Source organism: Echiichthys vipera (assembly GCF_963691815.1).
Source record: "Echiichthys vipera genome assembly, chromosome: 8".
NCBI classification, from domain to species: domain Eukaryota; kingdom Metazoa; phylum Chordata; class Actinopteri; order Perciformes; family Trachinidae; genus Echiichthys; species Echiichthys vipera.
Genome location: NC_139833.1, coordinates 28342411 through 28414499, shown reverse-complemented (window position 1 = coordinate 28414499; position 72089 = coordinate 28342411). Strand labels below are relative to the sequence as shown.

The following is a 72089-nucleotide window of genomic DNA, read 5'->3' as shown; positions in this document are numbered from 1 at the left end:
ATCTAAATCCTAGTGGTCGTCAGTTATTAGACTTCTGTGCTAGTCACGGATTGTCTATAACTAACACCATGTTCAAACATAAGGATGCTCATAAGTGTACGTGGTACCAGAGCACTTTAGGCCAAAGGTCAATGATCGATTTTGTGATTGTATCATGTGATCTGAGGCTGTATGTTTTGGACATTCGAGTGAAGAGAGGGGCAGAGCTGTCAACTGATCACCATCTGGTGAAGAGTTGGGTCAGAGGATGGGGGAGGATTCTGGAAAGACCAGTTAAGCCCAAACGAGTAGTGCGGGTGAACTTGGAACATCTGGAGGAGGCCCCTGTCCGAGAGATCTTCAACTCACACCTCTGGCGGAGCTTTTCTGGCATCCCTGTGGAGGTTGGGGGCATTGAACCGGAGTGGGCAATCTTCAAAGCTTCCATTGCTGAAGCTGCAGCGGTGAGCTGTGGCCTCAAGGTCTTAGGTGCGTCAAGGGGCAGTAACCCTCGAACACTGTGGTGGACACCGGTGGTCAGGGAAGCTGTGGAGGAAGGCCTTCCGGGATATGTTATCCCAGAAGACTCCGGAGGCAGTTGCAAGGTACCGACGGGCCAGAAGGGCTGCAGCCTCAGCTGTGTCAGAGGCAGAGCAGCGGGTGTGGGAGGAGTTCGAAGAAGTCATGGAGAAGGACTTTCGGGCAGCACCAAGGTGCTTCTGGAAAACCATTCGACACCTCAGGAGGGGGAACGGGGAACCGTCCAAGCTGTTTACAGTAAGGACGGGACGCTGGTGACCTCAGCTGATGAGGTGATCGGGCGGTGGAAGGGGCACTTTGAGGAGCTCCTTAATCCGACCAACACGCCCTCTTTTGTAGAGGCAGAGCTGGAGGTCGATGGGGAATCATTGTCAATATCTCTGGCGGAAGTCACTGAGGTAGTCAAACAACTCCACAGTGGCTAAGCCCCAGGGATTGATGAAATTCGTCCAGAAATGCTTAAAGCTTTGGGAATGGAGGGGCCGTCTTGGTCACATCTCTTCAACATTGCATGGAAATCTGGGACAGTGCCAAGGGAGTGGCAGACCGGGGTGGTGGTTCCCCTATTTAAACAGGGGGACCAGAGGGCGTGTGCCAATTACAGGGGTATCACACTACTCAGCCTCCCTGGTAAAGTCTTCTTCAAGGTGCTGGAAAGGAGGGTTCGTCCTATAGTCGAACCTCAGATTGAAGAGGAACAATGTGGATTCCGTCCTGGACGTGGAACAACGGACCAGCTCTTCACTCTCGCAAGGATCCTGGAGGGGGCCTGGGAGTATGCCCATCCAGACTACATGTGCTTTGTGGATCTGGAGAAGGCATATGACGGGGTCCCTCCGGAGATACTGTGGGAGGTGCTGCGGGAGTATGGGGTGAGGGGGTCACTTCTGTGGGCCATCCAATCTCTGTACACCAAAAGCGAGAGCTGTGTCCGGATCCTCGGCAATTAGTCCGATCCGTTTCCTGTGGGGGTTGGCCTCCGCCAGGGGTGCGCTTTGTCACCAATCCTGTTCGGGATTTTCATGGCCAGGATACCGAGGCGTAATCCTGGTGGGGAGGGGTTGCAGTTTGGTGGGCTGAGGATCTCATCTCTGCTTTTTGCAGATGACGTGGTCCTGATGGCATCGTCGGTCAGTGACCTTCAGCACTCACTGGATCGGTTCGCAGCCGAGTGTGGAATGGCTGGGATGAGGATCAGCAGCTCTAAATCTGAGGCCATGGGTCTCAGCAGGAAATCGGTGAATTGCTTACTCCAGGTAGGGAATGAGTCCTTACCCCAAGTGAAGGAGTTCAAGTACCTCAGGATCATGTTCACGAGTGAGGGGATGATGGAGCGTGAATTTGGCTGGAGAATTGGAGCAGCAGGGGCAGTGTTGCAGTCTACCGCACCGTTGTGACGAAAAGAGAGCTGAGACGGAAGGCAAAGCACTCGATCTACCGGTCAATCTTAGTTCCTGCCCTCACCTATGGTCATGAAAGCTGGGTCATGACCGAAAGAACGAGGTCGCAGGTACAAGCGGCCGAAATGGGTTTTCTCAGGAGGGTGGCTGGAGTCTCCCTTAGAGATAGGGTGAGAAGTTCAGCCATCCGTGAGGAACTCGGAGTAGAGCCGCTGCTCCTTTGCGTTGAAAGGAGCCAGTTGAGGTGGTTCGGGCATCTAGCAAGGATGCCCCCTGGGCGCCTCCCTAGGGTGGTGTTCCAGGCACGTCTAGCTGGGAGGAGGCCTCGGGGAAGACCCAGAACTAGGTGGAGAGATTATATCTCCACACTGGCCTGGGAACGCCTTGGGATCCCCCAGTTAGAGCTGGTTAATGTGGCCCTGTAAAGGGAAGTTTGGGGTCCCCTGCTAGAGCCGCTGCCCCCGCGACCCAACCCCGGATAAGCGGTTGAAGATGAGATGAGATGAGATGAGGTATGATTTGCCACGCAAAGAAATTGCATTCTTCAGCTGAAAGACTTTCTTGATCGATCCTTTGTTCCACGGAGAAATATCTCAACAATTACTGTGGAATTTTGTACAGACATTCATGGTCCCCAGAGGAGAAATTAAAATGACTTTTGCTATTTGATGAATTTGTTGCCATCATGATGTTGACATTCTTAGTTTTTAGTCAAATCTTTTGAAACGTGAGACTGATACAATGACCCGATTCCTGCTTTTGGCCTTTTAGGGGAATACTTTCTTCTTCAATAACACAGATCGTGATGTATCGTATATCGCAGAATTGCTTTATCTTAATAAGATAGTTATCGTGGGCAAAATATTGTGATAGTATCATACTGATTGATCCTCACCCCCAGCAGGCCAAACTTTTCACTTATTAAAATAACTCAAAAATCAACTAGATGGATTGGCACAAAAACAATTACCAACATTCATTGTTCCCAGATGATGCATCATAATGAATTTTGGTGATTCCCGGACTTTTGCATGCTAACACGCTAGCATGTTAGCATTGTTATTGATTCAGCTCAAAACACTTCTGTGCCCAAGCAATTACAGCCTCAGAGAGCCGCTAGCATGGCTGTAGACTCTTGGTTCGGTTTAACTGTAATCGTAATTCCAAAGGAATACTGTTTTCTTGTAGCTTCCCCCAGTTACCCTACAACTTTAACAACCACCCCACCTCCTACACCCATAGCCCTTCTCTCCCTGTGCAACTTGCCCATCTTGGCTTTCTAACAAGGCAATGGGGTGTATCAGTGGAGCCTTCAGGGACTCATTAGTTTGTCCATTGGTCTCAACAAGCCTCAGTGGCAACCTTGGAGCGAACCCATGCCATGCCTTCAAGCAGGCACCGGCCACAGAGTTAACCTGCTCCTGGGGAAGAATGACACAGCTACCTCAGCAAGCACAAGGCAAAAAAAAAAACACCACAACACTCAAAACAGACATCCAGAAAGCATTTTTGGAACTTGTAATGCTTGTGAAAGTGCAATGATAGACAGAATACTGCTTACTGTCGTGCGTGGCTGGTGCACTATGAGAATACAGTGTGTGAGAATGAAACTTGTCAAATGCATCAGCAATATTTCTGTTGTTTAGGTTGCAGAATACACATCAGCTTTTGATTTTCAAAGATGATGTAAAAGTTAATTCCTAACTTTGGAAAGAAATGTGATGGTAGTTTGGCAGACAGTTGAAAGCTCTGGTCTGACAGGCAGGAGACATTTTGTGCGGATAGCTGACAGAGGGGATGGGAGCCCCGTCTGAAGTGGGGTGTAAGAAGGCTGTTCTGCCAATGTTGCAGCCTGAGGAAAGATGAATCGGCTGCGGCTTCTTAGTCTGGAGATGGAGGAGCTTTTGCATCCCTGTGGAGGGGCAAAATGCTTATCAGCGGTTGTGTTCAGCATGTATTATGGAAAAATAAGCAGTTAACTGTTCTGTAGTTGCTAATCTGCATTCCTGGGGGAGATGCATAGTGTGTGGGTCTGATTTCTAGAAAAGCTTGGTTTTAAATGAATGCTGGGCATAGAACAATAAAAAAGAGGTAACCACAATAGAACACATCTGATAGATTAAATAGTTTTGTTTCAAAACTGAGATCTTTCAACTATTTAGCTAAGATTGATCATTCAGCTGTGTCTCATGGATGAGGTGACAGCTATATAGACTGCTGTACTGCTGCTGCTTCAGGAGGATCTAAATGAGGGATGGATAGAATTGGGAACAGGAAGAGACGAAGGGGGGATGTTAAAGACAGGGCAATCTGTCAGCACTCACAGCTAAGACAAATGATCCAATCTACAAAGACTTGTGTCTCCTCTGCATGCCTCATGGGTACATCTACAGCAGCTGTGGCACAGCTATTGCTGTTTTGGACCTTCCAGAGCAAAGTCTGTAAACAGGAACTGATCTTTTCTTGGTAATATTGGGCAGCAGGGAAGCAGTATATTTCCATTGTGGACTCAGAATTACATCAACTACCAATGACCTGAGTATTGTTTAAAGGCCCAGATCAGATGTATTTGGACAGTAACTGAAGCGATTTTTTTGTGCATTCTGTGTTATTCTCCTCAAACAGCAAATGGACCTGTACAGATGTTAGCTGTAAGCTAAAAGCGCACCCACCGTTTGTATTGGAGTGTGCATGTGTGTGTGTTCAGCTCATGCTCTGATCTCAGACCTCAGAAATCCCTGTTATCTCTGTATTTTTTACTACTACTCTAGATATTACTCGCTCAAGTTGAAACCTTTTCACGCAGTTGCACCTTCACTTTAGTTTTCACTGTCCTGGGCAGCGACACAAAGCAGGAGGGACTGGGAATGGTTGTAATATCTTTAACATTTCTGTAGGTATCTTGGGGCTCTTTTAAGCCACAGTGTGTTCAGAGCGTCATGCATTGAGCGAGACAGTCACTCTTTTGGGCACTCCCGCTACACATTGTATTCCTCGATAACATGTTACAGTGCTGTAAATTAATTTAGCTCTCACTATGGCACACGCAGGAATCAAGCGTGTCTCCCCTGGAGTTCAGTCGAGCTTCCACTTACCAGCCAATCAAAAAAAGAAAGGGGATACGCCAGGAGTGTCGAACTCATCCAGAAAAGGGCCGCTGTGGCTGCAGGTTTTCATCCCAGCCAAGCAAAAACACACCTAGTCCAACAAATCAACTGTGTGAAGGCAGTTCAGGTGATTGAGTAAGTAGAGTCAGGTGTGTTCTTGCTTGGTTTGAATGAAAACCTGCAGCCACAGTGGACCTTTACTGGATCAGTTTGAAATATGTGGGCTACGTAATAGCCAATCATCAATGTATCTGGGTAATTTAAAGCAGCAACCAATGTAAACTATTCACCTGATTCTGCTACAATCATCTTGGAGCTCTGAGCATTACTTTGAGCACAGAGTATGTCATTACTGTTATAATGTTACATTACATAAAATTCACAACTTGTTTGACACAAACAATGACAACTTCCATGCTGTTAGCTTAACCATCCCGTCTCCCCTACAGCTGAGACTGATGGGAATGTCATTAGTTTAACAGGTATTTGGTTAAAACCCAGAGTATTGGATATATTAAAATACATTTACACCTCAGATATTAGAGGGGGACATAGACGTATGAACAAAGTTTATTGGCACAATGAGCCTCAACCTCAGCTGTGTCAATACATGTTTTTTTTCCGCCCCAAATGTATAAGATAGTCCCCAAAATTACAGTGTCCATCTTTTCAGCATTTTTAGAGCCCAAGAAGCCAGGAAGAGAAAAGCAACTAGGGCACAAAATTGCTCAGCACATTTCTCTCCTGTCCTCCCCCTCTTTTTCACCAGGAGTTCAGCTGATTGTAGCCCACAGATAAAGTCTTCTGTTTGTGTAGCAGACCTGACCCCAAGAACCCTACAGCAACACATCCTTCTTATGATGAACCCAAGAAAGGTGGAAACCTGGATCTAAAGCAAATAATAGGCAGAGACATATTCCCACTAGCCAACCAGAAAGGGTTTCTGTGGTTTCCACATGCGTGCCAGTTTGTGTGTTACCCATTGCCTCTTGCCAAAGAGAGGCCTTTTGTCTCTTCCAATATATTTCCATGAATCTATCTTTAGAAGGGATTCATCACGATGAGACTGAGTCCAGTTTTCTGAATGGTTCCAGGACATTGTGAGTCTCTAAGGCATCAATGTTTTGAGGTGAGTCTCCCATTTTTTGGAGCTGCTCCTAAATGATGGCTCCCTCTACACGCAGGTCTCCTAGGCAGCTCGTTTTATTAGAAAGAAGCCTTTATTCAGTGGAGGCTTTGCCAATGAGACAGAACAAAGCCACTCACTATCCCACAGCGTCGACAGGTGAGGGGAGAGCGTTTTGACAAGTTGAGAGCATCATCTCATCTACTTTCTTGTCAAGGTGCCCTTCCCTTATCTACCATCTTCCTACAGCTGAGAGAGAAACAAGCTAGAAACAATTTGGGTTAAAGGGATAGTTTGGCTATTTTCAAGTGTGGTTGTATGAGATACTTATCGATAGTCAGTCTATTACCTTCAGTAGATGATGGCTTTCAACTTATGTACAAGTAACATGAAAGACAACACTCCACCTAAAAAATTCCAGTCGCTGTAAAAGTGTGTGTTAGTGACAGACAGGCTTGCATTGGTGCTGACTGGGGAGTGTTTTGTGTGTGTGTGTGTGTGTGTGTGTGTGTGTGTGTGTGTGTGTGTGTGTGTGTGTGGTGTGTGTGTGTGTGTGTGTGTGTGTGTGTGTGTGTGTGTGTGTGTGTGTGTGTGTGTGTGTGTGTGTGTGTGTGTGTGTGTGTGTGTGTGTGTGTGTGAGAGAGAGAGAGAGAGACCATGCACGGATCACTTTCTTTCTTTCCAGTAGACCCCATGGGACCCCAGTTCCTGAAAAATTTACATTTGACTCTATTGAAATGGAACAATTAGAAGTTAGAATACAATAGAATAGACATACTTTATTGATCCAAAGCTGGGAAATTGCAGTGTAACAGCAGCATTACACAAAGACACATCAAAACTAAAAATAAAATGTATAAATAAGCGGTCTAATTGTAGTGCAAAACATATAATAATATAAGGTGCAGTGGACAGATTATGAGAAAAACATAAGGTGCTAATGCTAGTGCCCAGTCATCATCTGTCCTGGATCACACATATGATGTTTGAATGAAATAATAAGAGTTTGACAGTTTATTGTAAGATTGTTCAGTGAAAGGCTCTGGAAAAAGCCTAATGAGAACGACTAGACAACATTTCATGTCGCCTGTGTGACGTCACGCCATCAGGCTTTCCCTCCACTTCTCATCTCTGAGTGCTGCTTCCTAGTCTTACAGTCAGACGGGAATCAAAAGAAAGAAGAACACCCGTAATGGCTTGAATGTGGACATTCTGGGACAAACACACTGGCATCTTGATCTCAATCTTGGCAGAAGACGCAGCAGAAACACTCAGAGTTGAGAAGTGAGAAGTTCTTCCAGGACAGATAATTACTGGGACCAGAAAAAAATCGTTTAATTTCAATAGACACAAATTTAAATTTTTCAGGAGCTGAGGTCCCATGGGTTCTACTGGAAGCTGTAATACAAGGACGGGACTAACCAGCCCTTGAAAAGTGTCTACTCTCTGCTTCGCCCTGGCTGTGGCGTCAAGTAAGCTACTGCCACGTCACATCCCACTTAGAGTTATAGCCAATCAGCAACCAGGCTACTTTCAGGGGAGAAAAAAGGCCCTGCTCTTTGACAGGGCCAACAAACGGCCGCTAGGGAAGGTTCACATCCAAATCAAAAAGTGTATATGTATTGGCGGATTATTTCTAGTGCAAAGTACAAAAGGGTTAATAGAAGGTCCAACTGAAAAAATCAATATCAGTTGTCAAGTGTTTAGAATATTTCACCGCTTTACCTGACTGTCAGATAGCCCTTTCCTTTAGCACTACTCAACGTATTCTGTATAAATCAGCTGTTTGAGCCAGACTTTCTACAGTGAAATGAAATAAAATAAATGGATTCAAAAGTGTGAGTGATTATAAAATAAAATGAGATTTATAACAGCGACAATGAAATGCTGTTCAGACAACAGAAGCGGAGTATACAGAAGAAGAACTTCTGCAAACAGCTAAGAGAGAGAGAGGAAACTTCTTTGGAAACTGGAGGAGAGCTGTCTGACAGCAAAGGTAAAGCAGCAAAATATTCTAAGCATAGCATACATTTAAACTGAGTGGGTTTTTTTAGGTGAGCATTTTCTAGGTCTCTAAAATATGTCTGGAGTGCTGCCCCAGGCTACAGCAGTACATTCCTGAGCTTCTGTGTCATTACTCCAGTCATCTACTGTTGGTAATAAGTACCTCATACAACCACACTTCAAAATAGCCAAACTATCCCTTTAAGGGTTTTATTAATGGTTGAATACAGTCATTTTCAGCCATCACAGAAGAAAATGTTTTGCACATTTTGTATACAGGATACATCTTTGCATTATTTCTGTGGTATTTTACCAAACGTCTGAAACCAAAGCTGTGAAGGTTGTTGAAACCTAAATGTTGGGCCTGCTCATCTCCACTGCCTCTCCTTTATGACAGAGTCAATCCTCACCATGCCTCCGGCTGCGGATCTGGTAATGCATTGTGTCGGCTTTAATAGCTTCTGTAACAAAGTTAAGAAATTATTCACTTCAATTTGCTGAAAGCTACATGTGTTTTCTTCTGTGCTGCACTGTGCTGTACTGTGTGTGGAGAATGAATCATAGTCACGATATGAAGCATTAATGTAATTTTTGCAGAGGAAAGAGGGAGGAGGGAACGCGCTTTTTTCTCTCTTTGCTTTAATTGCAGTGTGTGTGTGTGTCTACAGGAGTTAGCTGGGACATTCTTACCAGTCATGTCTTTGTAATTACCACACACTAGTTTTAACTATCACTCTTGGCAGTGCAGCTTTGAAGGGGCACTCCAGTGATTTTACACAATTACATGTACTATGATGTTCTATGTGACTTTATAACCAAGATGACGTCATCGGGAATGTTATGGTGCTGTTGAAATGTTCTAAAATGTTTAATGTCCCTTTTCACTTGCACTGCTGCCTGTTAGAGGTAGTGTGTATCGGTTATCGGCGCAATAAGCCTAAGCATATAAGGGGGGTGATGAGAATAAACATGTGTATGGAGGTACATGTTTACTCCGTAGACTGGGCTTGACAGCTCCTCAAAAATGAAGCCAGAACATCTGGATCTTTGTTTATCTGTTTCTCGTTCATCCACCCTGGGGTCATCCCTATGCTCCCCGGGTCCTATGTTCCCCGGTCGCATAAGCCTCTGCCTTCGCTGATCCAATTCAGCCTTTTGTTAGGGAGCCTGACGGTCAGGGTCAGGGTTAGGGGCGTAGTGTTAGTGTCTATATAAACCTATTTGCCGTGGAATTTGGCACTGATGTTGGAAAAAACATCGGACCCTTTTCTTAAAAAAGGGTCTGATGTTCCCCTGTCACATACAAAGCGGGGAACATAGGACCCAGGGAACAAAGTTACTCTTACGTCATGTAAGCTTATTCTAGATCAGGACTGCCCAGTCCTGCTCCTGGAGGGCCTCTGTCCTGCATGTTTTAGGTTTCTCCCTGCTCTAACACACCTGAGTCTAACGATTTTCAAACCTGTGACAAGCTTCAGCTGCTTGATAACGAGCACATCATTAGAATCAGGTGTGTTAGAGCAGAGAGAAACCTAAAACATGCAGGACAGTGGCCCTCCAGGAGCAGGGTTGGGCAGCCCTGTTCTAGATACATTTAGTTGTGTCAGTTAGCCGACTTTATTCTGCTTCTTTTACAGTACATTTTCCCAGTTTGACAGTGGCTGCTGCTCAGCAAACCTCACAAAGGCTCCTTTTAAATGATCCGCACACATATCAAGAAAAGAAAAGTACACGTTACGTGATTTGTTTCTTTAACATGTAATCAGCTGCAGTATTTCAAAGTTTAATACCACCGAAAATTTCAGAAGAGCGTGCTGAAATCAAGCGTAATGCGTGGCTTTTGTGTGTGAGCCGTTCATCCCGCTGTTGTTTTCATACGACTAAATGATGCCTCTTAGGACTGTCAGCGTCTCAGGCAGAGGATGTTATTACAGCAGCCTTTTCCCTCTGATCTTCCTCTGTCTCTTCTGTTATCCAGTAGCTCCTTTATCACTTGAGCAGCTCCATCATGACAGTATACAGCGTCGCTGTTGAAGGGTGCAGCAGGCCATGAAGACTGTGTTTATGTCACTATTGCTATTGTGTGTCATGAGGTTGTGGTGCTTATTCGTAGGACGCAGTATTTGCACCTCATCAACGCTGGTGGTGAAAATGCATGCCCCACTGGGAGAGGGTGACTAACTGGCCAATATGGACGACGATGTGATTACAGTGTGTGTGCATGCACAGCCGATCTGTTGTCATTAACATTTTACACTCCTCTTTGTAACATCAGTGTAGCACAGTATTATTGCCTGTGGCCTTGGCCTGCCTGCAACCCTGCCAGCCTTGTTCAGGATCACTGCTGATGAGCAGAGCATGTTTGAAAACTCTGTTAATGGGCTCGACGAGGAGGAAGCGTTTCATTTTTCCACAGCAGCTGTCTGCTTGACACACACACACACACACACACACACACACACACACACACACACACACACACACACACACACACACACACACACACACACACACACACACACACACACACACCTTTATGGTATTTCCCTCATTAATTAAAGTTGGCATTAACCAGATGTCCTTGAAGGTAGATTAGCTCGCAAAGTGCAGTTCTTGATTTTCAAAAAGTTTATTTATAAAGCATATTTCAAAACAACCAGTGATTGCACTGGCATTGAAACATCAATAATATACAGTAGAATCCTGTTCTAAGTTGTGATGCTGTGTATCCAGATTTAAACCCCATAGAGAATTTCTGGAAAATCCTGTGCCACAAAGTAATGTCTAATAAACCCACTCCAGTTAGTGAACTGTGGAAAAGACTGAGTCAGAATGGACCAAGATCAAACCAGAGCAGTGTGAGAAACTAGTGATGTCCTGTGGGTGCAGATGAGCTGAAGTCATTCAAAGCTGTGGCCTCTACACTTCCTGTTCATTTTTGAATCCTAGAGAAGAAAACATTGTCAAAATCTTCTCTTCTGACACAATGGTTACTGTTCTCTCATTTTGATCACTGTTTTTTTCACAAAATAAAAGTTTTTGTTGAATTGCCTTGGTTATTTAAAGAAAAAAAAACATGCTAGTAGAGCAGTGGTTTAGCCACAGCTGATATTCTATCAAATGATGAACTAGAGAAAATAACAATATTTCAGAATAAATCAAGTATTAATACTTTGTTCTCTAATTTTTATCTCCAGTGTGGGTCCACTAAAACGCTTACCGCTGACAGGCTTAGATTGTTGAAAGATGGTGAAATCTTACGGTTGAGTTGAACTTCAGAGAGGGAGAGTGTTATCAAGCGTAGGTTTGTGTTCTCTAAATTGTTTTAAATGCAAATAATACTTTTTGGAATATTTCCAATCTGTTCCAACAATATGTAGAGCTCCACTTCACGCAGATTTCATAGACAAATGTTGCCTTTGGATGCAGACAGGCAGAAGTTGTGGCTAGTTGTGCTAAGATTGGATCCTAATTACTCCAGATACACTACACCCTGCAGATCAGCGGGTCTGAAGTTTGACCAGGACACTACTGCCATCCAAGGAGGAGAAGACATCCTACCAAAGCACATCCTAAAGAAAAAAGCTGTTCCAAGAGTGCAGACACTTGCTATAGACAGAGGTGAGGTAGGCTGATGCTATTAGCTAAAGTTATTATGTTCTCTTCTCTGTCTTTCCATCATCCAGTCAGACACTTCTGATAACTATCTGAGCCAGTCCGAGGCAAAAACTAACACTTTTAGTAGAAATATTGTCAGTGCACAGGTGCCCCGTTCAATTACATTGCAGCCTGGTTCACGACAGCCATGCTGCAGCGCCCGGCTCAATTAAGAAAAAAAGTTTTTGCCACTTACATAGAAGTACATGGGGAAATAGGGTCCAGATTGAAAAATATGGAAATTTCCATTTAACACAAAGCTCAGCTCATTTCTTTAATATTAGTAACTAATATTATAATATAAATGGTGTCATTGAGGAAAGACAAAAGAACAGAGAATTTGATAAAAAGATATAAGGGGGAAAGTTTTAGGAGAAATGGCACATTTTTGGTTCAAAATGCAGGGACGTCACCACATACCTTCGTGGTTACTGAATTGACACCCATTTTGGCATTGACTCCGGAAATCACAGGGCCACTTGTCAGATCAAGCTTTCTGCTCGTGTTTATCCCCACATTGTTTAAGGGATTTGTGAGAGCGTGATAGATTAATCCCTCTTGAGCTGCACTTTTTGTATACTCCAGTGAATTGCAAGAATTTGGTTTTATCAGGAAAAGGTGGATCTCAAAATGCCAAGTAGTATTAGCTATAGTTTTTACTCTTATATATCTACTTGTGTTATATGTTATTTAATTACTTAGTTGGTTACTGTGACTGCGTCTGACATGGGTTGTTAGGAGGGATAGCAGGATTCATGTTGGGTTTTTTTCTTTTTCTTTTTCACTTTAAGGCAGATGCACTGATGCACTATACGACTGTTGTACTTTTTCTTTTCTGCCTGTCTGCAAAGTTCAATTAAAAAATTGGAAAAAAGTGACAATGTAGTGACAATGAAACAAGAAAGGTCTAAACCTGGTGTTAGATCTTACAAAGTATAAATGACAAAATATGTAATGCAAAGTGGTCAGCATGATACAAAAGCTAATTGAGTTTTTATCCCTCTCATCTTGGATTGGCTCATGTACAGATGGGTAACCGGAGAGATGCTAATTGCCCAAAGCGTTGGCTTGTGGACGGTAATAGAGGTATCGTCAAGTACTATCTGATATCTACATATGAAGCTCATGTTACACAGCACTTTAAGAATATTGCATCTCATCTGTCCGAAGGCTGTCTGAGCCTGTACTGTATCTGAAGCCTATTTCATTATTCTCCAGAGCTGCTGCCAGACTGCTTTGCTGGCACGGAGACTCGTCTCATTTCATACAGAGAATAGAAAATGACAAGATGGAGCGCAAAGGGGCGGAACGACGTACTTGACCAATGGGGGCCGAGATTGTAACCGGAGAAATGTGAATGTAAGTATTTTCACATTCACTGAAGCTCCCAGGAGAGAGGGCTCTATTTGAGGTATTGGACATTATATACAGATATGGAAGGCTGACAAGGTATAGAGGCCTGGAAGTGACAAAATGTTGGCTAAGGTTATCAGATAATAATGAATACATCAACGAATAATACTGTTGGATAAGTAATTAAAGTGGAGTGTAAAAATAAAGCTTTATACTTTTTCTTTGAATATATTATTATTTATTATGAAATATATTGATTTTACTTTATCTATTTACCATTATGGGGAGAAGGCCTTGAAGAAAACCCATGACTAGGTGGAGAGATTTTCTCTCCGCACTGACCTTGGGACGCCTCGGGATCCCCCCAGTCAGAGCTGGCTAATGTGGCCCGGGAAAGGGGATTTTCGGGTCTCTTGGTGTAGCGACCTGAAACGCGGATAAGCAGGTGAAGATGAGTGAGACAGTGAGTGAGTATTTATAATATATTATTTTTAATTTTCTAGTTTTTGGGGGGTCTTGGTACACATTTAATTATTTAAATACATAGGGAACATTTCCCATTTTCCTCACCACATTTCTCTGTTTTTACGTATTTGTATGAATATCCAAGCATGTCCAGGGTAATAATTTGTTGTCCTTTAAATCAGCCTTTTCAGTTAACTACCTCTTTTCATAAAACTACTACATTTAATGTTCATGCAGCCGATTCGACTGTTGTCAATGGGTGTTGTCAGCTAGCCTACTGGTAAGCTGGATCACCCATCTGCGTTGCTATCGACTGCTTGACTGTGGCGCTGTCAGATGACGTAAAATGGAGAGCACCAATGGTAGGGATTATGGTAGTATTAACAGCGTCTCGAATATTTAAGGTGGAGTGTTTTCTTTCATGTTGCTTGTACATAAGTTGACATCGTAAATCATACGGGCCGTCTTAAATCAAACTATGCTGTATTTCTCACTTTAGAGCGGAGTTCCGCTGTATCACTGATCAGCTGATCACCGGTGATCTAAACCCATTCAGAGTGATACGTCACCTCCGGAGTCTGGTAAATCCTCCTCGGGCCTTTTTTGTAATGGAAACATGGTGAGTGAGTGGCCATTCTATAGGGCTAATGGACACACGCCTAATGATGTCGGTTTTTAATGCAGTGCTGCCTGAGGGATCAAAGGTCACGGCCGTTCAATGTTGGTTTTCAGCCGTGCCGCTTACGTGCAGAGATTTCTCCAGATTCCTTAAATCTTTTGATAATATTATGGACTGTAGATGATGAAATCCCTAAATTCATTGCAATTGAACATTTAGAAACCTTGTTCTTAAACTGTTGGACTATTTGCTCATGCAGTTGTTCCCAAAGTGGTGAACCCCGCCCCACCCTTGCTTGTGAACGACTGAGTCTTTCGAGGATGCTCCTTTTATACCAAATCAAAACACTCACCTGTTTCAAATGAACCTGTTCACCTGTGGAATGTTCAAAACAGTTGATTTTGAGCATTCCTTAACTTTCCCAGTCTTTTGTTGCTCCTGTCCCAGCTTTTTTGGAACGTGTTGCAGGCATCAAATTCAAAATGAGTGAATAGTTGCAAAAAAAACACCCAAAAAACATTAAATGTTTCTTGTCTTTCTCGTGTGTATTCAATTGAATATTGGTAGAAAAGGATTTGCAAATCCTTGTATTCATTTTATACAACGTCCCAAGTTGAAATTGGGGTTTGTAAAACAAAACAAGCAAGCTTTATTTCTCTTCGGAATTCATTTAAAATATTCAACTAACAGTATCATTTATTGATGAGTTTAGATAACTGAATAGATAATACTCTGTATAAGCTAAATAGGACTACATTTAGTCAGCATGTTATTTGAATAGTGCTCCTTCTGGTCTTTCCCCTTGGATGGAATAATTCAGAAATATCATGTGAGACCAGCTGTGAGCAGAGATGCAGGTTTTCCGACCTGCTGCCTTGTGTAAAGAGCTGTGAAAAATCTGATAATTTTACACAACATTACATTTTCCTATTTCCTCTTTAAGTGTTGGGGGCGCAATAGTAGAACCAGTGTCCACTTCACTTCTTGAACCAACAGATTAATGGCAGAAACTCAGCTTTCATAATCGCTGGAGACCATGTTACACCGTTTCTTCATACCCTGCTGACTGTTCTTATTTCAAGGGGAAAAAACGAAATGTTTTTAAAAAGTAGTTTTGCACAACATGACCTTGTAAAAGTATTGCAGGATGGCGTGACTGAGCTCTTTCTGGTTGTCTCTACTCCTGGTGCTCTGCTGCTGTGTTGCTGAGGTCATTACTCACTGTGACACCCTCCACTGATCTACATCATATAATCAAGTGTTAAATGCTGTTCCCTGATGACCGTGTGGCCTCGCAAAACAACCACGTAGAGGACTACCAGGCTTTACTCAATGCATCATCACCATTGTTAACCTGCTTCCCTCAGCAAATCCCTCAAACTGCTGTACCTTTTACATTTTGCTTTGCAACATTGTTTGAAACTCTGGTTGATTGGTTATTGATCATGAATCTGAAGTACTTTGCACACACTATACAAACAAAATCTTGTTATATTTTACCCCCTGAGCTGTGAAACGCTCAGAACTATGTGTGACAAACAACACTGGGTTACAGTATAGTCTCCAAAATTGAACACAAGCGCACACAAAGAACAGAAAGCAACCAGGATTTTCCATCCAGACCTGAGGCTGTATTTTCCTACAGTTATCTCCTCTCGAAATCTCTTTCATTTCTCTCTCTGTACACCTCAAGTTAGCCTACAAAACGATTCCAGCTTTACCAAATCTGTCACTAAGCTGTCACGGTTTATTGGACATGCGGGGGAATTAACACTTTAACACTTGGTGGTGTCTCCTTCTTAAATGCTTGGGAAGCACAGACGAAATGTACACACAAACACACGCACATGCACATGCACACACACACACGCACACACACACACACACACACACACACACACACACACACATACAAACACACACATACACACACACACGTTTCAATAAAGTATACAAAAGATCAAAAAAAAATTCAATAATTGTCAAGACACACAGTGACCGTGAACGTGACAAGATGGAGGCTCTGGAAGAACAGACTCGCCTGCAGTTACATCTTACTGCCAAACGGGCGTTAGATACGTTTCTCAAATCTTATGTAGTACCTGGACCCCCCCTCTGGCTCCCCTTAAGGTCCCTACACATGATACACGGTAAAAATACTTTGCACCAGCCGTTCCATTCATTTCCTATAGAAGAGGCGGTAGCGCCCAATGTAGCGGCGCGCACCGCTCAGGTTTGCCTCTCCGCCGCTGCGCTCAAAGTTCAAATCAGTTGAACTTTGACTTTGTTGCCGCTGACCTTTCAAAAGCACAACCAATGAGATAGAAGCTTTGAGTGTGACATTTACGTTTCCTAGGCAACCAGAGAGCGACATCGAGCTGGCTAGAAAGGTCGAGGAAAAACGTACAGTGTGTCCGAGTTTCCCAAACTATTTAACGTTACATTCAAGTCGTTTCACGATCTCTGAAGAAAACGTAATGATGGAGGTTTATAAGCACCACACCAGATCTGTGAATAGGTAGTTTATGAGCTACGGTTGTTTTAATGCTAACGATTTAGCTGTTTACTGAGTCTCTGCGCCCAACCTCGCGGGGAGCCCAGCGCAAAAAGCTTATCATGTGAAGGCCCCTTAACTGTGGCAAATATTTTCAATCTTGGCCTGACTGTCTTTAAGAGGCCATAGCAGACTATGTTTACAGCTAGAGTGAAGGTATTGGTATATGAATCCAGATGATCTAAGGACTTCATTGGTACCAGCATGCAGCTGGGAGATGGCTAAATAATGCTCCAAAGTTAGGCTAATTTTGGCAAGGGAAAAACTGGCATTGCCATTTACAAAAGGGACCCTTGACCTCTGATCTCAAGATATCTGAATGAAAATGGGTTCAATGGGTACCCACGAGATTCCTCTTTACAGACATGCCCACTTTATGACAATCCCATGCAGTTTTTCTCATGCAGTAAATGTGTTAGTTTGGCATATTCTAAAATGGTGTATTTAAATATATTTCTGCAGTCTGCGCTCCATAAACAGTGTGTGAATTGCATGAATTTGAGTCTGACTGGAAAGCTGTTCCTCAAGGTGTTGGTGTCTTAAAGGTTGAATATGTAGAACGAGCAGAACACCACCATCTAGTGTCTCAAGATCGTAGTCACAACAATAAAAAATAATTCCAGCAGTCAGGTTGCCAGGTTTGTTGCCAAGTGTGTCAAGCGATCAGTCTGCTCCATGTCAGTAATGAATCAAACAGGGGAAACATTCATAATCAATTAATTTGACAACAGTATTTAACGTTAGCCAGTCTTCAACTGGAAGTCTTTCTGTGAGTGCTGTGGAATCCATTAGCTAGCTCTCAACTCAACTTGATTCCTTGTTTCCGTAGCAACAACAGACAACCCTGGCAACCAGCATTGCCCAGCGCTATTAGCTGTTACAATGTAAACAAAACGTGACAGAAAGTCATTGTCAAACCAGTAAAAAACTTTTTTAAATATTAATTCAGACTAAATGTATTTATGTTACTGAAAAGCCATACTTTCATTCTGTACCCATCAAAACGCCCTATGGGTGTTTTTTTTAAAACAAATATAGCTTTTAATAAAGATATGATTCTTCAATTTTCTCCAAATCTGCGTAAAAAATAGTATCAACCCAAAAATGTCTGAAACAAGTTATGAGATACAATAGAGCATGGCCATGATAATGTTCTAAGCTCTTCTACAGTCTAAACTTGACTTCATTTCTAAACTTTAAACATTTGAATAGGCACCTAACAAAACACAATGTCAAGAGAAGAGAGAAGAACTTGATACCAGTTGAGTTGCATCTCAAATTTTAGAGACAAATAAAGTAGTAAGTGATAGTTTGGCAAAAATGCCTCAAAAGTTGAATAATCCAACATCAAAGAGAGACAGTTCAATGCCACGTGTATTTTATTCTCCACACTAGAGACGTTTATCACTTCAATCAAACTTGACAGAAACTCTGTTTTACATTTCTTAGTGAAGACATTAGAGAAAAGAAATAGCTGCCAGTATATTATATTCAATTACATTTGTAAATACACTATGTCAAACATACAAAAACAAGCTCATGCAGACTTTCATAGTTGTACATTCCTTTATATAAATATTATATTAATAATACACACATTTTTGCCGAGATAGTGAGTATGCAGCAGATTGAAGGGCTGTAGGTATCATAGCTTCACACATCAAGTATAAACGTGATAAAAGGTAAGTAACCTGTGTTCAGAGAGTATAAACAGTTGTGCACTCTGGGCTGTGTGAATTGGATCAGTATAGAGACACAATGATAGTGTAACAGCTCAGGGTTGAAGGTGTTATCTGTTCCAAATTACAGATAGTAGTTTATTATCTTATTATTTCAAATTCTATTGTTTTCAGTCTATAGGGATGAGAAAAACAGACATCCTGAGAGTCTCCTGGTGCTTTATTTTATTGTTACTGAATATTTTGATATAAACCAAGGATGAAAGGCTAATACAAAGCTGGAAGCACTTTTGAGTGTTGCTATTTGTAACCAAAGATGACTGGCAGTAAAAGCTAAAGGCCAGCTATCTTCTCACTACATCTGTCAGGACACCAGCTCATTTATGAAACAAGTGTAAAAAAACCTTCTCACTTTCTGTTTAAGAGCATCACAAGAGAGCACTTGGCGGACACTTGAATCAGTCTCCTCAAGTTACAGATATTACAGGAAGCAGGCTGGATTTCAAGTTTTATTTCAAAGAAAATGCATCGAAGGAAAACACCGGCTCCTTTTGAGACTGGCCCGGTGCTCGGCTTTGTTATTGAGTGGTGAGAAATCAACACAAAAATCACCCGTGTGTGCCTGATGGATTCACAGCTGCAGTGCTAACACTTCAACATTAACCATGTTGAGTGAAGACCGGCTTTTAAGACATGAAAGGTGGTGGGGGATTCAGCGTACAGTCTGATTTCTCCATTCGTAAACCTGAAAAATATTATACCATTAACTGTGTGTGCGCTTTTTGTGTGAGGTGACTTTTAGCTGTAAACGGGTGAGATTGTGTGTTCTTTCATGTGCAACTTTTTACATATCTCTTTTGTGATTTAGCTTTTTAGCTGCGATATGTTGTCATTGTCTTATGACAAAGATGTTTGTTGCCTACTCCCAACACAGTGCATGGGACCGGCCAGTAACACAGGAAGATTTTGGTGTCTAAGATGATCATCAGGATATATTTTTTCTTTCAAGCGGGATCTTGGAACATTAAAAAAAAAAAGAAAATCACCTATTTTTGAAATGATTAAATCTATTCTCTCAAGTCTAAAGAGTAAAGGTCACCCAGGAAAGGTCAGTATATTATTAACATTTTACATCCTCAACTATCATGCAGTTACTCAACACTCTGTAAAAACAAACTAGCTGGCGATTCTACACATAAAGGTCACTCTCTGTGTGTATTTTGACATTTTACGTGACATGTTGAGTTCTTTCTTTGCACAAGTTCAGCAGGACAAAAGCCACCAGATATCTTAACCTGATCCAAAAGGCTGCGTCCACCTCCCGATCACTCCCATCCCAGCGTTTCCCCGCATCTGTCTCTCAAGCACACGCGGCAGATGCACAGCCGTGTTCACTCAGAGAGGCCCCAGCGCTGTCAGCTCAGATCCGTCTTCGTTTATGAGGCCGCTTGTTCATTAAGTCCAACATGGCTCAACAGGAGTAAGGCTTCCACAACACGCTCATGTACGGCATCATAAATCCACATTAGAGAAGCAGAGGCATCTCATGTGGAGGCAGGCTGCAGAGGTAAGCATAAGCACTATATCCAAAGGGTCAGGAGCAACGGTGGCATATCAGAGAGACTGAGGGAATTACTCCTGCTTGTGTTAAAAAAAATGTTCATCATAATTTCAGTTGATAAAGCGTGCCCAATTTCTTTTCTGAGGGAAAAAGGTCAGCGGTTGGGGCAACTTGCCAGATGTTAGTAGAGCAGCAGACCAGTGCGTTGTGGTGAATGTAATTACGGCACTCTGGCAATCTGATAACCTGCCAGTCTGTCTCTCAACACTAGGAAAGTGCACTGGCATATTAAATGTGGCTCAACAAACATGGTTGTGAGCAGGGAACAGTGTCTGTGTGAGCTTATTATTGAGGTCGGGGTAGTGGGTGGGACAGGGTCCAATTGATAATGAGGTTTTGAAGGCCAGTATGTTTTTCTGCAGAAGGTGTACTCCTTGAAGTTGACAAATTTCTTCTGAAAGAGTTTCACTGAGAAAGGTTAGAGCACTAAATCTCCCATCAAAGGAGAGGTTCAGATTTGTTCAGGTCTATCTAAATGTAAATCTCACCTGCCAACAACTACATTGTACAATAATTAATCACTGTGATCATTCCTCCTGTTTATACTCACTGTTATAGAATCCCTGCAGTCAGACACCAAAGTGCCATTGACAAACTTTGGTTGGACTTTTCTTTGGTGTGTTTGCTTATATATGTATGTTTGTTAGTGTTTTACCTATACTTATCTATTTCTTTATCCTGTTTATCCTGAAGACGGTACCGTGGGAGTTTTGCTGCAGATTACATGAAAGGTTGCAACATTATTGTCTGTTCAATATTCCTTTTCAATGCAATGCTTAGGGGGTAAATATTTTAAAAGGGGGTACATTATTGAAAAAAAAAAAAAAGATAACCACTGTACTAAAGGACACACAGATCTAAATCAGACTGCTGAAGACATCGCATTACAGAGCTGAAAGACAAATTTATACATATGATCATATCAGGGCGTCCAATTGACCATCAGTACAAAATGAATCCGCAGTAAATAAAGTAATGAGTCTCGGTATTCCATCTTCCTACAGGTGAATGACACTAATGCAACATCTGCTTGAATAAAAGATAAAAATGTTTCTGTCTGTAATCACCTTATAAACGGGCCTCAAAGTAGAGGAGACAGAACATGGTTGATAGCGGTGTCTGCGACAAAGCCTGTATTTGGGGACAAGGACAAACAGCAGTCCTGCTCCTGCCCCAACAGACGGCTGAGAGAGCCCAGACACACTCTTGCCTCTCTGGATCTCAGTTGACACATTATAAGTCAATGAGCGGCTGTTTAGATGTTGAAGTTCTTTGGAGATGAGTGCTAACAAGCCCAGAAAGGGCCACTGAGTGAGCCAGGGAAGGTGTCGTCGCGCTTATAGAACTGAGAGCACTCTCCACACTCATTGGTTTCAATCTTCTTCCCCTGCAACAATCCTCTCTCTCTCTCTCACTCTAAGATTATTCAGTGAAAGGCTCTGGAAAAAGCCTAATGAGAATGACTTGAAGGACTACTTTTCATGTTGCCTATGTTACATCACCGTTTCCTTCCACTTTTCACCTCTGAGTGCTTCTGCTGTGTCTTCTGCCAAGATTGAGATCAAGATGCCAGTGTGTTTGTCCCAGAATGTCCACATGCAAGCCATTACGGGTGTTCTTCTTTCTTTTGATTCCCGTCTGACTGTAAGACTAGGAAGCAGCACTCAGAGATGAGAAGTGGAGGGAAAGCCTGATGACGTGAAATGTTGTCTAGTCGTTCTCATTAGGCTTTTCCCAGAGCCTTTCACTGAACAATCTTACAATAAACTGTCAAACTCTTGAAAAATGATTTCATTCCATTTTATTACGCAAACATCATACGTGTGATCCAGGACAGATGATGACTGGGACCAGAACATAATTGTTCCATTTCAATAGACACAAATGTAAGTTTTTCAGGAACTGGGGTCCCATGGGGTCTACTGGAAGCCTAGGGGGTCACAGGGGCGGGGCTTACCAGCCCTATACAGTAGTGTAGAAGACAGCGCAGAAAGTGATCCGTGCACACACATCAACGCTGTCCCATTAAATGAGTGCTGCAGCGGCCCGGTTGAATTCTGACCTGCGGGCGTGCGGTCTCTCTCTCTCTCTCTCTCTCTCTCTCTTAATTACACCTGCTCTGCCAAGCGTAGCTCGAGGCGTGGCTGAGCAAAATCACTTGTTAATATGAGTGTGTGAGGAGGACTACTCACTGACAGTCTCTGTGGAAACATTAGGTTGTAAGCAGCCTGCACCTGCACGTCCCTCCTGGGACAAAGGTATAGATGCCCCACTTTGTGTGTGTGTGTGTGTGTCCATTTACAAAATGAACATTCAACAATTACAAATCTGTAGTGAGGAAACAAGTGCTAGTAGCTATAAGCTTTTGAGCTGAGACCAACCTGTAAAATCACAATCATACAAGGACTCAAGGGATCCAGAAATGAAGGTGTGATCTGAAGTCTGAGAAACACCAATGAGGATAATCATCCTATTAAAAAAAAAACTTGCAGCATATTACAACTGACAACTACACAATCCTTCTTATCTCCAAGACTGGCAATGCTGTTTTTGCACAAATCTCTCAAAGAGATTTTCCATATGGGAAAGTGTGAAGCTGAAGGTGTGACAACACATTTTCAGCCCACAGAGATGGTTGAGCAGCTGCTCTGTTTGTCAAGAAACATACACACTGGAGATCAAAATTGGAGAAAAGATTATAAATACTTGATTTATTCTGAAATACTGTTATTTTTAACTGTTGGCTATACCACTGCTGTACTAGCGTGTTTTTAAAAAAATAAATAACCCAAAGCACTTAGACACTTGATCTTTGTCCATTCTGACTCAGTCTCATCCTCAGTTCACTAACTGGAGTGGGTTTCTTAGACAGTACTTTGTTGCTAAGGATTTTCCAGAGATTCTCTATGGGGTTTAGATCCATTTCATTGTTTCAATATCCTTAGCTTCAAGGAACTGCTTCACCTGTTTTGCAGGGTGACAGGGGGCAATGTCTTGCATGAAACGCTACGTACCCACTGCAGGTCTTAATGCAAAATTTCTGATTTATTGCTCAAATCCGATTTTTAGTTTTGTTGTTCACATTACGTCTTTAAATGTGGCCTGTCTACGGATTGCTGTGTGAATGGCTCACGCTCCTGAAGTGACCCGCATGTGCAGTTGATCATTGACGACATAACGCCACAACGGTGTTTACAGAAGCGAACATGGCAATGGCAACCAGCTTTTCAGGACTTAGGTGTGTGGCGGCAGCCGGCAAATTTGTGAGCGGGTGATATCACGAAGGAGAAAGAGGAGAAAGAAAAGAAAATTCATATTTTAATTATGGCTCTACCATAATGGCAATTTATTTGTTTGGGTCTGATGGGAAACTATGTTCAGAGTCAGACTGGGGAAAGGCTGAACCCAAAATGTCTAAAGAAGTCAGTAAAATCTGGAGGAGGAAGTGTCAGAGTCCAGATCTAAACCCCATAAAGAATCTCTGGAAAATGCTTGGCAACAAAGTAATGTCTAAGAAACCCACTCCAGTTACTGAACTGAGGAAGAGAATGAAGAAGAATAAACCAAGATCAAAGCAGAGCAGTGTGAGAAACTAGTGATGTCCTGTGGGCGCAGATGTGCTGAAGTCATTCAAAGCTGTGGCCTCTACACTTCCTGTTCATTTTTGAATCCTACAGAAGAAAACATTGTTGAAATCTTCTCGGTTACTGTTTTCTAATTTTGATCAATGTTTTTTCCCCCGAAAAAAAAAGGTTTTTGTTGACGTGCCTTGGTTATTTAAAAAACATGCTAGTACAGCAGTGGTATAGCCACAGCTGATATTCTATCGATTTCTAAACAATAAATAATAACAGTTTTTCAGAATAAATCAAGTATTTATAATTTGTTCTCTAATTTTGATCCCCAGCGTAGAGCATTGACACCAGCCAGAGCCCCAGACCAGACAGACAGTGTACACTTCCTCATGTTGAATAAGCTCAATGACAATTCCTGCAGCCGCTGATGACAAAAACGTTTTTTTTCATACTGAAACACGCAGATATGCCATGCCAACATGCCGTGTCGCCGGTGAAAGACTGTGAGGAAAATCTGTGCCCGAGCCGTGCTATTATACCACAAATGACATGGTGCTGCAGGCTATGTAAGGCCGGTTGTTAGAGATGTTGTGTGTTTGTGTGCAAAAGAGTAAGAGCTGGAGGGAGAGGGAAATCATTATCTATCCAGGTGCTCTTCAAAGGGCCGAGGTAGGTCATTCCTGTGTGCAAACACAAAAAACATCTTCATTAATTTAGACTGCTAGACAGCAACACGTGTGGTATGCCCATCAAAGAAATACCAGGCATTAATTATTCATCCATACACTATACTGAAAAAAAGGCAAATGCGAATGGAAAACTCTTTTTCCAAGGATGCTACTTCCCCTAAAACAGAGTTACATGAAAAGCCGCTTGAGCTCATTTCCATAATACCTCTGTGTGCCCCACGAGAATCTCGGGTTCAGTTTGCCTTCATTTGCATGTGCCACAAAACAACATATACCAGTTTTCTCCTTTCTTTTTTTTTTTGCAGCTGGAGTATAATGAAGTGCTTTCAGTGTATGCTGGAGTCTTCTGTTTGATGCTGTCGCATGTGAAACCGGCCCACTGGCTGCAGCTCAGACATTATTTGGGGGGAATTGGCTACAGAGCCAAGGATTTTTATCAGCTTCACAGCAGGAAACAAATTGGATGGGAGATAAAAGTTCGCTACTCTCATCCCCTATAGACCTACAGACAAAGGCTCATTTAAATTCAGAGTGTGTGTTCTCTATTCAACGTCTCAGTTCGACTTGATTTCGGGTAGCAGCGACTCACTTGTTAATGGAAACGGCGCTTAAACTGTTATAATAATAATGACCTTTCACACATTGTTGAACTGCTGGACAACTGGAAGAAGATTTAGTGCCTGTGTTTCATGCTAGCCGGGGGCACCTCCTCGGGAATTAGTGTCAAAGCCTTTGGATCACACACGTCAGTCTTCAGATTAAAAGTCCTTAATCGAGACAGATACCATCAATCTAGAGGCATTTTATTTAGCTGAATATCTTCACAGAAAAGAGAGCAATTACATCCACCTACTTAATCTAAAAAACTATGCAATGTGCACTGTAGTCATTCAAAAAGAGGCATATTCACATATTAAAAAGAACAAACTCATAAACAAGCAATAGAGCATTTCTCTGCAGCAGAGGCATAATGAGCAGGATGCATTTAATGTCGTTTTGTTCACTTTCACTTAAAAGTCAATGTACTCCACATGTTTATCCTTTATGAAAAGTAAAAATAGAACATATCGCTCTGTGCGACTCTCCAGAAAAAACCTTCAGCTTGATTCATTGTCCATGCAAAGTTACACGGAAGAAACGCAGTTGACATCACAGCTGCCAGGTACTTGTATTGGACATGCGGCAGTGGTCGAATGGCGGTTGTGAGGAATTAGGAGCCATGACAGGGGGGGAGAGAGATAGAGGGGAAGGGGGAGGAAGACTTTCATGCAAGTTTTAACAAGTCATTTCATATCTCACTGTGGGGTTCTAGACAGTGTCCCGTCCTCACTCACACGTCCGAGTTGATGCTCAGGTTGGCCAAACGTGGGTCAGAGTTGATCTCATACCTGTAATGGTAGCCCTCCATGTGGTCCCTACAGGCGTCCCGGATGTTGTAAATCCACCGCTTGATGCCTTTTCTGTTCAGGTACAGCACCAGCAGGAATATGACGCCAATAAGGGCCAGCACCAGCCCCAGGAAAACATAAGAGGTCTCCAGCACCCCCTCCATGTCGCCTGAACACTTGAGCTGTGACTGCTCAATCTGCAGGAGCGGCTGGCGTCTCAGGGCCTCGGGGTCTCCGCAGGTCAGGTTCTGCTGGTCAGTGACTTGAGAGGAGTTTTTCAGCCACGTCAGCATGTCCTCGATGAAGCAGTCGCAGCGCCAAGGGTTCCCCGCCAGCCGGATTTGGAGTGCAGGCTTGAGGCTGAACTCTGCCAGGGTGGTGATAGGCAGGTCCCTCAGGCTGTTGTCCCGCAGGTCAAGGTCGCGCAGCGGTGGCACCCTCAGCGTCCCGTTCTGAATGGAGATGATGGAGCTGTTCTGCAGGCTGAGGTTGACGAGGTTGGGAAGGCTGGTGAATATGTGGTCTGGAAGAATCACAAGGTCATTGTTGGACAGGTCCAGGACTGTCAGCTGGAGGAGGTTTCCACTCTGTAGAACACTTAGGACCACGTCCATGGAGGAGTGATTGTGAAAAGACCTGCTGAGGTTTAGCTGCTGCACTTTATTATCATCAGGGAAAGCTCTTTCGCTGAAAGTCTGGATGTTGTTGTTGCTCAGGTCCAACCGCACAAGGTTTGGCAAGCTGTCAAATACCAATGCATCCACATACTCCATCTCATTCCCACTGAGATAGAGATCTGTCAAAAGTTCCAGGCGGGTTGAGAAGGAGTCCACACTAATACGGGAAATGTTGTTTCCTGTGACGAAGAGGAATTTGGTATTGGCCGGTAAAGAATGCGGAATCTCGTCCAAGTCCTGGTTTTGGCATTTCACCGTTTGTGAGAAGCACAAGCATTCGTCCGGACAGGCGTGACAGGACAGCACGGCCGCGAGGAGGAACAGAAAACGCATCATCCCGGACATGTGTGTTCTCCCTCGAATGTCTCCGCGGTCACATCCGCACGACGTGCTCAACAGGCGCATCTTGGCTTGTACAAATCTGTCTGCGCAGACCGTGCGTAAAGATGACTTTACAACAATCCAACCCACTCACCGCCTTGTTCGAGGACAAAGTTTTCTCACAGTGTTTTCCGCCTTTATCCTTTCGAAAAGAGCTCCCAGTTCCAACTCAGACTCCATACAACTACCCCCAAACCATGCTTGTGCAGGATAAGTCTACGTTTCCATGAGGATAAAGGTGATGTGGACGAGGCTCGCAAACTTCGAGGCTTTCCCTTTCCTTTGTCTTCCAAATCTTACGATATTACGAGATTTGTTTCGAATCACGGGATGTCAAATGGGCAAGAGTTACTCTGACTGCTGGTTCTGAAACAGACAATACTACCTGTCTCCCAAAGGTGCCGTGTATTTCTACACGTACTTCCAACTCGCTGCTTTCCTAAACGTTGGGAGTCTGGAGGGAAAGACCAAGCACAACAGCACAGTGCAGACCATTGGAAGGAGGGAGCGTACCATTTTACAGCGAAAGGGGGGTAGAGTAGAAACTCTTACAAGTTTCGTTCAGATCTTGATTTCATTTGTCCACTTATAATGATGCCACGTCGTGTTTGTAGACCTGTGTCAATCTTAATTTGATAGCTAAACATCTAAATGTTCAAATCGCAAGTACTTGCCTAAAATGAGTTGTAGTTGCCCATACTGGTGCTGCTACAGCGACTGAGCCCGGTGGAGTGGGGTCCAGGGACCTCTAGGGGTCCCCGAGGGAGCTCCAGTGACGTCCCGGGCAATGTGAAGAACCACTCAGCTTCACTTTGTCTTCCTAGGATGAGGCTAGGTGGATGGATGGATGGATATATATCTTTAAATATATAGATATAGATAGATAGATAGATATTTTTATTCTGTATTTTAGAGCAAAATGTTATTCAGGCATTTCAGGGGAACAGCAAAAATACACATCAACACTTGACGAAATAAACATATATCATTAGGAAATGAACACAAATAAAATAAATAAAGATAGCTCAGTACAGATTACAAGAAAGAAAACCAAGCATTCTCTATAAATATAAGATACTTATCTATAGAATGCACAATATAAACATAGGATAGCATACTGTGCATTAGTAGTGAGGTAGAGTGAGAGTATGCTGAAATGTGCAAATTGAACATGCAGGTTGTTGAAGGAGCAAAATAGAGTGCAGACAGAACCACCTTGTTAGAGAAAAAGCTCAGCTTTCTGTCCAATAGAAGATGGAGAGGGTGAACAGGGTCATCCATACTGATCTATAGTGATCCACATTGGGTAACAGTTTGTTCATAACTCCACCACAACTCCAAAAGTGTCTCGTTTGCAGCCACTTACACAGCCAATCAGTTTATCAAGCCAGTTGGTGTTGTTAGCTCCAACGCTGCTCTACAGTGCACTGGCCACAACAGACTGATGAAGATTTATAACATCTCGCTGCACATGTTGAAGGTTCTTTGCTTCCTCAGGACATAGTCTACTCACCTCCTTTTTATATGCAGTCTTTATAATAAGAATATAAGCTACTATATCGTCTGATCAGGCATTTACACAAAAGTGAGGATTTTTGCAAGTGCATATTAAATCATGAACCACAACCCCAACATATAATCAGATGGCATTTAATGGAATAAGGTCATCCTATAATGGTTGATAAGCAGGACTCCACATGTAGGTGGATTAAGTTTGTAATTCTTGAGTGAAAGGCAGTTTGATCTCCAGTTCAACACAAGGCTTGTGTGTTTTCCACTGAACTGGTCAAATACTATCACATCTTTTGTATCCATCCTACATGCATATAGCCTAAAGGGATTGAGAAGTCCAAAGAAACCATTTGATCCCCTGATAATGTCACATTACTGAATTTAGCATTTAGAAAAGCCACAATCCCTTGTAGGATGAGTATTATACGAGGCAAGATGTTTTTTGTAGCCTATGTAGACATAGACAACAAATGTTTGAATGAAGGTGGCTCATATTAAAAAAAAGACAAAGGGGCTAAATGGGATCTTGGTTTAATGAAAATGTGTTACAAGTGCAAAGAAGAGTTTAGAAACTTGTGTCACACTGATGTGAATTCTAGTTTTTCATAATACAGGCACCCTTGTGGTCGTCACTGATTGTAACTAATGTCTCAACTACTGATATACTGTTAAGAAGCCAGAAGTGTGGATGTGTTCGCACATGAAAGGTGTGAGGGAAGGCATGCTCATCAATATGTCATATTCTGGAAGCCCCGGTGTAGAACCCAGTGTAACCCTAGCTTTACTCCCCTTCGACCCCCTCCTATTCTCAGCCTGGGTCAATGTGACAATCATCCGAGTATTCCATGAAACCTGGATCGAGGCTGAAAGTGATACGCCACCCGAAGTCTGTTGAGTATAAAACTATTGTAACTGACATGATGGTCTTGTGGAAGATCGTCAAGCTTTTGACATCCACCTTTCATGCCCACACTGTGAGTGCCACATGTTCAAAAGACTTTTGGGTGGAATATTAAATTACATTTCTTGCATATTAAAAGAACAAACAATTATTTTGTCATACGTGTGGAGAAAATATTCTTCAACAACTCTTTATTTTCTTTGCTTCTGTTGCTCCTGATTGTAAATAAGTGGAACTATAGGCCATTTTTTATGAGAATGTAAATGTCTGTCCACGAAAGAGTAAATAGAATCAATGCTCTGAAAATCAATTGTAAATTAATCCTAAATTATACAAGAAATGTCAACTGTCTTCTTCAGTCACTACAAGCTGTATAGCATTTTTATAAAGACTTGTAAGTTATTTTAACATACTTTTTTTTAAAAACATATTTTAATTTTATATTTATGTTTGTAATGTCAACCATAAATAATAACATTAAAAAATAAATAAATCGTATGACATAATTTATACAGTAACAGTACACGCCTGAAAACCCACCAATAGAATGTCGGGATGTACACGCCCTGTCCAATCAGAAGTCTCGACATTAGCGAAGGTTTTTTACGTAACCTGCGTGTTTCAGGCGTCCAGTCCTGTCAAATTTTGCACCAGTGAAAGAAAACCGCTAGCGTCTCTTATTAGTAGTAATGACACAGTGGATGTACATCGTTGATGCAGCTTCCTCCATGTCCTCTTCTTTCTTTATCTAGCGGAAGGTAAGAAATGACACGACGCTCAGTTTCGCTTAACAACAGTGTTCCAACGTTAGCTTTAGCTTTGGGTGAGCTCACTAAAGCTAAAGCTAGCCTTAACCCTTTAGAAGCCTAGTTTGGACGAATTTAACATTATATCTTCACAGTCACCTTTGCCCGCGGCAGGTTTCTAGCTAATTGTCAGAGCTGAGAAAGAAATACATAGCAAACTATGATGTGGCTCGGCGTGTAATAATCATATCCAGTTTGGTCACTATAAGCTAATGCTGGTATCCCAACTACTAGCATAAGTGCTTAACGTTAGCAGTAAGCTGTCAGTTCTTCTGCAAGATAGTCACCTATGTGGGAAAATATGATATATTATACTAATAAAGAAATGTGTCCACAATGGCTTCAACACACCCGTTCTACGCTGAAACCATCATGGGGTTAATGCTACGGGTAACTTATTCAGCTAACTTGCTGTTCTGTTACTCTTACATAATCCTGCCAGAAGCCCCCCTCAATAATGCTACTGAACGTTCTTAACAAAAACATTACCCATATGCAAACGAAATGCAACGTTTGAATTTTACCTCTATCTTATTTTCACAGCGTTGTCAGATAGCTCTCTAGCACATCTGTCAACTCAGCAGATCTGTGCGTTGCAGTTAGGTCAGACTGGCTCTGACCTTTGCACTTTTGCAGTTTTGGGTCTCGTCTAACTTCTGAGTTCTGCACACTACGCTGTACTTGCTTTTTTAACAGATTGTAATTTCACCAAGTGTAAAAGTAGGGTATTGTTTTTCACTGTTAACACTCACATTTCCTTCCTCAGGTGCACTCTACAATTATGGAGATTTGAAAAGGACCGTGAGCATTTTGGGGGGAAAGGGGGCCTTTCCCCTCAAGTTTGATGGTTGGACTGTTGGATGGGAAGGTCAGAGGGTTGTTGAAATCTTTGCCTTTTGTAAATTAATTAAAGACTTTAGAGGAAAAACTATTTTTGCAAACAGTGAACTGTACAATTTTTGTATCAAACGCACAAGAGGTTTTCTATTTTTTTGAATTCTTGATGCCATCGCATGCTGCAAGCACCTTAGTTTGTGTTCAATTCTTGGTTGAAATGGTGGACTGAAACAAGTCGCGGAAAGCCTTTGGGGTTGCTAGGGTGCAGTGGAACCTCAACACAAGCACAATTCTAGCACTCCGAACCATCTTAACCTTTTGTTGACACATTTTTCTTTATGTACTTCTCTTCTTGAAGGGCAGCTCTGTTATAGTATGCACTTTTAGTGACAGTGTTTCTATTTTGTTACATCGCATCTCATTGTATTGTTTTTTTAGTTTTTGTTTTTTTTGCAATTGTGGGTGGTGGGCTGTCAGAGGGTCAATACTCAAGTACAAAGTACAAAGGGAGGAGGGTGTACCGGGACAATTTGGTGGGGGTCAGGATGAGTGTGGCACTGCCGGAATGCACCCCCAAATGCCGCTCACAGAAACATGCAGACGAGGTGGTAGCGGCACTAACAGGCGGCTCTGAGAGGCAGCTGCGGGCGTTCTTGGCCTCACACTGTCACAATGCGGCTACCTTGCGGGATGCCTTTGGTCGGACAGCCCTGCACCTGGCATCCTCACTTGGAAAGAAGGCCCTCCTGGAATGGCTGCTGGAGAATAAGAGTGCTGACCTAATGGTGAAGGATAAGGAGTCCGGCTGGACCGCTCTGCATCGCAGTGCTTTCTACGGACATATCCACTGTCTCATATCGCTTGTCAAGGTGTGTATTTAACATGGATCACAAACAATGTTCTGACTGTTCTGTTTTGTTGAGTGGTTCGGTGGTGTGGGAATCTCCACGCCTCATTATTCCATTAAGATTCAGAGGGCTGCGATGTGATTATAAAATGAATATCGATGCTTTTTTCGATACAGAATTTCTTTTTTCTCACTGACTAGTTTTTTTTTTTAAGCAAAGTGATCCACAATGAATTTACTTCCAAAATTAATTTACTTACAATATCTTTTTATTAATAAACACAAATAGAAGTGATGTGAAAATTCAACTGGAAGGTTACATTTGCTAGCATATATCCCTGCATTGCAAAGAACTCACAGAAAAAGTTTAGTCTGCCTGTAGCAGCATACTTGTAGTAAATGAATACAGACTTCACCATACTCTGAACAACATAACAAGTTGCCCTTATTGACAAATAAATAATAGAGAATCCAAAACAGTTCAGTCATATTTGCACCCGTGTGTCTCTCATTCACTGCTCTCGTTTGGAGCACAAGCAACGCTAGCTGCGACTCATCGCACTAGCTTTTAATGCAGAGGATGCAATTGGGATTTCTCTCTCAGCTATCATATGTCATGTGTCCCTGTTGAGTGCAACGGCAAAGACTGTCCGATGACTACACTTCCATATTTCCAAGTTCCGTATTTAGATAATTAATAAATAGTAATTTATCAATTAACATTTAGATAATTGATTTTTGATTTTTAATTTGTGAATGTCCGCATTTTTTACCCACCCCTATTGTTTAAGGTATTCATTTAAATTGTTTAATTTACGTATAGTCAAAAAATGTAGCATCATAGAAAGTAACCTGTATTGCTATTAAAGGCAAAATAATCATTTTCTAGATTACGAGTAACCTTTGATAATTTTTCTGTTTCTTGACATTGTTTCAGCATGGAGGACTTATCTCCACACAGGACAAGGAGGGTCTCTCCGTCCTGGACCTAACAATGAAGGACCGGCCAACATATGTTTCATTCAAAAACACCGGTAAGAAAAGCCGATAACTTCTGCGTCTAAGTTGAGTTTAGATACTTGTGGCCTTCATCATTGGTCTTGATACACCACAATCCAAAAAACACTTTTCGTTGACATTGTCGTACATCAATATGACAACAATGGTGGTGAAGCTTTTGACTCTTGCTTGTGAATTTTGTCTAGAGTCACCAGGCTTATTAGCATCATGGTGACTCATCACACTTGTACATGCATGGGATTTAAGTCTCCCCGTGTTACATCACGTGTCTTTTGCATTATATAGAAAATGATATAGTACCCACTGCGGATGAACAGGACACCTTCAATTTGATCTGGTTCATTCTATTTTAGCTTCTTTTATTTCTATTTTATTTGAGGCTTTTAATTCATTATATATGTATTTTTATATTGCCATGTGTTTTTTATTCTTAATGCATTTTATGTCTTATGTAAAGCACTTTGAATTACCTTGTTGTTGATGATGTGCTATACTTGTGGTTAAATTAAGCTTCAGGTGGAGACAATGTTGTGGCTGTGCTTGTAATTTAGTTTTTTTCCTCATTACAGACCCAACTGAAGTATACACATGGGGAAACAATACTAATTTCAGTCTCGGGCATGGTAATCAGGAGAGCCGACAGCACCCTGAACTTGTGGATGTGTTTGCCAGGACTGGGGTTTACATCAAGCAGGTAGGCTAACAACACGCTGTTGTTGTCCCAGCTCTCCAGGGAGTAACAAAGTGTTTTCCTACAGCAAAGGGCTTCCCTCCCCTGAAAACCCTTCTTGCTTGTATCACACCTGAAATGGTCCCATGCTTCTACTCTCTGCCAACATGTGTTGCAAAAAATCCAATGCACATGCTCTTCAGGGTAAATCAGCATTTATTGAATGTTTTTTTCCTCCAAGCATGACTTGTACTGGCCCATACTTTCTCAGGGGTAAACCACAGATATTATTATAATATTTATAAACCACAGATATTTATATAATATTTGTTGGTTTTAAATTGTATGTTTCATATATGAATGAAATTAGTGGTGAGGCTTTACAGCCATGGTACATTATCAGGAGTATCAGGGAAAAAAACATTAGGACTGTACAGAATGTAATTTTTTATTTTTACCTAAAGCAATTTAAACAAACTACGTAGCCAACCTATCAGCTGTGGAATCAAGATCGCGTAACTACTTTAAAGATGGACTGGTAATTAGTGTCTTCCTACGTTTGCACTTTTTAAACAGAAAACACACATTTTTATATTGTGATATTTACTGGAAATGACATATAATAAAGTCAACAGGAAGTAGGTTGTTATTAGCAATCTCCCTCCAGCCAGCTGTACCTTATTATGTTTTTGTATAGAAATGAGAAAGTATCATATAGATAACTTGTCATTTTAACTTTGAGGATCAGCTGTTCCTCATTCCATTGCGACGCTTTCAGTTTGGGCGACAACAATAACTGTGGCTATACCACTGCTGTGGTAGCATGTTTTTTTTTTATAAACCCAAGGCACTTCAACAAAAACCCTTTATCTTGTGAAAAGAACAGTGATGAAAATTACAGAACAGTAACCATTGTGTCAGAAGAGAGGATTTCAACAATATTTTCTTCTCTAGGATTCAAAAATGAACAGGAAGTGTAGAGGCCACAGCTTTGAATGACTTCAGCAAGTCTGTGCCCACATCACATCACTAGTTTCTCACACTGCGCTGGTTTGATCTGTGTCCATTCTGACCAAGTCTCTTCCACAGTTCACTAACTTGAGTGGTTTTTTTAGACATTACTTTGTCACTGAGGATTTTCCAGAGATTCTCTATGGGGTTTAGATCTGGACTCTGGCCATTTCATTGTTTCAATATCCTTAGCTTCAAGGAACTGCTTCACCTGTTTTACAGTATGACAGGGGGCAATGTCTTGCATGAAAATTGCAGCTGATTGGAGACCGTTGCAGTGAAGGTATTGAATGTTGCTGAAGGAGGTTCACATAAACATTTGCATTCACCCTGCCATGTAGCTGTACAAGAGGCCCAACTCCTACTGCAGAAAACATCCCCATACCATGACACTTCCTCCTCCAAATTTAACTGACTTCTTAACACACTTTGGGTTCAGTCTTTCCCCAGTTCTACGGCAAACAATGTTTCCCAGTTCTCCTCTGTCCACACAACATGCTCCTCAGCAAAGGCAAGTCGCCTTTTTATTCTTTCTGCAGATGAGAGGTTTGGTCACTGCAGAGTGGGCTTTCAGTCCAAAAAGTCTTAAACGATGAGACACTGTGTAGAGACCGATCCTTGCCCTGTTCAGCACTGAACTGGAGACCAACTCCAGCTGCAGTGTTGAATGGATTCCCCATTGAGAGTCTTCTCATAATCCTGTCCTCTCGTGCACTTGTTTTATGTGAACGACCGGGACATAAATTAATCTGTTTCCTTGTAAAGTTTCAATCTTCTTGAAATCACAGACTGTGAATGCCCAACCTCTCTCTGCTGGCTGAGAGGGTCGTCCCTCTAGCCTTCATCTGGACACCCTGCTCTCTCAGGGTTTCAGTATCCTTAGAGCAGCGGACATCTTACAAAGTAACCAGGAGAGCTGCCAGATAAAGAGGATGTGTCCAACAATTAAGTAAATTGCCACCAGGTGCCAGATTAAAAACAATAACAAGGAGGGATCTGCTATTTTGCTCACTTGTTTTTCACAAAAAAAGGATTTTGTTGAAGTGCCTTGGTTATTTAAAAAAGACCAATCATGCTAGTTCATCAGTGGTATAGCCACAGCTGATATTCTATCAAATTCTAAACAACAAAAACTAACATTATTTCAGAATAAATCAAGAATGAATATTTTGTTATCCTGTGTGTGTGGGTGTGGGTCTCTGTATGTTCTGTTGAAGCATCACAATGCAAAAAACTAGAATAATTATTTAGAATAATTAAAAATCTGAATGTCAACGTTATGAATAAAGCTTTGAAGTTTCAAACTATTTGGTACTGCCCTAGAAACTATCTGTACTGTTGTTTGACTGAGTCAAATAGAGGGCATAGCCGGTGTGTCAGGTTGGACTGATTAGCTTTATCTTCTCATGCATAGTCTTCATTTATGACGTTGGTCTGTGCATGGTTATACCATGCTGCCAGCCTGTGCCAGTCTAGCTAAAGTTTCATGTTTTTGTCATGTGGATGCTCTTAGTGTGATTAATATAGCCACTGGTGCCAATGCAACTACTCCCATAAGTGTGAGTACACACCAGATGCTAGTCATAGTAGATTAAGTAATGACTGTGATAAATAGGTTGTCATGACAAGCTATTCATAAGACATGGTATTTGTACGTGGTTTGGGTATTTGTTAAGAACTTATTAATACAGGTTTGATGTCCCTTTAATATTGGTGTTTACAAAAGAAACCCGATGTTTGAGGACATGCAGGACTTGTTGTGCAAGTAATTTCATAAAGCCTTTAGGGGGACTGTTGGATCTGATTTCATGACCACACAGTGACCCAGTGGCACTGCGCAAAGTCTTTGTCTTCCTGTCTCAACCAGGCAGGTGCCAGAGGTTAAATATTAATTCCACAATGACATGTTTTTAATTAAATGAACTACACTGGTGTGTATGCATGTGTGTGAATGTCCACATCAATGTGATACTTTGGGAAACATCCCTGCGCTCTATTGAAAGCTTGAGGGTAGCAATGTATTAGTAATGATGTTTGCTTTTCCACTTGTGCCCTGGCCTTTATTGGCATAGCGTTTTACTATCACTACAAGAGGGCTTGGCCCAGGAACATGGAAAGAGATGTCATATAGACGTCGTATGGCAGTCTCTACTATGAGGTCTAAATTATAATGACCATTAATCCGCATGCAGTTCAGACTCTGTTCTTTTTCTTTTATATATTATAATGTTTATGTTTAATATCCTCTTGTCTCTTGTAGGTGGTCCTGTGTAAGTTCCACTCTGTGTTCCTGTCTCAGAAAGGCCAGGTGTTCACATGTGGGCATGGGTTGGGAGGACGACTTGGCCATGGAGATGAACAGACTTATCTGGTGAGACTCGTTGCAGGGCATTATTTTGGTGTGACAAAATGTTCCATGTATTTTATATTCTGTAAATTAGTTCTTAGAATTACAGTATAATGCACATCTAACCCCCTCTATGTTAAACTGTTTATTTCATGCCATGGATATTATTCTGAATATTTTTACAATGTTAGGTTTCCACTTTTCTTGAGTATACCGTACTAAGCACTGTTTTATTTTGTATAATATATAAAGTAATTGATCAAAATCCATTTTTAATCGTGATTAATTAATTACAAAGCCTCTAATTAATTAGATACATTTTTTAATTGTGTCCCACCACTAATTTTAACTAACTAGGATCTCAGTTATTAACATGAAGTTGACTTAACACTTTGAACAACAAATGGCCATTATAAGCTTCAAAAAGCATGTGACACAACTGCTATACTGGATTGCATTAGATTGTACTGTATAATTGCTCAAGATCGTTTTATTGATCCCACGCTGTGAAAATTCACATGTTTAAGCAGCTCATGTTGAGCGAAAGCAAAGGAAAAAGTGACTGTGTGACGAGTAGTGACGTGAAATAAATTACAATAAAGCTATATGAATATAGTAGAATGAGAGTTATACACCCTTCACCTTTATTGTACAGATATATACACTGTGTGGATGTTGCGGTCTATTGCTGAAGGTGCTGCTTAAGGCCTCCGTGGTCTGCTGCAGGAAGTGAGACCTGTTGTCCATGAGCGATGTCAGCTTGGCTAATATCCTCCTCTCACACACCTCCTCTATGGAGGGAATAGGGCAGTCCAGGACAGAGCTAGCCATCTTTACCAGTTTATTTAGCCTTTTTCTGTCCCTCTGAGTCTCCTCAGCAGGTGAAGACAATTTTGGTCCTTCTTGTAGAGGACATCTGTTTGGTTAGACTCGTCCCTTAGTTGTAGAGGGTGAGGCAGGCACTGTCATCCCCTCTGCAGTGGACGGTTGATGATTTGTTAAACGTGCAATAAACAAAACGAACTACTAGGCCCATGTTGATGAAGGAATGTTACATTTCAACAATTAATTGTTGGTTTTGATGAAAAAAAACATGTACTATTAATGATCCTCCCATATGATTCATAAAGAAATAACTGGAGAGCCTCAGTTGATCTTACTTGAATATATAGTTTAATAACAACAAATCTGATCAGAGAAGCTCCGGCACGTCCGTACATAATCGCAGGCACCAGCAAGCTTAAAGTGTAGACTCACAAATCACCTAATATACAGCAACCATTTCAAGGACCTATGTCCTGTCATCAGTCATGGCGCTGGATTTGTTGAAAATAAAAAAACAGACTTGCTCTTTCGCATTAGTTCTCGCAGCACAACAGGGCTCCTGCTGGGACAGTGCCATTTGAGTGACAGAATGACGAATGGCAAATATGGTGGCATGGTGGTTAGCACTGCCGCCTCACAACCAGGAACCCTCTTGCCTCTCACAGCAAGAGGGTTTCTGGTTCAAATCCGGGCTGGGGCCCTTCTGTGTGGAGTTTGCATGTTCCCCCCCCCCCCCCACCCCCCCACCCCCCCGTGTCTGCGTGGCTTCCTCCCATTGTCCAGAAACATGCAGGTGTTAGGTTTATAGATGACTCTAAATTGTGTGTAGGTGTGAGTGTGAATGGTTGTCTGTCTCTGTTTTACGCTATGTGCCCTTTGATAGACTGGCGTCCTGTCCAGGGTGTACCCCGCCTCACGCCCAATGCAGGCATGGGATACTGTCATGAGTAAATGTAGAGGAAACTCTGCAATCTTCAATACCTTTTGATTTTTTTAAACCATACATACCCTTATGTGCTGAGAACTGAGCTTGGGCTGTTGAAATGTCTCAGCTTGTTTTTCCAATCTTTTCCATCTCCTCTAGGGCTGTGCAATATGAAGATATGTATTGTATGACAACAGAAAAAACATCTATTGTTTCATCTTTTGCTCTATCGTTTATCTCGTGGTGTCATAAATCATGCATTTTACAGGCTGAGGGGTTTGTGACGACAAAGTGAGCCTAAGCCTGAATCTGAAAGGACTCACACCATATTGTTTCTCTCTTCATTAAATCGCCAGAAAACAACTGTAACACACATAGAACAGTCTACACACACCAGACCCACGACACACACACGCACACACTCGTGCAAAACGTGACTCCCTGTCTCTGACATGCACAGGCTGCAGTGTTTCAGTGGAGTGAATAAATTACTGGCTGTTTATGGCTGTGACAAATATCACTTTTGTGCTTTGGATATACGGTAATAACCAACAGCAAATACCTGCTCATAACATGATGTAATCAACAGAACTACTCCCGCTCATCCTGCTGAAAATTGCATCCTCGCGGGTAAAGGGAACTAACTGAGTCTAATAAACATTCATGTCTCTAAACATTCAAAAACGATGCATCATTTAACATTATTATTTGTTAAGACATTTTGTCCTATCATGGACTAATTACACTATTACACATATTATAAATGCTCATTATAGACGCTCATTCCATCAGTCTGACACAGCGTAGTGAAACTGAAACTATAATTCTAAATATTCCATCAGCTTTTGTCAAAAAAAGATACAAACAAAACACATTTGTGTTATAACAACAATACTTTTAATAAGATGCCTGTAGCAGAAATTACATCACCCTGAAACCGCTGCTGTGACCGTGGGCAGCACTGGGTTTACGAGAACCCAGACTCGCTAGGGATGGCATTCAATTCTGGGGATCACAATTTGATTCAGAATCGATTTTCGATTCAAAACGATTCTCAGTTTACAACGATTCATAATAGATTTTTGAATTGGTACATGCTTCAGGATCTACTCAAGTCCTCTGTGAGCTAATAAAGGCAGTGGCAAATAAAAGCACAAAATTATATGTTTTTTGAAAAAAGTATCAATAAATGGCAATAATGTAAACACATAAAGGCAAGTCTATGACCAAATGTAATTTATGCATGCTTAACTTCCACAATATTTATCTTAATGACTTCAAAATGTTAGTATTACTCACTTTCTCAGTGACTGCAACAATAATAATTAACAACAGTTATTGGTTTAGGAAAGCAGCCTCCAGAATACTTTTGCAGAGTCATAATAGTAATAAATATTATACAATATTCAGGTCCAGCCTACATGAGAATCTTTTTCAAGTATATAAATCACAGTGTAATAGGAAATAATTCTATATGGTGATTTTACATATATCTTGATGTATATCGTTACCTGAAATGACCTATATCGTAATGTGAGATTTTTGTCATATCGCCCAGCCCTAATCTCCTCTCTCTCACTACTCTCCACAGGTTCCTCGGATGGTGGAGGGTCTGATGTCCCATCACTGCTCCCAGGTGGCGGCAGCTAAAGACCACACAGTGGTTCTAACAGAAGAAGGCTATGTTTACACGTTTGGCCTAAACACCTTCCACCAGCTAGGTCTGGCTCCCCCCCCTGCCTCAGCTCATGTCCCTAAACAGGTAAGAGGAAATGGGGACGGTAATGAAAAGGGGCAGATGACATTTTGCTGTGCGTGTAACAAGAATTGTGTGTGTATGAGATTTGTTTGTTTTGGTGAATGAAAGGACAATGTGCAAGGACTTCTTCAAACTGCTCTGTCTTATATTACGATTTATTTCTCTGTACGGTCCTTCCATAATGTTATCAGACACTTAAAATAACATTCTGAGTATGTTGGTGTCAAAAACAAGCTCTTCTGTCGGTGTATAATTGCCCAAACAGGAATATATTGCAGCATGTTTCGCCGCTGCCAGCTGCAGTGCTCTCACTCAAACCCAGACCAATTTTAAATAATTGTTGTCCTCATTAGTCACTTAGTGGACCTTTACAGGCTGGACCCGAATATTCCACAGTTCAGATATTTGTTTTTTGGGTGTTCGGTTTTCAAATTTGTGATTTGGATACTAGTTTTGTTTATTATTTTTAAACTGTAGAATATGATAATCCTTAAAAAAAGGCTTTTAATTAAACTGAAAGACATGTGTTGCAGCACAGTGTTTCCATTTAAGCTCAGTGTGAGTCTTTCCTGTGTTCCTTTTATTTCCTCTTCTCACACTGGTGTACAGCATGAAGCTGCAGGAGCGACTAAGCAGTCCGCTAACTTGTTGCTCACACAACCAATATTAGCTGCTCTGTTTCAACAATGATAGGCTTAAAAAAACGTCCAAATGCAATTCAAGTCCATTTACATTTACCAATTTATTAAGATAACACCATATAGTACCAGAGTATTCAGGACAGCCACAGGAAATAGGGTCCAGGTCGAAAAATACAGAATTTTCTTTTTAAGTCTCTGTTCACTATAGTTTTTATTCCCCTGAGATATGCTTTGTGTGTAGGTGTTCTCTAAGACGCTGAAAAGCAGGACAGTGATTGGAGTTGCAGCAGGAAGGTTCCACACAGTGCTTTGGACCAGGGAGGCTGTCTACACAATGGGACTCAATGGAGGCCAGCTGGGTAGGTCTCAGTATTGACATGTCAGCAAAGCCAGTGTTATGAGAGAAAATGGCACTGCTTTTCAGATACTGAATGTGACTCACAGTCGTAGAAGTTAATTTGCGCATATAAAGATGAGAGCCACACCCTGTGACACACTAACGTGTAACCGTGCCAGAGTAAAAAAATGGAGATAATATATTTACTTATGATCTTGTTAGTGCAATGATACAAATTGCTTCTCGAGGTTTGGTGAGGAGAAAAGACCCTACATGTCAAAAGACGATGACAGAAAGGCTGTTATTTTTTAATTTTTTTAAAGTAAAAGCCCAGATTAAGTTGATTAGGTGTTCACATACACAAACGACATGGCAACACCAAGTGAGCTTTACATGCAGATCAGAACCAGTTCACTCTTACAAAGATAAAAACACACACACATACACACACACACACACACAGAGTATATGGGAAAATTCATCCTTTAATGAACAGTATATTTTGTATTCTAATGTGTGTTCATTTCTAGGTTATTTACTGGATCCTAATGGAGAGAAGTGTGTGACAGCCCCCCGGCAGGTATCAGCCCTGCACCACAAAGATGTCACCATAGCTATGGCAGCCGCGAGTGACGGAGCAACAGTAGTTGTGACTGAGAAGGGGGACGTCTACCTGTTGGCTGACTGCCAGTGCAAGAAAATGGCTTCAAGGTGAATGGGACAGTATAACTTAAACCACCCCTAATCACGTCGGCCTTGAATCTTCTTTTCTTTAAACACTAAAGATTTATTCAAATTTCAATTCAAAGTTTAAACCGTTTTATTAATTCCAGTAGGGGCAATTAGTTATATGGAGAGTTGTGCTCTCCATATTCTTCCATGCTCACAGATTTGATTGAAATGTGCAGACTTTTCAAGCCACAGAGAGACTCTGTTCTGCATCACCTCCCATATTCTAAGCAGACCTAATTTGAATGGCAGTAAATGAACCACTAAACTAGAAAGTGTTATGTTATCTTTTTCTTTCATTTGCATAGTTGAGTGATGCAAATATCTGTTTATTGGAAAGTAGGGCTAAGTGCATGCCTGTCTCTTAAGGAGCAATAACACTGGGGTTTCTTGAATGCAGCTGTTTAAGGAATCAGAGAAGAAATGTAGATCTTGATCCATAGTACAAGTATAAATGTATTGATGCAGTAGTTTGGTCTTTCAGGCAGCTGAACATCAAGAAGGTTCTAGTCAGCGGTGGTAGTCTGGACCACCGTGTGGTTCCACAGATCCTGAACGAGGGAGGAGGGGAAAAGGTGTCCATTTTGGCATTAGATGAAGCTGGGAGGGTAAGTGCATTTAGAAAGTATAAGAAAACATGCTTTCACTTTCTGTTGTTTAGGCACATGATGGAGTCAAAATCAATTATGAGACAATAAAACTGTAGGTAAATTTAATTTCTTTCACCAGGCTGACATTTGGAAACTGACGCAGAATGTATAACATTGTTATTTTTACTTCCCCATTTGTTATCTAACCTATGGTGCATCATAGACAGTTATACAATCCCAAAGCAGGCTAGCCTATATGGGGTCCTATAGATAACAATCGTGACTAAGACTTGTCTCTTCAACGTTCCTTAAATTTTCTCCCTCCTCCATTTCCCTCCCTGTCAGGTGTTTTGCTGGCGGTCCTCCGGCAGCTCAGTGAGACAGTGCCGGTGGGCGTACGGGCGTCAGGTTTTCATGTCGGACATAGCTCTCAGCAAGAACGGCATGATGTTTGTGACTCAGGAGGGAGAGGGCTTCAGTGGTGTGTGGGCCGGAGAATATAAAAAGTATGGGGAGAAGAAAGGTGAGGAATTTAGGAACATGGTATATTTAATCATAAAGTTGACTAATGATTGAAATTATCTTTTGAATAGTTTTGGACTTGTATTGGCTGAACCTTACATTTGTATAGCCAAATTAGAAATGTACCAACTGCTTTAATAAATAAGAAGTGACTTAAACATACTTATTTGCTGTTTATAAGGGATAAAACAGCAGCGCATCCAAGGAAAGGAATAGAGAGGGATTGGTTAAAACACATCATCAAAGCTGAAAATAGGTGTTAAGAGTTGAATAAAGAGTATGTTTATCTCATTTGTATGCTTCTTGTTCTCTTAGAGGGCAATGTGGAGGTGTGTGGCCATTCAGATGCTGGGACACTGTATGAGAAAATCCGCCTGGAGAAACTCCCGTGTGTTCACAGAGCTGTCAGCATCACCATGGACTCGAAAGGCCGAAACTTTGGAGTTCTTCAGTCAGACCCCAAGACAAGGTGGGATACCTTCTTTGAAGCACAAAACATGCTTTGCTCAGTAGTATACTTATGTTCTTATGTCTGTAGAAAATAGAGTTGAAGCCTAAAATGTAGGGCTGGGAACTGATAAGATTTAATTGATACCAGTGCCTGTATCATTTCTGCTTATCTGTGCTTTATCAATTCCATTATTGATTCCTGATCAAGTCGCCAGCAATGTAGCTGTTTTGTTATCTCTGGTTCTGAAAACAGTGTAGATGAAATGAGAGAATATTTTTACAGCTTTCTTTTCTGTGTAGGGTTTCAGGTTTTTCAAAGGAAAAATTTGCTACGCCTATTTGCATGGTGCTTATGTTATTATAACGCCATGCTTTGGATCATTCCTTAATCTCCAAAATGACGCCTTCTAAATCATCCTGCAATGCACAACATGTTGGCATTGGTAAAAGGAATTGATAAGCACAAAGGCGTACAAGCCCCGTTCCAATTCCAATATCTTACTGGTTCTCAATTGGGACTGATTCTTGATTCCCATTCGTACTAAATCACATTTTATGACGGGTTACACATGTGAAGTGTGTGAGGTGCAAGCTGCTTTTCAGTTAGTGTAGACAGATGAAGCAAATCAAATGTAAGCATACCTGTTCCGTCAAGCAGACCAATGACTCTAAAAACAAGCTGTAAAACATCCTGTGTAATGAGTGTGTTCAAAGACTGATAATTAAACTGGAGGAAATAAATCAATGAAATCATCATAAAGTGATTTTTAAGGAAGAGATGGAAGGTAATAACCAGACTTCACCAGTGAGGTCATCCCGATCAGTGGATAGAGTAAGATGAAAAGTGTAATGGTTGTTTCTTCTTAATCATCCTCCTCATTCAAATCCATCTTCCTTAAATCATTATAAACACATTACCCATGTGGTTATTGTGCGCAATATCATAATACATTTGAAGCATGTATTTTATTTTTTAAGGTGAAAACCTTTTTAGGTTTTATTAGTGCATTGATTAGGTTTGCTATCCTTGTGGCTAATAAAACTATATGTTGGTAAAACATTAAGAATGTTAATAGTTCAAACAGTTAAAAAGTAAATGATTAAAGAGCATTTAGAGAAACTACAAAGAATATCTGTTAAATTTAAAACATACGTCTATCTTACAGTTCATCAGTATTGAGCAGGTAATGGAAAGCAAAAAAAGATTGGGGACTCCGGGACTTAATAATGACTTGCAACTGTTATGTTGGCACATTTAATTGGGTATAATGCAAAACCATGTACTATTAATCTTGTCTTTATTTTAAATCTCTTCCTTGCTGATAATACTCACTGTTTTACAGGAGTCAGTGTTATAACATGGAAGCTTCTTTCCCCTTTATTATGCCATTATGTTTGTTGGGTTGTCCGTCCATCCGTCCCTTGTTGTGAACGCAATGTCTCAGGAACCCCTGGAGGGATTTTTTTTCTTCATATTTGGCACAAATGTCCCCTTGGACTCAATGAGGAACTGATTAGATTTTAAAAGGTCACTGTCACTGTGACCTCACAAACAGATTTTTGTCCATGACTTAATAATTCCTTCAATTCAAATATTTTACACAAATGTCAAACAGGATGAAATGATGAAGTTATGACTGATGATGAAAGGTCTATGCTTTATTTACATTTATTGTTTCTATTTAAATAGGCATCTGGCCTTTTTTAAAAGGTGTAATGCCTCCAGTCCAATTACTCAGATAACAGATTATACTCTTTGTGTTTGTGTTCTTGATGTATGTGTTTTAAAAAAAAAAAAAAAGTATTATTATTTGTTGGACAGGACAGCTGAATGTTGATAGGAAATTGGGGAGAGAGATAGGGGGGTGACATGCATTAATGGGCCACAGGCTAGAAGTGAACCCAGGCCTCTGCAGCGAGGACTTAGCCTCTGTATTTGGGGCGCCTGCTCTACCAGACAAGGCTGCGGTGTATGTGTTCTCAATGGTCCTTTTTTTTTATGGTCATTTGAGTGATTATTGTACAATGATGTCTTCAATACAGCTTGTATGAGATTCCCAGCATTTCTCCATCCTCCTTCTCCCAACACTTCCGAAGCCTTTTGGATGAGGCAGAAGAAATGGACAGCATCCACGATGTGACCCTGCAGGCTGGTGATCGCACCTTCCCTGCTCATAAATACATCCTGTCCATGAGGTCTGAGTTCTTCCGGAAGCAGTTCATGTCTGAGCATTGCAGGGTTGATGATGAGCTTGACGGAGAAGTTCGGATGAGCGAAGATGCTGTGGGCTGTGATTTAATAATTTTGGATAAGATCCCACCGGACATGCTGGAATACACCCTGCATTTCATTTACACAGACTCCTGTGAGCTGCTGATCCACGGGGCTCGGCCTAGAGTCTCAGGGGCCACGACAAAACAAAGCCAGGTGAGGAGGAAAAGAAAAATAATCCCTAAAGTGTTCACTTAAACTCTAAGCAAAGGATTCGGGATATACTAGACTTTAATATGTTTAATTACTTGAGTTTTTTTTTTTTTTTATAAAATATTTGTATTAACATTGAAGAACTATGCCTCTGATTCAGCTGTGGTTATTTCATGAAGGCTGTGTTCCACTGTCTCTGTTGCCATGGCCAGGACTTTGAGCAGGAGAGGCTTATCAGCAGCCTGCAGGACTTGGGCCTGAGAGGTAGTTCAGCCCTTGAAGTTTACCGCTCCCTTCCCCCTTCAACCAAAGGAAATGGTGACAAGGCCAAGAGCAAGTGTGCCAAGCCTGGCAAGAAGGGGAAAGGAGGCAGAGGTGACAAGACCGGGGCCAACGAGGGAGGGGCCAACCCTGTGAAAACCTTACAGGGTGTTGCAAGAAAGCTGGGCCTGGGAAGCCTGTCTGCACGGTGAGAGACAGAGCACACTCCAAACCCAGGGGCAGAATTACATGTGGTGTCATTTCTTGTTAATCATGCTCTCTTTGTTCCTTGACAGACTGGATGGAGTCAAATATGAAAATGGAAAGATCAATGTTATAAACAAGAAAACTGGCAACAAACCCAAATTCTACCAAAAAAAATGGTGCGTATATATAAAAATGTGTAACGGCAAATGTGTATAAATCTTTGTTCTCAGTTCATTTTGGATTTCCAAAAGGTGTTATCAGCGGTGCAGAGCAAAATGCATTCTGACGCGATTGGAAAGACCTACTGTACAGTCAATCACAGCAATGAAATATGACCTACAACCAATCGCAGCATTGTAGCAGCTTGCTCCATGAATAACAACTTTTTCAAAACTAGCTAAACCATACACCATAATGCGTTATGTGAGAAGAAGGCAATACAGTAACATAATGAGTCATCTTTGACCAGCGCTGCCTATTTTGACTGTTTGATCTGAGTTTCATGAGCCTTAAACCCGTCTTAAACCCGCCCCATGTGAGATAAAGGGGTTGTGATTGGTCAGCTCAGGATCTGGTTGGCTGGAAATCTGTCTAAATGGGAGAGGGGTCAGACCTATCTACGAGAACAAGTGAAACCTGAGTTTGGCAGCTTTGTCTGGTTCCCAGGCTAGAAAATGTGACAATTTAAAGTGAAAATGAACATTTTCTGATCTATCGGTCTTTTTGTATCTGTACAGCTCCTATCTTTGTGATGTTACCCTGAAATCTGAAGACGGTAAAGAGTTTCCATGTCACAAAAGTGTCCTTTGTGCAAGACTAGGTGAGGTCATCCCATCAACAATGTACCCAAATACACAGTTGATTGCATTCATTCATACTGATGAATGCATTTTTAAAATGTCAATGTCAATACATCAGCATATGTGACAAGATGGAGAGTCCAAAATTATGATTGGGCTTTTTTTTTAAATAATAGCCTCCTGTGTGTTGAAGTAACTTTAAATGTGATGCTGCTACATGTGTCAGAAAGTGAGTCACACATTTTTTTTACCTTTGTGTCCACCAGAATACTTCAATAGTATGCTGGGAAACCCCTGGATTGAGGTATTCCATGTTTTCATTATTTCGTACTGCCTCTATTAATTAACCAGTTTTTTAACAGTCTAAATGCTTGCAAGCAATTTTCATGGACATAACCATACTGCTACTGACAATAGTATTGTCTCAGGCCACATCCTGCACTGCACTGGAAATGCCTACCAGCTCAGAGATTCTCCAGGTCATTCTTGAATATATTTACACGGATGAGTCTCCCACTATTAAAGGTAGCTACTCAAGTTTGATTTTGTTCTGAAGTTGAATAAACGGTAAAAAGGCACATACTAACAGGACTTATTGTTCTTTCTTTGCTCAACAGAGTCTTTGAATGTAGATTTTGTCTGCAACGTGCTAGTTGTGGCCGACCAGCTGCTAATCACACGACTTAAGGAGATGTGCGAGGTCGTCATCACCGAGAACTGTACGATGCTGTGTTTGTCCTTTCCTCTATCCTTCTAGCCAGCGTCATTTCCTTTGCCCCTAGCTTTTTCCTGCATCTCTTATCTTGAAATGCTGATTTATGTCATGAAAATTCCCATTTGATGGGTTTAAAGGTTGGAAGCTAAAAATAGTCATCATGCATTCTTGGGTGTTATCAGACTGCTGTGTTCTCTTTTAATTTCAGCATCTATAGTTTTATGTTGGATTTTTTAAGGGTTGTAACTACAATTGTGTTATTGTTAGACACAACTGCTTCTTTGAAATGACTTCCAGTGAACAAAGCTGCTTGCTTTGCTCTCCCCAGTGACTCTGAAGAATGGCACAGAGCTGCTGGAGTTTGCCACCATGTACAACGCAGAGCAGCTGAAACTCTCCTGTCTCCAGTTCATTGTGCTCAACATGGCTGCCCTGCTGGAGTCAAAGTGAGAATCATAAGAAATGACCACATTTGAATTAGTTCAATTTTAACTCCGTGTTCTACAATGAAACTCATTAAAAGTATTTATTTGAACTTCAAACAGTAGACATTGATCCGTTCAAGATTATCTCAAGTACAGTTCTATACAAAATTATAGCAGTGTGATTTATAAAAATGAGTAAAGCTCAAAATCCTTGTAAAAGCATGTGTTCTGATACACACAAATGATTTGTCAACACTGCATATTGTATTCCAAATCAAAACATGAAGAAAAATGTATTAAATGTGTTATTACTTTACAGAAAGTGAAGCTGCTGCTCACTTACTGCTGTGGTTGGGTTTGTTGTCTTGTTGAAACACCCATTTCAAGGGCATTTCCTCTTTGGCATAAAGCAACATGACCTCTGATTTTGATATATCCAAACTGATCCATGATCCCTGGTACAGTGTACTGTGGCTTGAATACTGTGTTTGTAGTGTGTGCGTGTAGACCCGAAAAGAACTATCTTGCATTCATCAGTTCACAAAATGTTGCGCCATTTCTCTTTAGGCTTTTCTCTTTAGTTTCTCATGTTGTCGGGCATATTTATCAAATAGCAGGGATCATGGATCAGTTTGGATTCATCAAAATACTTGAAGAAGTCATGTTGCTTTATGCCAAAGAGGAATTGCCCTTAAAATGGGTGTTTCAACAAGACAACAACCCCAAACACACCAGTAAGAGAGCAGCCCCTTGGTTCAAGATGAACAAGTTTATTGTTATGGAGGGGCCAGCCCAATCCCTGGACCTCAATCCAAAAGAGAACTTGTGGGGTGACATCAAAAATGCTGTTTCTGAGGCATAACCAAGAAATGCAGAGGAATTGTGGATTGTAGTCCAATGGTCCTGGGTTAGAATACCTGTTCACGGGCGCCAGAAGTTGATCAACTCCATGCAACACAGGTGTTCAGCAGTTAGCAGAAATAGAGGTTATACAACTAAATATTAGTTCAGTGATTCACAGGAAAGCTAAATATTCAAGCGTTTTTCAGTTAATGCAGTACATGTTTGAGTTTGTAAAGAAAATGCATGCTATTTTTTAACAGCATAATATTCCATTTTCTTCACTTTCTGTAAAGTTATAACAAATTTGATAAATCTTTTTTCATGTTTTGATTTGGAATACAATGTGCAGTGTTCCCAGTGCATTTGTGTGTATGGAAATAAAAGCTAACACTTGCCCCATCAGAGAGCTCTAAAAATATATTTTTTCACATGTGTGTCTGCCCGCCCCTTGTTTTTTTGTGTTGCCTTCAGAGCGCTGGAGATTCTGAGTGATGAAGTGCTTTTGGAGCTTTCTGCAGTCTACAGAAGGATGGTGAGTCACCTCCCCTCCACTTCTGGAAGTATTCCAATCGGCATAATCCTTTCAATTACGTCAATGTTTGCTTATTGTTTTTTAAGATGAAATAGCAACTAAATGCAATGGTGTGAAACGGCTTCTTTGAAGTCAGAGAACGAAATCTAATGCTGCAGTAGTAACCATCAGATTGTAAGAGAGCTTTCTAGACTTTCTAGACTGTATTTATAGTGTCAAATCATAACAGAAGTTATCATAGGGCATTTTTCCTGTTTTTTTGGTGATATACAAACATCTTAATCGTAAGGTAATAATAAATTATAAGGTCCACCTGAGTAAAACTTTTATCGTGATCCGTGATTAAAAATGAGTATTGTCCCATCTTTATAGCTGAATGCAGCAATACTTTAATCCTTGTTGAATTGTTTTGACCATGTAATAATACACTGGTCAGATCAAAGTTAGGACAAATTTTAAGTACTTGATTTATTCTGAAATAATGTTATTTTTTTATTGTTTAGAATTTGATAGAATATCAGCTGTGGCTATACCACTGCTGAACTAGCATGTTTTTTTTTTTTTTTTAATAACCAAGGCACTTCAACAAAATCCTTTTTTTGTGAAAAAAGCAGTGAGCAAAACTAGAGAACAGTTTCAGATCCCTCCCAGTTATTGGTGTTAATCTGCACCTGGGGACAGTTTATTTAATTGTTGGACACACCCTATTTATCTGCAGCTCTCCTGGTTACTTTGCAAGATGGGAAGCTGCTCTAAGGAGACTGAAACCCTGAGACAGCAGGTTGTCCAGATGAAGGCCAAAGGGATGACCCTCTCAGCCATCAGAGAGAGGTTTGGGCGTTCAGTCTGTGAATATTGAAAATTTAAAAGGACACAGATTTTATTTAAGTCCCTCCAAAAAGTCTGGTCGTCCACGTAAAACAAGTGCACGAGAGAACAGGATTATGTGAAGACTCTCAATGGGGAATCAGTTCAACACTGCAGCTGGAGTTGGTCTCCAGTTCAGTTCTGAACAGAACAAGAATCTGTCTCTGCACAAAGTGTCTCATCGTTTAAGACTTTTGGGACTGAAAGCCCACTCTGCAGTGACCAAACCTCATCAGCAGAAATAATAAAAAGGCTAGACTTGCCTTTGCGGAGGAGCATGTTGTGTGAACAGAGGAGAACTGTTCCAGAGTGACTTCAGTGATGAGATGACGTTCAGGTTATTTATGTCTGATCGGAAACATTTTGTTGGACGTAGGACTGGGGAAAGACTGAACCCAAAGTGTGTAAAGAAGTCAGTTAAATTAAAGTGTCATGGTTTGGGGGATGTTTTCTGCGGCAGGAGTTGGGCCTCTTGTACAGCTACATGGCAGGGTGAATGCAAATGTTTATGTGAACCTCCCTCAGCAACAAGCAATACCTTCACTGCAACTGTCTCCAATCAGCTGCAATTTTCATGCAGGACAATGTCCCCTGTCACACTGCACCAGAGTTTCAGAAACCAGAGTCCAGATCTTAACCCCATAGAGAATCTCTGGAAATCCTTTCTGTGTGAAGCAGTGTCTAAGAAACCCACTCCAGTTAGTGAACTGGGGAAGAGACTGAGTCAGAATGGACCAAGATCAAACCAGAGCAGTGTGAGAAACTAGTGATGTCCTGTGGGTGCAGATGTGCTGAAGTCATTCAAAGCTGTGGCCTCTACACTTCCTGTTCATTTTTGAATCCTAGAGAAGAAAACATTGTTGAAATCTTCTCTTCTGACACAATGGTCACTGTTCTCTCATTTTGATCACTGTTTTTTTCAGTACCTCGGTTATTTAAAAAAAAACATGCTAGTACAGCAGTGGTTTAGACACAGCTGATATTCTATCAAATTCTGATCAGTAAAATAACAATATTTCAGAATAAATCAATTATATATAATTTATCCTAACTTTGATCTTGAGTGTATGTGCTGCATTATAAAATATTTTCAAATGTATTATGGCTGATAATTTCAGTGTGTGAACTTTTTTTTCTGTTTGCACAGTTGATTAGACTTGAGTTTTTTACTCTGCTATATCTTTTCTTAGCAATTTATATTGGTGGTAAAGCAATGCTCTGGGTGTCTAGTACAGTCCCTTTTGATGTACATTTGTATAGAGTCAGATTGTGTTATTTCCATTTCAGATCCCAGCCATGCAGAAGAGGGTTATCACTCCATATCCTGACGCCCCAGATCTCAGTGTGTATGGGGATGAGGATTTGGACTCAGCATTCAGCTCCAAACCAGCAGCAGAACTGGATCACTCCTGCAGGTAAACAAACACAAATATTCACTATCTCCATGTTAAAAAATTTAAAAAACAAGAGTGTTTATTTCCAAATCACAAAAAAAAACCCATGTCCTTTTTTTTTTTTTTTTAACGTGGGTATAGACCAAAAAATAATTCAGTCCTTAGAATCCTCTTTAAACATCTTAAATGTTGAGCCCCAAATAGATGTCTGCTAATGATACTACCACATTATCCCCCCTCAGGGAAATCCTGCTAAAGAAGGCCAAGATAAAGGCTAAAAAGAAACCAAGGCGGCGCTCCGACAGCTCAGGAGGCTACACTCTCTCTGATATCATCCACAGCCCCCCTGCTGCAGGTATACAGTACACAATGGAACACACATGGAGGATATATTGTTTCGAAATATGTTTTTTCATCCAATACCATCATTACACGCTTCAATTTTTTTTTCATCACATCAGCTCCTCCTTAGATGATATGTAATAACTTCACTGATACACTGTCTTTCCCCTCAGTGGTTTCTCCGTGCCTGGTAAAGTCAGGTAGGGCCTACTCAGCAGAGTCCCTGCAGGAGCTGCTCACGTCCGACTCAGAGGGCAGCTACGTGGGGGTGGGCAGTCCCCGAGACATGCAGTCACCCGTCTCTCACGACAGAGCCGAGGTTAATGTCTGACCACCACAACAATCACATGCAGTCTTTTTGTTGCATACTTAAGATAACAGATGATGTGGGTTTTTTGGTTGTCTCTGTCCAAGTTGAAGGTTGCTGCCTACTGTGCGTGCATTATAAAAGTATTACACAAATACTTCAAATGATCAGATTAGCATTGTATGATCAAGTTGGATAATTAAATGAATGTAGCTACCATACATGGAGTTGTAGAATACAATGCTCAATACAATAAAAAGATCCGACAGATAAAATAGTAATTTATCATCTGCAGGATGAGAAGGCTTTCAGCCAGAGGCTAAAGACCCCACCCAACATCCCGACATCCATGGGGGACTGCCCCCCGAACCCTCCCAACTCTGCTCCACAAACCATCCCTAAGGTCCATCCCTGGTAAGATCCTTTACTTTAAAACATCTTTTTTTTTAATCCTAACACTCTTCTCAGTTTTTATCTCATCCTAAAATACTGTGGATAGAACGTTCACAAGGAGGGCAATGTTAGTTTTACTTTTTTTCTTTATTTTTGAAAATAAGGTTAGAGATTTGAAGATAGAAGGTACCCTACTTAAACATCAGACCTTATATCCTCCCACTTCCTATTGAGGAGGAGGTTTTCAGAAAGAAAGTATGACATCTGAGCTGTGTGTTTGAGGTAGTATATGTGACTGTGTTGTTACAATCTGCAGTCCTGCTCGTCCACCTCCAGTCTTGGATCTGAGAACCATCATGGACATGGAGGCCAACTCTTTGCACACCCTCGGAGCAACTCCTAAAAGCCCTGGAAGGTATGAAACGTCTAATGACATTATCTAAAAACATAAAGTTAAGTACAGTTGAACTATTGCTTTATTTATAAAATGTGATGCTTCATTTTGTCCTGCTGCCCAGTCTGAAGGAAAGCGATACTGCCACTCGAGTGAACATTATTTCTTGACTATTATTCACTTCAGCTAACAGTACATATTTTTCCTCCTGCCTGCAGTGTCAGCACCAGCATAAAGCACTCCCCTCTCCCCTCTAAACTGTCCCAGAAGCAGAGGAAGATGCTAGCTATGGCCAATAAGGAGGCTAGTGTGGAGTCCACTGCATCCAAACCAACCCCCACAGTAACCCCATCCAAAAGCAGTGGGAAGGCCTGGTGAGTAAGGCCAAATATGAGGACCACTTTCAATACTCACAACTGTCAAGAAATAACTTTCTGGTTCCTGTTGATTACTTTATAGCCGTCACTGGTGGGACAGTTTCAAAGCAGATACAGTCAGTATTTTTATGTTAACAACGGATGAAATGACACGTGTTTGTAAAATGAGTAGCTTGGAATGACCAAGCCACTGCTGCAGTTCCCCTCATGTGTCCTAAAAGCACGCAAACGCATCAGATTGACTCTCTCTGTCCACACTTCTACATAAAATGTGTGGAACAAGCTGTAAAATACGCACCTGAAAAACTGCTGGCCAGTGCACCAGCCGGCTCCTAATATCTTTAACAAGGATTCAATGCCGTAACTTCACATAGGCTGCTGTCTTAACAAAGCTACACACACACACACACACACACACACACACACACACACACACACACACGCAGTGACACTCATTTCCTCTGAGCCTCTTCTGGCTGTACTTAATCTGGCCGTTTATCTACACCAACACCGGTTTTGTAGTAAAATGAGGAGTTGTCATTGAGAAAATGCATCATTTTAACTTCATGAATGGGCTGTTCTTCACCATTGTGGCGCTTCCAATGCCCGCGACTGGAATAAATAAAAACGGGCATCTGACAAAAGCACAGCTCAAAACGACATGCCGTATCGCACTTTGCAACACAGCGTTGCTGGCAGCCAGTTGAGACATTCCAGTAGAAAACAATGTTTTGAAAGTGGTTGTATTGCACATGCTGTTAGGACATGGTGTCAGGTCTACGCAGGGTCTTAGCGTCTTTCAGCTGATTGTTTCCGTCACCCACTGTACACTACCTGTCAAGCATCAAATGTCAGACTGACAAAGTTAGCTACTAGCTGGTGAATTTAGTGGATTAGCATTTAGTTGCTAAAGAGACAGATACTTCACTGAAGAGCTTGTGGAGACCAGGACTGATCTAAAAGAAGAGTCATTATTGGACATTTGTTCATCATATGGCTGGAAACCCGACTCCAAATTAATGCTAATGTTGCTCTGTCAGCTGAATGTGTAAACAGGCAACTGTTTGCTAACATGTTCACCAAACAAAACTTAAGGAATCATGACGAGAGAACACACTAATGGTACAGTCACACATGAATCAAGTACCTACAAGTTGAAAGCAGATAGATGCTAAACTGAGAATAGTCATGTCATTGTTTTTATTTTGAGGTTATTGTAGCCTTAATGTGAAGTCAAATCAGTCCATACATAATGTTTATATTGATGCCAAAGTTTATCATGCACCAAGTCGTCATTGTGTGGTCCGATTCTTTCATTGTGGATAGAAAAATCTGCAAATCTACTCTACAGAGTCATAAAACAAGATCCCCTCTGCAGGAAACACAAACTAAGTTCTGGCTACAAAATTATGGTTTCAACTGACAGTAAAACCTCACCTTAACATTGTAAATTTGGACAGTTTTTCCAGGTGGAGATGCTTATGGAAGATTTTTCACATTTAAAATAACCTAAGGTGTTTCAGCGATTCAGTGCTGAAAAATTAGGAAGAAAAACAGAATAAATTACTAACACATCAGCATCAAAAGTGTAGCCATCTTTGACTTTTAATGTGCTCATTTGTTTGTTTTTTTATCTACAGGGCAACAGCAGTCCAGTCCCCACCCTCCTCATGCTCATTTCGAGCGCTGCTGGAGGAGGAGGAGGAGAACCGCTTGATCAGAGTGGGACAAACAGCAGCCAACAGGGGCCAGAGTGACCAGGTGTCTCCTGTCACCGCTGCTCCTGCAACCAGGAGGGTCACGTTCAAATGTGTCGAAAGCAGCGAACCGGAGCGACCCACCGGGTGAGCATCTACAGATAACACAGTATAGAGGTTGCTGCCAAAACAAGGTTGACTTTCTAGTGTTCTGTACTGCTGTTTTCCACTTGATGGCACTGTTGAAGTGTCTTCATAAAAGTTCTTGTTCGGGTTTCTTTAAATCAGCACACACACACACACACACACACACACACACACACACACACACACACACACACACACACACACACACACACACACACACACACACACACACACACACACACACACACACACACACACACACACACACACACACACTCACACTCACACACTATAGAGGATACCACATTAATTTCAGATAATTCCCTAGTACTTAAATACTAACTAACCTCATTACAATATCTAATCCAAACCTTAATTTAAAAACTTAAATTAAATTCGTCCTAATTCTTTTCTCTTCTCTCATCAGATTGAGAAAACTTTTTTATTTTTTATTTTGTTGGGCCACTTAGGCATTCAAAATAGATCTTACACAGACACCCACTTGCTTTGAGATTAAGTAATGAATGGGGAAGTAACAATAAGTGTTTTTCTGAAATGGATTCTCCAGGAAAGGCAAAAAGGATTATGTTGTGAGTCTTAACTGGACGACTTGTTGAATGTATGTGCTGACTGACAGGATCTCCTCTAGTTAAAGAACTTGAGAGATGCATGACACTCTCGTTAGACTGAGGTGAACATTTCCAAATGACCCAGTACAGCTGGGGTGACCTGCCAACAGACACTGAGTGACCCTGACCTTTACAACATCTCTGGACAGCTGGACAAACACAGCACACACAGCAGTGTGAGCTCCAGTCTGTAAATATGCATTTCTACTTGAATTACATACAACGATTGTCCATGAAGGCAGATGATCTATTTCCATCCATCCATTCATCATCAACCGCTTGTCACTGACGGGATCGCAGGGGGCTGGAGCTGATCCCAGCTGACAGCCATTCACACACATTCACACTTACGTAAACTTTTCAGTCATTTCAGGTCTTAAAATTGAACCTTGTCTCGCAAGCTTTTTGTAAGTGTCTCTTTCTATGTGATATACTTGCTTTGCTGTATCTCTGCAGCTTGAAGCGTGGGTAATCTTTAGAGCAGACTTCTAGATATTAAACAGCTGTGTGAGTCACTCTAGTGAAGCCAGTGATGGTAATCAGTGTTGATAAGGGCAGCCCTCATGTCACAACAGATCATACATAACAGGGAGCAGGTTTCAGGTTCGTCTTGATATTTGGATGAGCAGAGAGACGGACGAGTTCAAGGCTCAGGAAGCAGCAGCCTCGCATTGTCTCTGGGACCCTTTTTTTTAATATCCCAAGTCAGAATTAATAGAGATCCCTTTTATAATCTTTTTTTCTCTCCTTATGTCTTCTATGAATATTTACATTTTAACACTTTCCATATAGCTTTAACATACATCATAGTGAGTGATTAGGAATACTTTTGGCCACATTTATAACAAGCTGTTAACGCAGTGTGTCTCCTACACTCACATAGCAACTATGAAATCAGAAACCAGTTTAAGCGCACACAAATCAGATTGCAGGAAGCTCATGTCATTCTTTTTCTTCCCTACGTGACATGCCATTTGACATGTCATGTAGAGACGAAGAATATACGTAGATATTCAGACAGGAAATAAAAGGTAAAAAGTAAAGGCAGATTTATAAAACACAAGCGCATGTAAAAGGTAGCTTCAAAGAGCAACATCTGAACTTTTAAAGGACATTGAACTTTGAGAGGTTGAATACAATTGTACTTTTACTACTGTAAAGATAAAAAAGCGATAAACACAACATTAGAAGGCAGCAGAAAAGTGTGACTCAGTAAAGGAAAGAAGCTTCTCCAATCTGTTGAAACTCTGCAACAGGAGGAGAATCTAGAGGTCTTTCTGTTTCGTATTGCACATGCAGTTCAGCAGTATATTTTGAGGCTAAGCCATTTAGTGACTGATGTATAAGCAGTAACAAGAAGTTGGGGGTTAAACCCAACTATTGCAGTAGCTTAACTTTTCCACATCAGCATACATTGGGTCCCTCATTTTGTAGCTTTTTTTAATTTCTAATACCAATGGATCCAATGACTATGTGAAATATGAAAGGGGTCTTTGTAGAGAAGAATCCACACAATAATTATCACCTAACTCTGCAGTTTCCCTTGAATCTGTGCTAATTCTTTCAGATGATTGTTTTGATTTTCCAGTTGCAACTTTTGTTGAACAGTTTGTTAGCAACTAACCGTACTTACTATCTCAGGTGACCAGAACCCAACACAAGATGAATGCTTATCTGCTGGATGTGTAAATAGGCGGCTGTTTGCTAACATATTCACCACATACATTTTAAAGTTGATTATATGTTCACAGCTTATTTCATTTCATTCATTTCATTTAGCTGACGCTTTTATCAAAAGCGACTTCCATTCACACCTGTGCACAGCACAGGGAGCAATATGGGGGTCAGGGTCTTGCCCAAGGGCACTTCGGCTTGTGGGGGACCAGAGGAGCCAGGCATCGAACAACTGATCTTTGGTATTGGGAACACCCACTCTAGCCCCTGAGCCACAGCTGCCCCAACATGTTCTGACACACCAAGTTATTAATCTGGTCAAATAACTAAATCCCTTTTTTTTCCAACAGGATGGAAGTTGATGGGTGTAAATCATAGTATTATCTGCATAATTATGTTAGGAAATACTGTTTTTTGTAAATAATATGGCCTATATGACTAGCAGCTTACAGACATCAAATGGAACAGGACCTATATTTTATCCCTGTGGAACCCCAAAAGAGATCTTGTATTCTTTAGACCTGAACTAAGGTTAGGCGACCGGCCACCGTCAGCCTCACACCCTCACACCCTTCATGCTAGGAGATGTGGTCGGGGTGTTGTTTGTGATAAATAAATGTATAAACTCTCAAGGAAGAATATATTCTGATTTGGTCAAAATACATCCTTAATTCCTGCCGACTAAGATCTCCATAACGCAGCAGTAGCTCCTTCTGAGGCAGACCATTAAATAGACAAAATAAAACGGTACAGCCCAAAGAAATCTCCAAAAAAACAACTAGCTTGTACTCAGTATATTCGTCCAGTCTCCTAACCCTAACCAGAACTGCCCAATAGAGACCAAAGTATTTCTGTTCTCCACCTATGATTTTAAACCAGTTTAGATTACCCAGTCTACCCAGTAATATACTGTAGTGTGACCCACTGTATCAAATGCATCACTGAGGTCCAGAAGAAGAATAAGAGTCTTGCATGCATCTGTGCTTATGCAAAGATCATTCAAAACTTTAATAAGAGCTGTCTCAGTACCAGGGGCAGCTTTCAAGGAGGGGAAGCTCATTTTTCCGGCCTACATCATAAATGTATTTCTTTATTTATATGTAAATTCTACCCTTCGTTCCTTTTCAAGAAAATGATCTGTGACCTTGTCGTACCAACTAGGCCTCTTTTCCAGGGACTTGGCCAGTGTCCTCTCAATGGCAGCATAGCTAGGCTGCTTAAACGGCTTGGCCAGCTGGAGCTGCTGCGCCAGGCTACTTCAAGATCTCTGATTCGCTTATTTAGCTGTCAATCAAAAAAGGGTTCCGCCTCAGACAGCTTATCCAATCATCATGCAGAAGCGGAGCGTCCGGGCCAGCCTACCCATAGACCAGAGCGTCGTCATGGGCGGGACAAAGCCAGCATTTATCCAATAAGTGTCTAGTTTGGCTGCAGTTGAACAACCCGCTCTACGCTTCCCCATTGAAGTCAGTAGAAGCTGAGCGTCCGACTGTGTAAAGCCATGTGGTGCTGTGGATGAATAAGAAGGAAGTTGCTCCGGTTACCTGTGATAAGTAGCTGATTCTGAACAAAAGATGAAGGCTTTCTAGTGCCTATTTAGTCTATTTATATTTCACCACTTTTTTTTGGTGACATTTTAGGGGAAGCTGAGCTTCTCTTGCAGTCTTAGAGCAATCGCCACTCCTGACTTTATGATGCACATGTGTTTTACCTTCAGTCCTGTAACAGTCAAGAAGAACTGTGTGAAAGCCAGGTGGCCGTTCACACACAGGAGCTTGTCAGTAGTAGTTGACTCAACCTTTGTCCACTCTTGGTGCTTTCACCATCACAGCAACAGGCTCTGATACCCATCCTCTCTCTCTCTCTCTCTCCTCTCTCTCTCTCTCTCTCTCTCTCTCTCTCTCTCTCCCTCTCTCTCTCTCTCTCTCTCTCTCTCTCTCTCTCTCTCTCTCTCTCTCTCTCTCTCTCTCTCTCTCTCTCTCTCTCTCTCTCTCTCTCTCTCTCTCTCCTCTCTCTCTCTCTCTCTCTCTCTCTCTCTCTCTCTCTCTCTCTCTCTCTCTCTCTCTCTCTCTCTCTCTCTCTCTCTCTCTCTCTCTCTCTCTCTCTTCCCCCTTAGGCCATGGGTGCTAGGAGCAGTGGGCAGCCCTCCATCTCCTCCCTGGTGACCTTTGCCTCCATCGTGAGGAGGAGAAGGAGCAGGAAGCTGCACTGATCCGCAGCCGGGAGAAGCCGCTGGCGCTCATCCAGGTACCACGTCTTGTCTGTGCGCGTTAGTGCTCGCACTCTCATCCCACACATGCAGTACTGACTCCTGGCATGACTGAATGTGTAGCTCGTGTGTGCAGCATCCAAGTGGAAAACATAATGGGGGTGATTCAGGGTTGTTTTGCCACAGCATGCATGTCCTTTCTATCCCTATCTGGCAGGCATGTATCTAATGAACACCACGCTCTGTTCAGTGCTGGTTAGAAGTGAGGTGCCTCTCTGTACTACTCAAGCTGCTGCCAGGCTTCTGTCAGCACCTTCCACCAAACCCTTTTTCCCCCTCTTGGCTTTTCTGGTGGCCATTACGTAAAATAGTCTTATTATCATTAAGCTCCCAGTGTCAGCATTTTCTCTTTAACCCTCAAGTGAAGTGTGGTTTTGCTGCCCACAATATCCCCAGCTCTAAATCCTTTTCTTGTCTTTTTCTGCCCCTGTAGATTGAAGAGCGGGCAATCCAAGACCTCTTGTTCCATTATAAAGCGCGTGACAACCCCGAGGAGCTGATAGCGGTGGAGAGGTCTTCGAGAGGTCCAATGGCAGTCCCAACCTGGAACAAACACTGATGTTTAACAGCCCAGCCGCTACAGAGCATCAAAGTGAGAACATCCCCTGCAGTTGTCACTCTGTATTGTTGGAAGCGTCCCTACTGCAGCTTCCCGAAACATCCACCAGTCCAAGTTGAGATGTGCCTCAGACACCAGCCCAGTGTGGGGTGGGTTTGATGCAGATTTATGCCTATCGCTGCAGTATTACTTTATTTTATTGCTGCTTAACATTTTGTTTGTATGAGTGAGAGAGAATGAGTGTTTTTTTCATAACTGAATGTGGTTCTGAAGAGACATTTGGGGCCTGGGATTAATCAAGCTTGTTTTCGTTCTTTTAGTGGAATTGTCTTTACTTGGCACACCAATGACACATAGTCAACAACTTTCCCAAATAAATATGTGAAGTTACAGTTGCCAAAGAAATGAAAAGAAATGGAGATGTTCAAGCCACAAAAAAGGGTCCAAAGTGCATCACCCCGAGGGCTTGTGGGTGTTAAATCAGTGGAAGCTCTCAGTGGGATTAAGAAAGTGAGAGTGCCAGTGTGGCAGAGCATGATTTATGCTTTAGAGATAAAGGGAGCTGTTTACCAAGGCAATAAGTTTAGCTTCTTTCTTTGTCCCTTTTGTCTTCTTGTTTTTCAGCTGAGTTGCAGTGAAACTGCTTGCTGGACTCTGTAAACACATGCATTTTAAATAAGAATGAAATAGGTTTTTCATATTTGCAATACATTATGTGATGCAGGTATAGTAAATGGTGACTGTTTGAAACTGTCTTTCTCGCCTTTGAAGTTGTCACTAGTGTGTTTTAGAGAAGGTTGTGTGCCTTTATCAAATAATCAATACAGATCCAGAAGCTAAAAAAAAAACATGGTTCTCTCTCACTATTAAGTTATTTTACCCTAAGGCTTTTCTTCTGGAGCCAGTGTAAGCTCTGTAGGTACCTCACATCAGGACCATGTAATCTCATTTTCCCATGCTATTTGCTTGTGTGAGACATGAGGATGTGAAAAGAAAATGGCATGTAATAAAATAACTCACATCACAATGATCCTGTCTCTGTTTCAGTTTAGATTGCAGTGCACGGAATGAAAGGAGAGAGATTACGTTTTATCATTTATTTCCTTGTCTTTTCCTGTCTTAATATAGAATCTCGGTCCTTGACTGAAAAATGTGGCTCTCATTGCATCTAATAAAGAGTTAATCTGCCCCTCTCCTGACACTTTAGCTGCCCTGCATGAGCAAAGGACTATTATCAAGTGTCAGCCTGTGATTAACTGCGATGACCCTGATCTGAACAGCCAGTGTGGAGATTTAAGGCTTTTATTGGCTGTAATTATACGTAGAGCATCACATCTGAAGTCAGAGAGACAGCTTGTGGGGGGGAATATTAAATACACATTAGGATCTATTAGTCAGTGCAGAGACGGCTCATGAATCAAAGCCTTAGAGAAAACGTCTGCTGCTTTACATCCCTCCACAATGAGCTGGGCTGATACTACAGTGTGGAATTTTTCAAAAGGGCTGCTCACCCTGAGCACATGTGCTCTGAATAAAAATGTAATGTTTTTGCAGGAGGTGGAGTTCAACACTACATTTTCTTTCTTTCTCTTTTTTTTTTAATTAGACCTTAAAGACTGAACAAGCCTCCTACATAATGTACTTGAACATGGACACGCTCCATGAGTGCATTTACATATGCAATAGTTCTGAACTTATTTTTGACATGAGCTTTACATGGAACATTAAATGAAAACCCTTTTCAGGTTTTTGTATGTTAGAATGCTATCCCTTCATCAGCGCCGGCTGTCATGTTCCAACTGTGTTCATTTCAACAGATTTTAAACCAAATATTATTCATCTGTTCATGATATAAAAGTGTTAAATACAATATTTTATCATTACAAACTGCTTATTGCATTTACTGATCTGACATTGGGTTATTGCAAGTACAGGGCAGATAAGATCACACATTCATGTTTCTCTCACGATGTGTGTTGTCACTTTCATCAACTTCCTCTCATCTTTATCTCGACCAGGACTCCAACTTATACCTACTTCCTATGTAAGGGAAAAAAATATGCTGCAGGCATGTATATGTATAAATATATATCCGTATAACCGCTCTAAATTACAAAACAAAATCAGTAGGTTTGAACTTGCTAGCCCACAGCTGTTTAACATGATGAACCACAGAAACTGATTCACAAATGGTAGTAAAAAACTGAAACTGAACAATTCTAGTTGCTATCAAATTGTAAGCCTAATATTTCCCTTTCGGTTGTCCCTGGGAATACTAGAATGGAAGTTGGAGAACTACTTAAGAGTCATTTTCCATCATTAGACTCTAACAGATGACACTGATAAATCAGTGTGGGTTTGGTTCGCTTTAATCTGGCACTATTCAGTCAGAGCAGGTTGGGAATGTAGGAGGTACTCTGTGGAGTGTAGAACGTAGATTTTTCTCCATAAACAAATTCATCATGAGGTTATCCTCAGTGTCTGGACGGTGGCTCTATGACTTTCCCATCTGCCTGGCAGGGAGGCTCTATGGCCACAGCTCCTGTCCTACACCATCTCTCCACAGGAAGAGCACCTTCCCCGAAATATGCGTCACGGCTCTGTTATGCCCTTCTCTCCTGCTCACAGAAATTACTAACGGGGGTACTTGTTCGCCAAGGTTCTGCAGCAGATTTAAAACAAAAAAGTAATTACAATTTGTTATAATTTATGAGATTTTCATCTAGTTCATTGTCTGTTTTGTTCCCATCTATCAAAGAGTGAGTTCAAGCAATGGTGATTGATCATATGACCCACAAATGAAAGTACTTGTATTTGCTGATTTGTCCAGAAATACATTCAAGTGTCTGTGGCGACATTCCCACCCAAAATTCAAATGCAGTGCTCTATTAGTGACGCATATCAGTCAGCGGCAGTTGGTCTGCCCAGGTGGAGCTGGTCACTGAAGCATGTGCTGCGTTTCATTGTAATCAGAAATCTGGAACATCCTACTTCTGAGTCAGGCTTGTAAGGTCAGAAGAAATCGTATTGATTTAAGAGGGTAAAATATAGGGGACGGACTGAAGGTTTAGAGGTGATGGTGTGTCAATAAAGTTTATAAAAGTGCATGCATGTCTCCTGTCTGCGAGTACAGCATGATACACGGTTCGCTCTAATGTGTCTGACCAGCGCAGGTCCATTTCATTACTTCTGAATCACAATGAAGTAATAACAGACAGAGAAACAAGACTGTTGAACATCCAGTCCAAAGTAAAGAAACGAAAAACTCATCAAAGTGAACAAGGGCAAATAATCAAGAAGCATAGTGACCGTGAACGTGACAAGATGCAGGCTCTGAAAGAATAGGCTCACCTACAGTTACATCTTACCACCACAGAGGCCGCTAACACAAGGTATCTCAAATCTTACGCAGTACGACATACTGAGTGATCTAGCACCTGAACCAGAGGATGCATCAAGATCCACTGCCCCCCTCCCAAAAAAGAAGCTTTGGCTGCACCTGTGGGCTACATCCATTACCATCCTCACTCACAGTCATGCTATGTTCAGAGTTTCCCCTAGGTTTACAGCTTTTTTTGTTTTGTTTTATACAGAACATGTTATGAAACATCATATGTATAAAAGATAATATTATAAATTTTGGTAAAACTGACCAGGTGAGGTACTCAAAAGTGAATAACAGATTAACAATGCAGAGCTTAAGGCAACTTTCAAATAATTACATACTTAAACTCAAATAAAAAATGCAACAGGAAATTGGACCTTAGGAAAATATAATGTATGTAAAAATAAATGATCTGTACTACAGTACGGTGCAACAGGTAAAAGCCGCAACTGAAGGACTAGAAGGCACCTTTAGGTTCATGTCACCTCTCTGTCATCTGACAGGCGGCCCTTTTTCTCACCTACCTGCTTCTGTTTATCATTGTTGTGGAATCCACTTGTCAAAAGCATAGACTGTATAAAAAATGGCCGTAGCCTCACCGCTGGCGCTCGTTCTCTCAACTTGATCAAATCATATTCGCCTCTGGAAGCCGCCATCTTGTCAGAATTTGACTCCTCCTCATTTTCTCTTACCTAAAAAGGTCATGTATGTGTTGTGGGGAGGGAGATACGTCAATCTGGCTGACGTATACAGAATTAGCCACTTAGCACCACCACCCGGGAGCTAGGCTAACAGAACTAGTTACTAGATCAACTGGATTGGGAGACAATGTTGAGATTTTTTCCGGGACCGGCAGGTTTTTTCTTAACAGGAAAAGGATTTTTTAGAGGGTAGAGACTAACACGGTACTCCAGGTGTCAAGTGCAGGCAGCCAGCATTTATGATCTATGATTTAAACTGATATTCAACACAGTACCATGCTCATAGACTGTAAAACACAGACCCTCACGGCCCAAATCCTCCCACTGCTCCAGATTAGTGCGGCTATTTAATTAGCATAACAGAGCTAACACGGTGTGCTCCTAAACCATCTGTTTGTACAGTTGATTGAAAAGCAAACCATCCTGTCACTTATGGAAACACCACCACGCGATTGACCGCAGTCCAGGTCGAGATGACAGAGTTAGCATGCTAATGATGCTAATCCTGACAACTAGCCTCTGAGGAGAAGTGAGGGCCAGAGGCTAACTGTCACTCAAGAGACCACGTCCATAATTATTCATAAACTTAAACCTCCAATAAAATAGAAACTAGCCTGGTACAAAAAAATTCACCCTCCTAAGTGTTGTCATGGAGATATGACCTAAACATACAGATGAGAATGGTTATTTGTACCAGGCCTTAAATAGGTTTAATCATGCTGTGAAAACAGCCATTTAACATGGGGGTCAATGAGAAACTGCTCTATTATGAAAACTACTCCTATGAAAGTCCGAACACCCCCCAGGCGTTGAGAAGCCCTACGATAGAGTATGTGCAAACGATCAGTTATAGATTCAGATGAACTGTATTATCCCACACACAGACATTTGTTCATTTCAGTGCTCCAGACACCATAAATGCCACTGTAACATAAAACACAATAAGACCACAACATAATCATAATGAAAATACATCTGATCACACCAAGGTTGCTTCTGCGATCTGGATTTGGAGTGAAGGGGATGGGTATTATCTTGGACATTTGTTTTTCCAGTTTTCAGTGGATTAGCTTGCTACAACCTAGTGGCTCTTACTTGGTTAATGCTTATGATTTTTCCCAGACAGGTAAGACCAAAAGACAGAACACTCTGACATAGAGCTATGATAAGACAGGCCTGTTATCAGGTTCGGACAGAGAATCAAAGGTCTACAAGAAATAGTCAAAGTAATTAAATAGTCATCTGAAAACCTAAATACAATGCATATATTAAAGTAATGGATATATCCTGCATGTTTATTGCTAAAAGTTATGGCTAACATTTGGGCCAAATAACTTGGAAAAAAAAGACAGATTTGTCATGTTTTTTTGCATTATATAAGAATAGTAGCCAGTTTAACTGCATATTTAAAATGTATTGGCCAGTTTCAGGCATAATGCTAATGGTGAACTGGTTTATATTGGTCTATAGGCCTAACAGGGTGGAAAATGTTAAGCTAAGTTAGCCTCTGTGAGCATACACATTTACAGAACTTTACGACTCGTAAAAATAATGTTTTAAAAAATCTTACGTCACTCAAGATGCATTTTTAGATAACATCTCAAAAAAGATATGGAAGTGGCAGTGCAGAGTTGGAACAGTAGGTTAGGTCATTTAGGAGCCTAGTGCTGGTCCTCCATAATACCTTAAGAATTACTTAAGAGTTATTCATACTCTTCTTTGGCCTGGCTCAGTTGGATGGGGGTAAAAGTTCGACTAGCCCTTTCAATCCTATTTAGTGGACATGGAGCCAGTTAGCCTTGGATTACCTGTCCCCTCCACGGCCGTCACTCTGCTGGCAGCTTTACAAAGATCATTTTGGCCTCAGGAAGTGTTATACTCAGTGTGACCCGAACGCGGTGGCCTTCCTGCTTTCTTGGCTGTCGTTCAGCTGGCATCCTCTTTATTTCCTCTGCTGTCACTCTGACAGCCTGAGAGCCAAAATTGTAGACCTGATGACAGTCGTTGTGAATGTGTGGGAAGGATTTCCAGTTTCTTTTCGCAATATTTTCTGATGCTTCTACCCACTCCTACTTCTCATCTGCATTTTTCTTCTAAAGACTTTTGTACACACACGCGCACACTCACACACGGTAAATGGACTTGTACTTATTTAGATAACAATAGTTTCTAGTCTTCATATTACTCAAGGCGCTTTCACACTACATTCACCCATTCACACAAACATTCACACTGATGGCAGTGCACATCTACATACAATCTAATCTAATTTAATAAATCACACCACATTCACACACAAGCAGTACAGGGAGCAATTTGGGGTTCGGTGTCTTGCCTAAGGACACTTCGACATGCAGACCAGAGGAGCCGGGGATCGAACCACCGATCTTTTGAATGGAGGACGACCACCAATTTCACAAGTTCTACATGTATGGCAGGATGGCAAAAAAGAAGACTCTTCTGAAAAAATGTCACACTGGGTATCATTTACAGAATGCAGAAAAACATATTGAAGATTCTGATGCCATGTGACAAAAGGTGATATGATCAGATGAGAGTAAAATGGAACTTTTTGGGATGGACTCGAAGCACCATCCCTACAGTGAAGCATGGTGGTGGCAGCATTATGCTGTGGGCTTGTTTCTCTTCAGCAGGGACTGGGCAGTTGGTCAGGACTGAAGGGAACATGGATGCTGCCAAGTCCACCCACATTCTTGAGGAAAACCCTTGTCCCTCTGTTAGACACTTGAAAATGGGCAGGTGGTTCACCTTCCAGAATGACAACGACCCAAAACACACCACCATAAAAACAACACAGTGGCTAAAGGACAGGAAGGTGAATCTCCTAGAGTGGCCCAGTCAGAGCCCAGACCTGAATCCTACAGAACATCTGTGGATGGACCTGTAGAGTGCAGTCCATCACTGCTCACCACAGAATCTGACTGAACCCCACCAGTTCTGCAGGAAGAATGGGGAAATATTTCCAGTCTAGGTGAACAAAGCTGGTAGAGACTAATCCCAACAGATTAGTTAAAAAAACAGACTAACTGTTTCTTGTGTCATGCTAAGTTAAGATAACTGGTGTCAGCTTCATGCGAGCTACGGATAAGAGAATGGTTGGCCTATCAATCTTTTCTTCTCACTCTATAAAAATATTTTCTAAAAATGACAAACTATTTCTCCACTGAATAAAGATAAAATATGTTTGTTCTCCTCCCTGTTGTTTATCTTAGCAGTCACTCAAGACGAATGACCGCAAAGACACGCTGTTACTGTAAACTGACAAACCTGTTAAAGACGCATGGTGCAATTAAGCATTAAGTATGACAGATTAGAAAACCACCCTTGTGTGAAAGGTCTGGCTGTCTGATGTGGGGATGTTTTCCAGGGGGGGACTGTCACCATTATGGAGAATCCACTGAATGTTAGATAGCCAGACAGCTATACAGTACTCAGAAACAGATGATACAATGGGTCTGTCTTGCAAGGCTCTGACATGTCAGAAAAACTGTATAAGAAGGCAGATTAGAGATGGGCCTCTCCGCCTCCCTGTTAAACAGAACCCCATCTGTAACCTTCAGAATTTATCTGCCAAGATAATTTGAAACTGAGCTCACCGCACACACCAGCCCTTTGGGATCAAAAAGAGCTGAAATAAAGTTATCTCCTGTACTACAGTGGTTACTGCTGCTGCTTCTTCTCTCAATAGAACCTGTATAACCCCATGCTACTTTGCCTTGATGCAGGAGCGATACTCCATCTTTTTGTCACTGGGGGTCAAAAGCAGTTTGACTGAAAGAGACTGGAAATTCCATTTCTGTCCTTGTGTCTCTGATCCATAACCCCAACTAACTCTGCCGTCAGCAGTGGGAATATCTCTCAGACAGCCGGGACGAACTAATGTGGCTTTCCTGGAAATCCAGTTATCTCTGTGGAAGGTGGGTGAGGAGACACAGGGGGGGGGAACAATGACAGGATCTTTGTTTTCTACTTATGTCATCACTCGTATTTGCTGAAGCAACAGAATCCACTCGCCCATATGTGAGACAATCCTCACACTGCATAGTTTCTGAGGTCAAGTGTTTCAGATTCCGAATTTGACACCCTATTATTCCATCGTCTTTACTTCTGTCGGTCACGCCAGCAGCAGAAAGAGGATTTCCCCTTCTGCTGACAGTGTCAAAGTGAAATGTCTATTGGTTGACACTTCATTTGAATTTCTTACTGTCATCACAAGAGACTCTGCACACCAGCCAACAGAGCCTTTTTTTTTGCACCTTGCATGAATTGTTTCATTACCCAATGCTGCTTATTGCTTATTTCCCCTTTTGGCACAACATCACAAGTGGCTCTGTTCTCTCCTCCCCTGCTGTATGTGAGGTTGGTAGAAAAAGGTCAGACTTTCTATGGATTGCTCCTAATGAGACAGCATTTCTCCTGGATACTGTAAACAAACAAAATTCAATACAACTCATTCCTTAAGAATTGCTTCATAATTGGAAAATACTGTAGGTAGAACATTAAAGTGAAACATTAAACATTAAACATTATTGCAGACCTATTAAAGTGAAATTCTGGTGTAAAATCCTCCCAGGCTCTTTTTAGGCAAATACACTCATCAAATAAGCCTTCGAGACAATTTTTTTGTGTACGAACAACTAAGTCCGGGACAGGGGCTAACAGTCGCTAACAGCTAAATGCGGCTAACACGGATTAGCTCGGGGTGATGCATTAAAAGGTTTTTTTTTTAACCACTTACAATGCTCCTAATAACACCAAACCTCTGCAGTAGCATGAGAAGAGTCCTTACACATTAACCGAAGCACCAACAACGTAGTTAGTGACTGCGGAGTTTATTAAAAGAGTGTTTTGAAAGACTTAACAACTCGACTGGTAGCAGCTCCTCTCGTAGCAAAGTCCATTCAAGTAGATTACAAACCCAAGCCAAAAGGAAGGAGCCCATTGATGATTTATTCCAGAAAACGTACCTTTTGGTTTGATAGTTTGGTGAAATATAAGTTAATAATAGATGGTAAAAGGTTTTGAAAAGTCCCACAGCATCTTTCCTGCTGCGCCAAAACGTCAAGCGAGAGGTCAGGGGTCAGGGTTCAAGGGGCATGTGTTGCCGGAAGATACACAGGGAAAGCTGACTAGCCTGCAAGTTGAAGTGAAGAGAGACAGAATTGTTCGTGTTTGTATCCTTCCTGGCTGTGAAACAAAAATGAAAGCGTACAACCCAGAAACTTTTCATAGGCTGCCATTGCGGTACGATGAGCGTGCTCTGATAAACCAGTGGCTTATTGTTTTGAATCTGGACAATGAGACGCCAATTGAGACGCTTAGGCAGAGAGATTACCGTGTCTGCAGCAAACATTTCGAAAATGACAACTTTGTAATTCCTAGGAGAGCTTCTGACCCAAAGAAGGCGTGCTTGAAGAAGAATGCAGAGATTTGGTGTTATTTGGAGAGTGTTAGTGGTTAAAAAAGCAGTTTAAATGCTTTCAACTCACCACCCCGAGTTAATCCGTGTTAGCTGCATTTGGCTGTTAGCGAATGTTAGCGTCTGTCCCGGATTTCTCCGTTAGTTGCAAAAATGTCTATGCCTAAAAAGAGCCTGGGATGATTTTTCACAACGAAAATTCACTTTAAAGAAGACAGATAGAAGAGTATTATTTTGAGGCTAAGGTCTGTGATATTATTATTCATATTAAATGTGTCACAATGGAATTGAAGAACTGAGTGTTTGCTCCAAAATGTCCAAAAGAGGAAACAACACTTGGTCTGTCCCTTAAATTCTCCACAGGGTTGACAACTGTTAACAAGACCTCATGGGGTCCAGTATACAGTTCTTATAACAAATCCAACCTACAATGAAGCCCAGAGAAAGATTTTGGAGTTTTCCTTTCCACAAAGTTGTGTTGCTGCCCTCAAATCGAACTTAACTCTTGTATGACATGGGAAGTCATGCATGATCTGCTTGACTTTCAAGTTGTTAAAGATCCGTAAGATTTTCCTCTAGTTCATTTTCTGTAAAGTTCCTATCTGTCAAAGAGTGAGTTAAAACAATGGTGATTGATCAAATGACTCACTATTGATGGTATTCGTATCTGTGTGTCTGTGGAGACATTCCCTCCCTAAATGCAAATGCAGAACCACGTTAGTGATGCTGTTTACACAGTCTGCAGCACTTGGTCAGCCCAGGTGGAGCTCATCACTGCTGCTTATGCTGCTTTCACTTGTAATTGGAAATTGGGCACTTCCAACTTCTGAGTCAGGCTTGTAGTAAGGGCAGAAGTGTAATAGTAACGTGTGTGTATGGATTTAAGAGGGTAACGTATAGGGGACGGACCGGATAATCAAGTTTACAGGTGGAGCAAAAAAAAAATAAGTCAACACATAGCGACCGTGAACGTGACAAGATGGAGGGCTTTGAAAGAGGCCATTAGAAACAAATTATATCAAATCTTGCGGATTATAGCTTTAAGTAGTTGCTAGGCAACTGCAACATAGAAGACACTGAGGCTAAAAATTTAGCAAGATAACGAATGGGCAATGTAATGCAGGAAATGCAAAGACACACCTCCTTTATTTTGTACCAGGCCTGTTTTTATTGTATTGGAGGTTAAAGTTTCTGAATAATTAGGGGCGCAACCTCTTGAGTGACAGCTAGCCTCCGAGTCTGGTTGTCAGGATTAGCATTCTAACTCTGTCATCTCCACCTGGACTTTGGTCATTTGTGTGGTGGTGTTTCCATAACTGACAAGATGGTTTGCTCTTCTTTGACTGTACCGACAGATGGTTAAGGAGCATACCATTTTAGCTCTGTTATGCTAATTAAATAGCCGCACTTGCAAAGTTACTTGCAATATAGCTTACTATCTATGGCACATACACTAGATACTAATCTGGAGCGGCGGAAGGATTCGGGCCCTGAGGGTCGGTGTTTTACAGTCTATGGGCATGGTACTGAGTTGAATATCAGTTCAAATAATTTAACTGAGTGAGTGCTGTTGATGTGAGATACTGGATCCTGAAGCTACAAGAGAATCTTTGAGTGTTCCTGACCTGAAGGAATCACTCAAAGGCAATGGGGATGTTAAACTTCATGGTAGATGAATCCAACTCATGCAGTCAGATATATGGCACTGGAAAACAAATCTCTATCTTTCATTTTTCTATTGGGCTAAACTGTTCAGAAAGATA

At 41.5% G+C, this 72089-nt stretch overlaps 2 protein-coding genes across 2 annotated transcripts; one reads left to right on the top strand and one right to left on the bottom strand.

The window, feature by feature from the left end:
• Nucleotides 1–25531: 25531 nt before the first annotated feature.
• On the bottom strand, nucleotides 25532–27192 carry tpbg (trophoblast glycoprotein). Its single transcript, XM_083918648.1, has one exon. The coding sequence runs from the start codon at nucleotides 26836–26838 to the stop codon at nucleotides 25699–25701; it is 1140 nt and encodes a 379-aa protein (XP_083774774.1). The 5' UTR covers nucleotides 26839–27192; the 3' UTR covers nucleotides 25532–25698.
• Nucleotides 27193–29845: 2653 nt separating this feature from the next.
• On the top strand, nucleotides 29846–61816 carry ibtk (inhibitor of Bruton agammaglobulinemia tyrosine kinase). The gene is given in 31 exon segments (XM_083917559.1): nucleotides 29846–29985; nucleotides 30800–31739; nucleotides 32655–32751; nucleotides 33307–33431; nucleotides 36679–36789; nucleotides 40107–40277; nucleotides 41157–41274; nucleotides 41783–41963; nucleotides 42466–42589; nucleotides 42917–43094; nucleotides 43409–43562; nucleotides 45587–45971; nucleotides 46181–46437; nucleotides 46526–46612; nucleotides 47174–47256; nucleotides 47503–47540; nucleotides 47665–47761; nucleotides 47854–47955; nucleotides 48280–48397; nucleotides 49691–49751; nucleotides 51906–52033; nucleotides 52255–52367; nucleotides 52528–52673; nucleotides 52957–53075; nucleotides 53371–53469; nucleotides 53667–53822; nucleotides 55466–55669; nucleotides 60089–60120; nucleotides 60123–60149; nucleotides 60152–60219; nucleotides 60675–61816. Coding segments are annotated over 30 exon segments (4029 nt in total). The 5' UTR covers nucleotides 29846–29985; nucleotides 30800–31415; the 3' UTR covers nucleotides 60801–61816.
• The last annotated feature ends 10273 nt before the right edge of the window (nucleotides 61817–72089 follow it).

What these genes read in the sequence shown, in the direction of transcription:
- tpbg (XM_083918648.1), bottom strand. Translation starts at nt 26,838, where the DNA reads ATGCGCCTGTTGAGCACGTCGTGCGGATGTGACCGCGGAGACATTCGA.